Source organism: Emys orbicularis, chromosome 8 (genome assembly GCF_028017835.1).
Source record: "Emys orbicularis isolate rEmyOrb1 chromosome 8, rEmyOrb1.hap1, whole genome shotgun sequence".
Lineage (NCBI taxonomy): Eukaryota > Metazoa > Chordata > Testudines > Emydidae > Emys > Emys orbicularis.
Window position 1 is genome coordinate 75,469,495 of NC_088690.1, and position 71,846 is coordinate 75,541,340.

Here is a 71,846-nt window from a genome sequence, read left to right on the forward strand (position 1 = left end):
TTCGGAGAATAAAGGAGAAGATCATAGATCTACACAATTTACTGTGAGTGACATCTCAGTTTGGTGCCACAAGTGCCTTCCTCCTTGTCCCGCAGTCACTAGGAGCCAAGTGCAAGAACCATAGCATAGTGGCAGTCCATGGGCACATTCATGTCAACTGAGGAGGATCCAAATTCCGAAGGCCCAGTGGAGGTGAGAGGCCACGCACGACCATATTTTGAACAACTGCACAATCTACCGTGTCACATTTTGGTGACCCACATGCTTGCAGTTTTTTTTATAGGTGAAGCTCGGAAGAATACCATCACCTTTTCTGCCAACTGGACCCCTGCTGGCTATGAATCAAACCTGTACTAGCAGTTTCATGTGCTAACATGTATTTTGAAGGATATCTACTTGGCTTCCGAAACTTTTCTCTTTCTAAATACAATTCTATTATTCATAAAGTAGACATAGAACCTTTACCAACATCTGGACAGATATTATGTAACTGGATGATCACTTACAGATCAAGTTCATACCTTCTATGATTACATGGACATCAGGTCGGAATGAATTTGTTTCCACACATTTTGCTGTACCCATATTTACAGATTTCAGAACAGGAGTACTTGTGGCACCTTTGAAACTATTTCAATTTTTCGCAAACTGTCCATACATTACATATGTTCTATTCCTTTCTCCCTTTTTAGGGATCCTGCGTTGTGCTTTACTAGCTGATGACACAAACAGTCCATAATTAACAATATTAACATATTAAAATATAAAAGTTTATAAATTCTAAGACAATCATATACAGACATTATCATTTACCAATCACTGCTCTACAGCCAAAATGCTTCTGAAATAAATGTAGTCAAATTTTACTAATTCTGGGTCACTGAGAACGAAAATGATGCTTAAAATTGTTGATTGGCTCTAGTTTTCAAGATATGCTATTGGGTCAGTATATACGACCCTTGACTTGGGAATGGTGGAGGATAAGTGAGTTATAAAGGGAAGGGATCTCAATTTAAACCAGAAATGACTAAAATACATCTTTGACTGGATCTATGAATAAATCTATGACTAGGTTTGGACAGTACTTGCTTTTTAGGCAATCTGAAGCTGGTATTGCATCATACATGATATGAATTGCATCATGTTATTCCTAGAAGTCATGGATGATGCAATCATAACGAAGCTTACATCACTCTGCTGAACAAATTGCCCTATATCAGCTCTAGAAATCATACAGTGTCGTGCTCTCTTATTTGTCAGTGTTTGATTTTGCAAAGGGACACATTTCTGTTTAGCCAAAGTGAGCAGAGATGCCTCATACTTTTGTGAACAGTGCAGATAACTTCTGCTATGTTTGTGGTGAAGTGACTTTTGCATCACAAAAGCGCAGTATAACCACTATGGTTAAGAAAGCCTATCACATTTATTTTGGCTGCAAAATTGGAGATCAGGACAAGAGGTGGGCCCCACACATACGCTGCAACACTTGTGCAACAAATCTTCGCCAGTAGTTGAACAGGAAAAGGAAATCTGTGCCTTTTGCAGTGCCAATGATTTGGAGAGAGCCAACAGATCATACCAGCAATTGTTACTTCTGCATGGTGCCTCCAGTTGGGAAAGGTGTGTCAAAGAAGAAAAAGTGGACTGTGCATTATCCAAACATTCCATCAGCTATACGCCCAGTACCCCACGGAGAAGGACTGCCGGTTCCTGATGCACCAGAATCATTCTCACTTGAGTCAGACGAGGAAGAGGAAGAGGATGCAACTTCTGGTCCTGAACCATCAATGGCACAGGACCCACATTTTCTCCCATCCTCCTCCTCTGAACCACACCTCATAACACAAGGTGAACTGAATGACCTTGTTAGGGATTTGGAACTACCCAAGAGTAAGGCAGAGCTGTTGGGCTCCAGACTACAGCAGTGGAATCTCCTGGCAGGTGATGTTAGGGTTTCCATGTTCCGTGACCGTCAAAAGGATCTTGTCCCATTCTTCTTTGTGGAAGGTGATCTTGTAGCCTGCAACAACATCGATGGTGTGATGGCAGCCCTCAACATCGTTCACGATCCAGATGAGTGGAGACTGTTCATTGATTCATCGAAGACGAGTCTTAAAGCTGTTTTACTGCATAATGGCAATGTTTTGCCATCAATTCCAGTTGGTCATGCAGTCCATATGAAGGAAACCTATGACAACATGAAACAACTTTTGAGGTGCATAAACTATGACCAACATCAGTGGCAGCTTTGTGGCGATTTGAAGGTTGTTGCTCTCTTGCTTGGTCTGCAGACTGGATACACAAAGTCCTGCTGTTTTCTCTGCGAATGGGATAGTTGTGCAAGAGATTCCCACTACATCAAGAAAGATTGGCCATTCCGACAGTCATTGGAGTCTGGGAGGAAAAGTGTTCAGCATCCACCACTTGTTGAATCAAGGAAGATTTTGTTACCACCCTTACACATCAAGCTGGGTCTGATGAAGAACTTTGTCAAGGCCATTGACAAAACACAAGCAGCTTTCAAGTACCTCTGTGGAAAATTTCCAAGGTTAAGTGAAGCTAAGATAAAGGAAGGTGTCTTTGTTGGTCCTCAGATTCGTGAACTTCTTCGAGATGATGCATTTGACCATGCACTGCGTGGCAAGGAAAAGACGGCATGGAAAGCCTTCCAGTTAGTGGCAATACATTTTCTCAGAAACAAGAAGGCAGACAACTACAGGTTGTTGGTGGAAAACCTCCTCAAGGCATACAAAAGCCTTGGTTGCAACACGTCACTAAAGATACATTTTTTGCACTCTCATCTACATTTTTTTCCACCGAACTGCGGAGCAGTGAGCGACGAGCACGGTGAGCGATTTCACCAGGACATTGCAACAATGGAGAAACGCTATCAGGGCAAATGGACCCCATCAATGCTTGCAGACTATTGCTGGACAGTGACAAGAGATGTTCCATTTAATGAATACAAGAGACAAGCCAAGAAGCGCCGAGTAGACACTGAATAGGACTAAACTATGTACATAATAGTTTTTTGCCTTTTGTTTCATAATACATTTTATTTATATAACCCTTTTGCTGATTTTTAAAGTGTTACATAAACAGGACAGGTGAAATATTATCATGTAAAGCAACCATAAACACATGAATAGACCTAGGTTTACAATTTATGATTAAAACTCTACTATCTACACAATATACATAGACATAAAATGTAAAAACTTAAATATCTTAGAAACAGTAGCCAATCAGTTGTTTTAATTGTCATATTTGAATTCAGCACACCAAAATACATAATAAATAGCACATTTTATCTCTGAAGCAGACGACTTCTCAAAAATTGTAGACCAGTGTATTCTTCAAAATTACAAAAACTAAAACATCAAGGAATTTTCTTTATAGGTACCTATGTTAATTAACACAGGGAAAATAAGATTTTTTTTTATTGTAAATGATCAATAAATAACATAGCTATAGAAAATTAAGAATAGCTATGTAAAAGGTTTAAGCATTTTCAAATTCACTTAATAATTCCTGTATTAAAGAGGTAAGTTGCTGATGGGGAAAAATCAATATTTTTGCTTTCAAAATGAATATAATATTCTTACCTGACTAGATGACTTCATTCAGTTTCCCTTGGTAGAGTTCATAGGAAAATCCGAATTCGTTTCTCCATTAAATTGCTGTCCTGGAAGACTGGGGATAATGGATCTGAGGAATTTGAATTCACTGGTTCCCGATCCAGATGCTAAACAAACTTCATAGCCATAACCTCGGGACAAAGTTCCATTACCTGTTACATCTACCAAATTATTCTGGAAATTTCCATCTCCATAAAAATGACCAGAAGCAGAGAGATATTTGTCTCTACAATTTCTTCTCTTGTATATCTTAATAATTATAAAAATGATTACTAAAGCTAGAAAAAGAAATGAAACTAAAGACAATGAAATTACTAAATACATAGTCAACGTGCTTTCCTGCTCATCTTCCGCTTCCTTTGCGCATCAACAGATTGCATATAACCATCTGAAAATCCATCCACTAGAAGTATATTTTAGTGTTACTGATGAGGAAAGTGGCGATTCTCCGTTGTCTCTGACAAGCACAGTAAGTTTTTGCTTCATCGTATCTCGGGCTGTTATTATCCTTGTGGTTTTTACCTCTCCATTTTGAGATCCCACACTGAACAGGCCTGGGTCTGTGGCCTTTAGCAGCTGGTAGGAAAGCGAAGAATTCTGACCAGAATCCCCATCCACAGCCACCACCTTCGACACCAGGTAACACGCCTCTGCGGATCTGGGAACCAGGTCATTGGCGGGGGAGCTGCTCTTCTGCAGAAGGTATAAAATGAAGGGGGCACTGTCATTTTCATCAAATATCACAACTCGGACATTGACTTCAGAGCTTCGTGGAGGGGATCCGCCATCTCACTGCAACCCGGAAACCTTTTATCTGTTCATAATCCACCCAGAATGTAGACGTTGCCATTTTCAGAATTGACAGAAAAGTAAGAGGATAAAGGGAAGATTCCTTTCTGATCAGGTAATATTGAATAGATCACTTCGTATTTTGCTCTGAATCTAAATCAGTGGCCTGTTATCATTTCTAATCAGTATGGATGGATTGTTATTTTCCCTTATAGACATGAGATAGGATGTTTGATTGAACACCGGTGCGTTGTCATTGATATCTGAAATTTGCATCTTGATGGTCTCCTGAGTGAATAGGCTGGGAAACCCAGCGTCCATAGCAGTAATGGTTACCTTATACTCTGATAACTTCTCTCTGTGCGGAGCCTTATCGCTCACCAGAGCGTAATAATTTTGGATTATAGGTTTCACAGCAAACGGAAGATTATCTTGGATGGAGGAAGCAGTTCTCCATTATCTCCCGAGTCTCGGTCTCTCACACTGAAAAGCGCCACCACCGTCTCAGGCGGGGAGTCTTCGGGTATCGGGCTGTTCAGAGACATTACATTATTGTCATTTCTGGGTGATTGTCATTCACATCCACAACCTCCACGAGGACTCTGCAGTGTGCAGACAGACCCCCTCCAGCCTGAGTTCTGATTTTCATCTCATGGGTCTAGTCCTCTTCGACATCCACCTCTCCTATCACTTTTATTTCTCGTGTCACAGAATCTATTGCAAAAATGTGTTGACTTCTTTCTGTGATCTCTTTAAAAGAATATGTTATCTGGCTGTTTGTTTCTTCGTCCTTGTCTGTAGCAGATAGTTTGCAAATTACTTGATATTTAGGAACATTTTCAAATGCATGCACTTTGTACAGGAACTGACTAAAGCCGTGGGGTGTTATCATTGATATCCAGAACAATAACTCGTATGTGAGCTCTGCCGGTCCTCTGGGAAAGCCCTCTCTCCCCGCTACCCCCAGTCAGAAGCTGTGAGAATCAAATTAAATTCTGGCTGCTCCTCCCGATCTAATGTTTTTTTCTAATACCAGTTCAGCATATTTACTTCTATCTCCCTTAGCTTGCACATCCAGCCGGAAATGTTCATTGGGGCTGATCGTGTAGTTCTGGATGGCATTTGTTTTCCAGGGGAAAACGGGTGTTTTTCTGTGTCAGTTCTGGAATTTCGAACATAAATTCTTTCTTTCGGAAACTAGGGGAACTGTCAATCACATCCTCTATCTTCACCTCAAAGCGATGCAGCTGCAATGGATTTTCCAATACAATTTCGAACTGCAGCAAACACGGGTCAGTCTGTCCGCACAGATGCTCACGGTCTATTTTCTTCTTTATTATCACATCCCCCGAGCAGGTGATGAGCTGAAAATACTTTTTGCTATTTTGTGAAATCAGCCGGGCCCTGCGAGCAGTTTCCCTACATCCAATTCCAAATCCTTTGCAACGTTAGCAACTACAGACCTGATGTCCTGTTCTTCAGGCACGGAATAGCGGATCACCTCACACAGCGCTCGGGACAAGCAAAGATACAGAAAGAAAGACAGAACTTGCCTTTTTCTGATGTGGTTCCCCATTCCGCCAGCCATTCCCGGTCTGATCTAAACCACAACGATTTCCATACAGCAGCTCTGATGCCTAAAAATAGTTCCTGTGGTACCAGAGCAATAGTTTGATTAACAGTATATGTGCAGGGTAAAACAATTCGGTTTTAGATAGAAACCTAATTATCTTTCTTCAGAAAAGGACTGTTCGTCTTTTATCTCGGGGATGCTCCCTGTCATGGCGATTCTTCTAACACCGCCGTGATACTATTACTCCGTAGCTCTCTTTCAGCGCCACCTTTGGTAACAGCGCCACCTAGCGTCTCAAACAACAACTTTGCTTTCAGATCCAAGCTAATTTTAAAGATTATCACCATAGAATCATAGAACCGGAAGGGGCCTCCAGAGGTCATCTAGTCCAGTCCTCTGCACTCGAGGCAGGACTAAGTATTATCTAGACCATCCCTGACAGGTGTTTGTCCAACCTGCTCTTAAAAATCCTCAGTGATGGAGATTCCACAAACTCCCTAGGCAATTTATTCCAGTGCTTAATCACTCTGACAGTTAGGAAGTTTTTTCTAATGTCCAACCTAAACCTCCGTTGCTGCAATTTAAGCCCATTGCTTCTTGTCCTATCCTCAGAGGTTAAGAAAAAAAAATTTCTCCCTCCTCCTTGTAACAACCTTTTATGTACTTGAAAACAGTTATCATGTCCCCTCTCAGTCTTCTCTTCTCCAAATTAAACAAACCCAGTCTTTTCAATTTTCCCTCATAGGTCATGTTTTCTAGACCTTTAATCATTTTTGTTGCTCTTCTCTGGACTTCCTCCAATTTGTCCAAATCTTTCCTGAAATGTGGTGTCCAGAACTGGATACAATACTGCAGTTGAGGCCTAATCATTGCGGAGTAGAGCGAAAGAATTACTTCTTGTGTCTTGCCTACAATACTCCTGCTAATAGATCCCAGAATTATGTTTGCTTTTTTTACAACAGTGTTACACTGTTGACTCATATTTAGCTCCACTAGGACACCCAGATCCCTTTCTGCAGTACTCCTTCCTAAGCAGTCATTTCCGATTTTGTATGTGTGCAATTGATTGTTCCTTCCTAAGTGGAGTACTTTGCATTTGTCCTTATTTAATTTAATCATATTTACCATTTCTCTGGTTTCTCTAGACCATTTCTCCAGTTTGTCCAGATCATTTTGAATTTTAATCCTATCCTCCAAAGCACTTGCAACCCCTCCCAGCTTGGTATCGTCCACAAACTTTGTAAGTGTACTCTCTGTGCCATTGTCTAAATCATTGATGAAGATATTGAACAGAACCAGACCCAGAACTGATCCCTGAGGGGCCCCACTCGTTATGCCCTTCCAGCATGACTGTGAACCACTGATAAATATTCTCTGGGAATGATTTTCCAACCAGTAATGCACCCACCTTATAGTTGCTCCATCTAGGCTGTATTTCCCTAGTTTGTTTATGAAAAGGTCATGCAAGACAGTATCAAAAGCCTTACTAAAGTTAAGATATACCATGTCTACTGCTTCCCCCTATCCAGGGCTGGCTCTAGGTTTTTTGCCGCCTCAAGCAAAAAATGTGCTGCCCCAAGCTCCAAGAGTGCAACTGCCCAAGCAAAAAAAAGAATGGCTGCCCCTGGAATTGTGCCGCCCCAAGCATGTGTTTGCTTTGCTGGCTGGTGCCAGTCCTGCCCCTATCTACAAGGCTTGTTACCCTGTCAAAGAAAGCTATCAGGTTGGTTTGACATGATTTGTTCTTGACAAATCCATGCTGACTGTTATTTATCACCTTATTTTCTTCTAGGTGTTTGAAAACTGATTGCTTAATTATTTGCTCCATTATCTTTCCAGGTACAGAAGTTAAGCTGACTGGTTTGTAATTCCCCGGGTTGTCCTTATTTCCCTTTTTATAGATGGGCACTATATTTGCCCTTTTCCAGTCTTCTGGAATGCCTCCCATCTTCCACGACTTTTCAAAGATAATTGATAATGGCTCAGCTCTCTCCTCAGTCAGCTCCTTGAGTATTCTAGGATGCATTTAATCAGACCCTGGTGATTTGAAGATATCTATCTTGTCTAAGTAATTTTTGACTTGTTCTTTCTCTATTTTAGATTCTGATCCTATCTCATTTTCACTGGCATTGACTATGTTAGATGTCCAATCACCACAAACCTTCTTAGTGAAAACTGAAACAAAGAAGTCATTAAGCACCTCTGTCATTTCCACATTTTCTGTTATTGTCTTTCCCTCCTCATTGAGTAACGGGCCTACTCTGTCCTTGGTCTTCCTCTTGCTTCTAATTTATTTGTAGGATGTTGTATTGTTTCCTTTTATGTCCCTAGCTAGTTTGATCTCGTTTTGTGCCTCGGCTCTTCTAATTTTTGTCCCTACATACTTGTGTTATTTGTTTATATTCATCCTTTGTAATTTGACTGAGTTTCCACTTTTTGTAGGACTCTTTTTTTGTGTTTTAGATCATTAAAGATTTCCTGGTTAAGCCAGGGTGGTCTCTTGCCATACTTCCTATCTTTCCTATGCAGTAGGATAGTTTGCTCTTGTGCCCTTAATAATGTCTCTTTGAAAAACTGCCAACTGTCTTCAATTGTTTTTCCCCTTAGACTTGCTTCCCATAGTATTTTACCTACCAATTCCCTGAGTTTGCTAAAGTCTGCCTTCATAGATTCATAGATTCTAGGACTGGAAGGGACCTCGAGAGGTCATCGAGTCCAGTCCCCTGCCCGCATGGCAGGACCAAATACTGTCTAGACCATCCCTGATAGACATTTATCTAACCTACTCTTAAATATCTCCAGAGATGGAGATTCCACAACCTCCCTAGGCAATTTATTCCAGTGTTTAACCACCCTGACAGTTAGGAACTTTTTCCTAATGTCCAACCTAGACCTCCCTTGCTGCAGTTTAAACCCATTGCTTCTTGTTCTATCCTTAGAGGCTAAGGTGAACAAGTTTTCTCCCTCCTCCTTATGACACCCTTTTAGATACCTGAAAACTGCTATCATGTCCCCTCTCAGTCTTCTCTTTTCCAAACTAAACAAACCCAATGCTTTCAGCCTTCCTTCATAGGTCATGTTCTCAAGACCTTTAATCATTCTTGTTGCTCTTCTCTGGACCCTTTCCAATTTCTCTACATCTTTCTTGAAATGCGGTGCCCAGAACTGGACACAATACTCCAGCTGAGACCTAACCAGAGCGGAGTAGAGCGGAAGAATGACTTCTCGTGTCTTGCTCACAGCACACCTGTTAATACATCCCAGAATCATGTTCGCTTTTTTTGCAACAGCATCACACTGTTGACTCATATTTAGCTTGTGGTCCACTATAACCCCCAGATCCCTTTCTGCCGTACTCCTTCCTAGACAGTCTCTTCCCATTCTGTATGTGTGAAACTGATTTTTTCTTCCTAAGTGGAGCACTTTGCATTTGTCTTTGTTAAACTTCATCCTGTTTAACTCAGACCATTTCTCCAATTTGTCCAGATCATTTTGAATTATGACCCTGTCCTCCAAAGCAGTTGCAATCCCTCCCAGTTTGGTATCATCCGCAAATTTAATAAGCGTACTTTCTATGCCAATATCTAAGTCGTTAATGAAGATATTGAACAGAGCCGGTCCCAAAACAGACCCCTGCGGAACCCCACTCGTTATGCCTTTCCAGCAGGATTGGGAACCATTAATAACAACTCTCTGAGTACGGTTATCCAGCCAGTTATGCACCCACCTTATAGTAGCTCCATCTAAATTGTATTTGCCTAGTTTATCAATAAGAATATCATGTGAGACCGTATCAAATGCCTTACTAAAGTCTAGGTATACCACATCCACAACTTCTCCCTTATCCACAAGACTCGTTATCCTAGCAAAGAAAGCTATCAGATTGGTTTGACAGGATTTGTTCTTTACAAATCCATGCTGGCTGTTCCCTATCACCTTACCACCTTCCAAGTGTTTGCAGATGATTTCCTTAATTACTTGCTCCATTATCTTCCCTGGCACAGAAGTTAAACTAACTGGTCTGTAGTTTCCTGGGTTGTTTTTATTTCCCTTTTTATAGATGGGCACTATATTTGCCCTTTTCCAGTCTTCTGGAATCTCTCCTGCCTCCCATGATTTTCCAAAGATAATAGCTAGAGGCTCAGATACCTCCTCTATTAGCTCCTTGAGTATTCTAGGATGCATTTCATCAGGCCCTAACTGCAGGCATCTAACTTTTCTAAGTGATTTTTAACTTGTTCTTTTTTTATTTTATCTGCTAAACCTACCCCCTTCCCATTAGCATTCACTATGTTAGGCCTTCTTGAAATCCATTGTCTTTATTGTGCTGTTCTCCCTCCTACCATTCCTTAGAATCATGAATTATATCATTTCATGATCACTTTCACCCAAGTTGCCTTCCACTTGCAAATTCTCAACCAGTTCCTCCCTATTTGTCAAAATCAAATCTAGAACAGCCTCCCCCCAGTAGCTTTCTCCACCTTCTGAAATAAAAAAAAAATTGTCTCCAATACATTCCAAGAACTTGCTAGATTATCTGTGCCCTGCTGTGTTATTTTCACAGCAGATGTCTGGGTAGTTGGAGTCCCCCATCACCACCAAGTCCTGTGATTTGGATGATTTTGTTAGTTGTTTAAAAAAAGCCTCATCCACCTCTTCTTTCTGGTTTGGTGGTCTGTAGTAGACCCCTACCATGACAGTACCCTTGTTTTTTTACCCCTTTTATCCTTACCCAGAGACTTTCAACAAGTCTGTCTCTTACTTCTATCTCAACCTGGGCATCTGGGTGAGAAGGCTATGGAACATGGGGAGGAGGGGAGGCGGTTATACAGTGGAAGCAGTGGGGGTCTGTGCTCTTGTTGACTTTCCTGCAGCTCCAACAGACACTTCATCATGTCCATTTGCTCCCCCATTAGCCTCAGCATTGCATCCTGCCTCCGCTTTTCGCACTCACTTAATTCTTTCCTGGCTTCTGCCACTGAATGTCTCCATGCATTAAGTTGTGCCCTCTCAGTGCAGGAGGAAAACATGTCATCACGAGTGCAGGTTTTGTTTTTTTTGCCTTCTAATCTGCGATAACTTCAGGGACGGATATGATAGGGGGATCGTAGAAACATTCTATGCTCTATGATTCTGGGGGGACTGCATGGTCACCTGTGCTGCTGAGTTCACCATGCTGACCAAACAGGAAATGAAATTCAAAAGTTCCCGGGGCTTTTCCTGTATACCTGGCTAGTGCATCGGAGTTCAAAGTGCTGTCCAGAGTGGTCACAATGGAGCACTCTGGGATAGCTCCCAGAGGCCAATACCATCGATTTGTGTCCGCACTACCCCAAATTCGACCCAGCAAGGTCAATTTTAGCACTACTCCCCTCGTCGGGAAGGAGTACAGAAGTTGATTTTAAGAGCCCTTTAGGTCGATGGAACGGGCTTGGCTGTGTGTACGCAGTCATTTTTAAATCAACCTAACGTGGCTAAATTCGACCTAGCCCGTAGTGTAGACCAGGCCTCTCTCTCTCTCCACAAAGTTAGTAACAAAATACATTAACATTTTAAACCTAACCAGGTCCCTTAAGTGACTTGCCACAAGATGTAAGAACATGTTAGTATTAGAGCTGAGTGGGTCTAATATTTATTTAATTTTCTTTCTTTTATATAGGAATTAGATACAGTGCTCCTATCTGCCAAAATCGCGGTTAAAGTCCCCTCCCCCCCCCAACCAAAATCTGAAATGGCGCCCCTGAGTAAGGAGCTTCCATTACCTTTAGGAAAATTAACAGAATTTCGAAATATGTTGGAAACGTAATATTTTGATAGTTTTTTCTGTTCCATCAGATGTCAATCATTTAACAACTGTCTTAAAAGGAAAGTGCTAATGAATGGAGAAAATCCTCTCTCCCATCTTCCAATATGTGGTGTCTGACGGTGGGAAAAAGCAGCCATGAACTCAGGCAGAGAATGATTCAATACTGGGATAGTCACAATTGCAGTTGCTCAGCTTTTCAGAATATTTCTGTCATGACAGACTCTAACAATGACTTCACCGTGTTCGGATGGATAATTTCCTGTGTTTCTAGGCTCTATTTAATCAGTGATAGCATGTTGAAAATACACGGTTATTTACATGTGTGTATCTCATGTTAAACCCTAACCTGATCGCATTTTCCAGCGTTCTGAGTAAATACATTCCTGTTCCCACTGAAGTCAGAAATTCCTTTCACTTTGATGGAGGGACATCGGACCCTAATTCCGTAGTCATAGCAGGAAGTATGGGGAAATTGCTATGACTATTTCCCAAAGACTGAACGTTCCTGAATAAAGGACAGGAAAGTATAATAAGAATCCAGAAAAATATGGAAGAACGTCAGCTAGAAGTGGGATCCCTGAATGAGACAGGTAGAACCTATGCTCAGCGAAGATACAAGGTTGGGAAATTTACTACTAGGAGCACCAGGAATCTAAAACCATCTGAGCAGCACAGGTTCCAAGAAAGAAATGGGAAAGCAGAAAGAGCGCAAACACCGTAAACGATGTCAAGGGTGAAAATTACATCTAGGTTTGAATGGAGGAGCACAATAAGGAAGGAATCCTATGTCTAGAGCTTTGGCAAGTTATTGGGAGAAGTTGCTGACTGCTCTAACAGTTAGAAGCGGTTGTTATAATAATTAATAATTTTAAGATGACAAACTTCTGCTATAGGCCCAAAAAGGAACTCTGCACTAAAACACTGCCAGAGGCCCCCCACAATAGTAAAAATAGTGCCAAATAGGTTAAATGTCCTTGGACCCTGGGAATACCCAGCTAATAGTTTATAGGTACTGGATTCCCCCTAAAATATGACAGATCTATTGAGTGCAGACGCAAAAAAAAAAAAAATTTCTCCTCCCCTCACATTTGAAGTTCGGCATTGGAAAAGGGGAGGGGCTCTTGCAGTCCAGTTTTGTACAGGGGTTCAAGATTTTCAGATGTGATGGCCTGAAGTTAGGTTCTTAAACCATATTTAGGCACCTACAAAGGATTGGTCTAGTGTTTGAAAGTGCTGAACAGGCGCAATTACACTGGCTTCGATGGAAGGTGCTGGACGCTCAGCACTTTGGAAAATTAGATTGTTATTTAGGTGTCAGTATGGGGATTTAAGAACCTACCTTTAACTCTAGTTTTTAAAAACATTGTTCCAGGTATTCTTTTGTCTGATACATTTTTCATTCCTTTTATGTTTTAGTTAAATGTTAGAAGAAATTTCCCCGACTTCTCCCATCTAATGAAGATTTGTAGACGGAACCAATGTTTGCCTGACTTCAATGGGAGCTGCATTTCCTTTGCTGCCTGGGAGTGACTCATTAATGTAAAAGAGGACATGTTTACAGGTCTGTAGTTTCCCACACTCTCTTCCTCTCCACCTGCCAGCAATGGAATCAGATTTCATAGCCATCCTTCCTGCATACACGGGCCACAAGCCCTCACATTCTGGAGGGACAGCCCATCCACCAGACCCCAGAACAGGTCATTAGAAATCAGTGCTTTAAGAACATGTCCCCTGATGACTTTGCTTCACAGAACCTGATCTGGCAGCACAGCTACCAATCCTCAGAATCAACTGATAAAAAAGTCAATCTAACGCCCTTTTAAAAATTGTTTTTATTAGTGTTATGGTTACCAGAAACTCGATTTTTAAAACCTCGTAAACAACGTGGAAAATTACACCATGTTCCCTTTATCTTAAATATTATATTTGGTAATGAAATTAAATGAAGACAGAAGGAAAGAGATTTATCTTAACTCATTACTCACTACATAGTGTTTAAAGTTGATTGTATCACTTTTAACCTATTTTACTAACATACTAACATGCAATATTACTCTTCACTTCTACAGTATCTTTTAAGCAAGGATCTCAAAATGCTTTATAACTATTAGTTTCAGTTTCATATGGTTAGAAAAAAAAGACTACAATTTTGAAAATACACATTTTACAATATATACAAAGCTCAACCTCCCAACCAAATATGCAATGTACATTGCGGCCAAGCAGCTTTAATTTAACTAGCTTCTATTTGTTAATACATAATTACTTTGTAAGTGACATTTATTCTTAATTTTCATTGGACATTAAACTTGTACATTGAAAAGAGGTTTCAGAAAATCAACACACTATTACATAATCATCTCCGTAAGGGAGAATCATAGGGAAGGTGGTTTATGATAACTTACTGTTAAAGCTTAGGTTTGACTTATTATGTTTCCTTTATATCTAGATAAAGTAGAAGTTGTTAAGCTCTAACAACAATACACTAAGGGCTAGGTGGAATCTACAAAGAAAGCATGCTATAGGAGCTCCTACTCTTCTTCAATAGCCATACCACAAATGCAAAGGTCTAAGTGAAAAACCAGGAATAAAGAATTACATAATGTAGAAATACATATCCTTGCTCTCTTACGGAAAGGGCCTGTACCTTCTTGAAAGTTTCTTGGAGGGCGATAAGCCTCTTGATTCTCATTTCTCCTTTATGGTGTCTGACAGTTGAACAGAGCCGAGTTGGTTGTTCTCATCTATTGGTAGGAAAGCCATCCATTTTGACCACAGTTCTCATTTATCCCTATCACCTTGTTAACAATACAGCCTGCGCCTGAAGATCTGGGTATGGAGTCTTCAGAGACAGAAGCTCTGCCCTGCAAACAATATAGAATGATGTGGTGTCATTATCGGCTGTTATGAAGAATGCAGGCATTAGTATGCACTGGGGGACATGCAATCAGGGCTTCATCTTACAGAACTGTGGTTGGGATACCGTTCTATTTGAAGTCAACAGAAGTTTTGTCATTTATTTCAATGGGAGCAGGATCTGGCCTGTACCTACATCGTATAATATAAATGCTCATGTTTAATTATATCCTAAAAGATGGCACTGTGTATCTATATAATTTGGAGGGAAATTTTACAATGTGAAAATTCAGAAGTAAATGTAATTTGATAAGCCAAATACAGCCATATCCACTTTGTTGTATTTCTATTTGTATTTCTGTCTTTCAAAAACTGTCTGGAACATCTTACATCCCCTGTGAGGTGTTTACAATTACAAATCTGGAAAAGCTTTATGGTAATTTAGGTGGCTGATTCAAAAAGATCATTATCTTGCTGTTTGTTTAAGCCAAAATGTTCAAATGTGGTCATTGGTTGTGTGTGTCCAATTCCAGAAATCTTGGGCCTAGTTTTCAGAACTGTTCAGTACCCAGAACTCCCACAGAACTCAATGGGAGTGATGGGTACTCAATGACTCTGAAAAATCAGGGCTTGAGTGTCTAATACTGGGCATCAAAAAGGTAGGCTTCAAAAATCATGAGCCAATTTAAAAATGTGTGGCCAGGATCATTAGCAGTAACAATAACCAACTAGATCGGTCTTAATTTTTTAAAAATAGATTTGTAAGAGTTAAGAATAACTTCTTTTGATAGCAACTGATTAACTGTTGGTTAATACTTTCTGTAGGAATGCTGTGTAACCCCTATAAAGTGCCAGCATAAACTCTGATTTTTTTCATGATCAGGGCTGTCAAAGTGCCAAATGCTCAGATGCTCTTATGCTGTAAACTGGCTCCCGCCCCCAACCACCATTTACTTCAGTGGCACTATGTCGATTTACACCAGCTGGCATACTGATGTCTTTAATATCAGTTTTGTATTTGCTGTTTACATCTTCTGAAGGGGAAGTGCAGGTTTTCTTTTGGAGCATTTTGCCATTCTATCTTAGGTATCCAAATCCAGACTGTTCTCCCCAAAGAAATTACTATAATCAAAGAATTCATTAATTATGTTGAATTCCAGTTTATCTTTAGGTAATAATTAGAAATGACCATTTATATTAAAATGTCTTTGGGAGTACATTTTACTTTCACAAATAGAGATCTCTGTTTTAATTAATCCAGGATTCTTGGCAGTAGATTAAGATATCTAAAACCTTCATTTCATTTTTACAGAGAAAAAAAGACTGTAATCTATAGGTTTTAAAAAAAAGCTATACACATATTCATGTATAGTAATAATAATTCACCAATTAGCCATTACTAATAGTCACAACAACCTCAAGTTCCTAGATTCAAGGTATTTGTTAGGACTGGTGTCACAAAATTATTCTTGAATGACCAACTCTATCTGAAATACTGCTTGATTATTGTAACTCTCTCTCTCTCTCTCTCTCTCTCTTTGGAGGGGAAAAATTCTGTAAACTCTTTGCAAACACCGGGCCCATAAAACCTTGTTTTAGTTGTATCCATTATCTAGAAAACGAAGAGCCAGAATTAAGGCAGCACTTATTCTTGAGCTGCTTTCTCTGTATTTACTAAAGGCTAGATGCTCCTTCACCTTTGTTCTGGTGGAAGGGAGCAGAAAATGATGGAATTTGGCCACTGTGCATAGAATAGGGGGTATTAAGTTTCGCATCACGTTCCCCCATTTTTACAGTTAATTCTAATGCCTGCTCCCCTCCCGAACCAGCAGAAATTCTTCAAGCAAGACCAGCGGGAGGTGACGATTCCATCATATTTGGCTTCTGGATTTCCTCTGTCCATGGAGAAAACAGAGAAAGGGGAGGAGGGGGCTGCTACAGAGTGTGGGGAGCCAGAGAAGAACACGGGGAACATCCCCTCTGAGGAGTCAGATTTATTTCTCCCATCGATCCAAACTCCTTGTATTCTTTGTGCACCTTCCTTTTCTCCCTTAATACATCCCTCCACCTGAGGGTAAGATCAGTAGCAAACTCCATGAAATGGAATCTCCTGGGCCCTCTCTTCCTGCGGGGTTTGCTTCAGGGACAGTACAATATGAGTCAATGCCATAGTTTCCCGCAGAGAGGATATAAATATTATCCACCACCAAGTGTAACGTCAGGAGAATGTGTTTGGATACGGCCTCCTGTGTGTTATCCTACAATCATTAAACACATTCAATCTTATAATGCAAAACAGTCACTATTATTACTTCCCACGGGCTATAAACTTCCGTCCATTCAACACAAAAACAGAGAGCTGAGTGGTACCAAGCCCGACTGCTTTATATTGAATTACGCCTCCCCTACCATCAGTTGCGCCTATCGGAGTTTTTCCACAGCTGAGGACCTGACCCTCTATTTTCAGCACTGTTGGACAAGGTACTAGCCCCCGGTGTTTCTACACATACACATCCATAGCAATCGGAAATTACTTGTACACAGTGAGTTTCCTTAGTTGCTCTAGATTATTGCCTCTCCTTGGACTCTGGACTCTATTCCATTCTTCACCCATTTCCTACACTTGCTGCCTATAAAAATCCTGTTAATACCACTAACTGCTGCTATATCAGCAGTGTGCATATAATACTGGCCTATAACATCCACGTTGATTGTCATGGGTACAAAAGCTCGTGAAGCTCGAACTGATGGTGATTTTACAGGATTTAAGCAATCATTGCCCATTCTTTCAATAAATATCCCCCTCATTGAAACCTCTGCCATTGCTTGCTGCTCACATAGAAAAGGGTTTGGTGGACAACTAAGATGTAGCTTACATATGGGGGGGGGTATACATTTTCCTTGGATACTTCTGTTTTACTTTGTTTCCCCGATCTCCTTCATTACATATTGACGCATTAGTCCTAAAATCCACATCTCAGCAAAAACACTGCTGAAGAAGAAAGTTCAGCCTCAATTTCCTTCTAAAATTTTAGACTTCATCGAGACTCCTTAGGAATATTGTACAAAGGACAGATAACACTGCTCTACAGCCAAAATGCTTCTGAAATAAATGTAGTCAAACTTTACTAATTCTGGGTCACTGAGAACGAAAATGATGCTTAAAATTGTTGATTGGCTCTAGTTTTCAAGATATGCTATTGGGTCAATATATACGACCCTTGACTGGCGGAGGATAAGTGAGTTATAAAGGGAAGGGATCTCAATTTAAACCAGAAATGACTAAAATACATCTTTGACTGGATCTATGAATAAATCTATGACTGGGTTTGGACAGCACTTGCTTTTTAGGCAAAACAATGAATGAAGCAATCTGAAGCTGGTATTGCGTCATACATGATATGAATTGCATCATGTTATTCCTAGAAGTCATGGATGATGCAATCATAACGAAGCTTACATCACTCTCCTGAACAAATTGCCCTATATAAGCTCTAGAAATCATACAGTGTCGTGCTCTCTTATTTGTCAGTGTTTGATTTTGCAAAGGGACACATTTCTGTTTAGCCAAAGTGAGCAGAGATGCCTCGTACTTGTGTGAACAGTGCAGATAACTTCTGCTATGTTTGTGGTGAAGTGACTTTTGCATCACAAAAGCGCAGTATAACCACTATGGTTAAGAAAGCCGATCACCTTTATTTTGGCTACAAAATTGGAGATCAGGACAAGAGGTGGGCCCCACACATATGCTGCAACACTTGTGCAACAAATCTTCGCCAGTAGTTGAACAGGAAAAGGAAATCTATGCCTTTTGCAGTGCCAATGATTTGGAGAGAGCCAACAGATCATACCAGCAATTGTTACTTCTGCATGGTGCCTCCAGTTGGGAAAGGTGTGTCAAAGAAGAAAAAGTGGACTGTGCATTATCCAAACATTCCATCAGCTATACGCCCAGTACCCCACGGAGAAGGACTGCCGGTTCCTGATGCACCAGAATCATACTCACTTGAGTCAGACGAGGAAGAGGAAGAGGATGAAACTTCTGGTCCTGAACCATCAATGTCACAGGACCCACATTTTCTCCCATCCTCCTCCTCTGAACCACACCTCATAACACAAGGTGAACTGAATGACCTTGTTAGGGATTTGGAACTACCCAAGAGTAAGGCAGAGCTGTTGGGCTCCAGACTACAGCAGTGGAATCTCCTGGCAGGTGATGTTAGGGTTTCCATGTTCCGTGACCGTCAAAAGGATCTTGTCCCATTCTTCTTCGTGGAAGGTGATCTTGTAGCCTGCAACAACATCGATGGTGTGATGGCAGCCCTCAACATCATTCACGATCCAGATGAGTGGAGACTGTTCATTGATTCATCGAAGACGAGTCTTAAAGCTGTTTTACTGCATAATGGCAATGTTTTGCCATCAATTCCAGCTGGTCATGCAGTCCACATGAAGGAAACCTATGACAACATGAAACATGCATAAACTATGACCAACATCAGTGGCAGCTTTGTGGCGATTTGAAGGTTGTTGCTTTCTTGCTTGGTCTGCAGACTGGATACACAAAGTCCTGCTGTTTTCTCTGCGAATGGGATAGTTGTGCAAGAGATTCCCACTACATCAAGAAAGATTGGCCACTCCGACAGTCATTGGAGCCTGGGAGGAAAAGTGTTCAGCATCCACCACTTGTTGACTCAAGGAAGATTTTGTTACCACCCTTACACATCAAGCTGGGTCTGATGAAGAACTTTGTCAAGGCCATTGACAAAACACAAGCAGCTTTCAAGTACCTCCGTGGAAAATTTCCAAGGTTAAGTGAAGCTAAGATAAAGGAAGGTGTCTTTGTTGGTCCTCAGATTCGTGAACTTCTTTGAGATGATGCATTTAACCATGCACTGCGTGGCAAGGAAAAGACAGCATGGAAAGCCTTCCAGTTAGTGGCAATAAATTTTCTCAGAAACAAGAAGGCAGAAAACTACAGGTTGTTGGTGGAAAACCTCCTCAAGGCATACAAAAGCCTTGGTTACAACATGTCACTAAAGATACATTTTTTGCACTCTCATCTACATTACACTCCACTGGGAGCCGCGATCGGCCAAACCTGCAGATGCGGCAGGTAAACAATCTGGCTCGGCCCACCAGGGGCTTTCCCTGCACAAGCGGAGGAACAAGTTCGGGAACCACTGATGTAAAGCAACCATAAACACATGAAAAGACCTAGGTTTACAATTTATGATTAAAACTCTACTATCTACACAATATACATAGACATAAAATGTAAAAACGTAAATATCTTAGAAACAGTAGCCAATCAGTTGTTTTAATTGTCATATTTGAATTCAGCACATCAAAATACATAATAAATAGCACATTTTATCTCTGAAGCAGATGACTTCTCAAAAATTGTAGACCAGTGTAATTCTGATGTTAATGAACCCTTGATAAATAACATCCAGATGATTATTCTGACAAGTTTCAAGCTTTCTTGGTAGAGAACACACACAACGTAAGAAGATCAGAATCAGTTTGGCAAACTCTCTTTTAGAGCGTTACTGTGCAATTATATTAGCCCACACATAGTAAAATTTGAACAATACGTTGGACAATAAACAGAAAAGCTCCCTAGACAATGAAATATTTCTCAACATTTCTAAATGTTACATCCAACTAATTTTCATACCAGTAGAAACAAACATATACAAGCAAGGAATTGATGCAAATGGAGTGAAATAAGCACTCACCTCTCTCACCGATTCTTTCTCCTCCTTTAGCTGAGAGTTAATCTGAGAGTCAAAAACGGACCCTCCTGCAACGCTGGGGTCAGCGGGTAGAGACGGTACCAGCGGCCTGAGAAATTTAAATTCGCTGGTGCCAGACCCAGTTGTCAAGCAAACCTCATAACAATAAGATTGAGGCAGAGTCCCAGTGCCGCTCGTCTCCGCAGGATTTGTGGGGAAGTTGGGGTCACAATAAAAGTTCCTGGACGATGAAATATACTGCTCTCGGCACTGCCTTGTCTTGTACAGCCGGATGGCGACAATTGTTACCACAGAAACCAGAAAAAGGAATGAAATGAAAGACAAAGAAATGACTAGATACAGGGTTAATGTGTCCTGCTGCTCCTCCTCTTCTGGTACATCCAGTAACTGCATGTAGGCGTCTGAAAACCCATCCACCAGAAGCACATTAAGCGTCGAGGTGGTGGATCTGGGCGGCTCTCCGTTGTCTCTAACCAGGACGATAAGTTTCTGTTTAACAGAGTCTGGGCTCGTTATAGGCCTGCTGGTTTTTACTTCCCCGGTTTGGAGCCCCACAGCGAAGAGACTTGGGTCTGTGGCCTTGAGCAGCTGGTAGGAAAGCCAAGAATTCTGACCGGAATCTCCATCCACAGCCACCACCTTCGTCACCAGGTAACCCGCCTCCGCCGATCTAGGAACCAGGTCATTAGCTGGGGAGCTGCTGTTCTGCAGAGGGTATAAAATGAAGGGGGCGTTGTCATTTTCATCAATTATCACAACGCGGACAATGACTTCAGAGCTCAGTGGAGGGGACCCGCCATCTGCAGCTCTCACTGTAACCTGGAAATCCCTCGTTTGCTCATAATCCAGAGACTGCAGAGCATACACGTTCCCGTTCTCGGAGTTTATGGAGATGGAGGAGGAGAAGGGGAGGTCACCGATGTTGCCAGGCAATGCCGAATACGTCACTTTGGCATTCTGCTCTGTGTCTAGGTCAGCAGCATGGACAGTTCCAATCAGCAGGCCCGGGTGGTTGTTCTCCTTCAGGTACATGACGTACGAACTTTCATTAAATACAGGGGGGTTGTCATTAATATCCGATAGCTGAACTCGGATGATCCTCACTGAGGTGAGCCTCGGAGTCCCCCGGTCTGTGGCTGTGATGGTTATGTTATACTCAGGCACTTTCTCTCGGTCCAGGGGCTTTTGTGTAACAAGCTCGTAATAATCCTTCACAGTCGATTTCAAAGCAAAAGGGACATTGTCCTGAATGGAGCAGAGCGTTCTGCCATTGTCCCCGGAGTCTCGGTCTCTCACACTGAACAGGGCCACCACTGTCTCAGGGGAGGAATCCTCAGGTACGGTGCCGGTGAGGGATGTCAGCGTCACTTCCGGAGCGTTGTCATTCATGTCCTCGATATGCACCAGGACCTTGCAGTGCGAAGAAAACCCCCCGCCATCCGTGGCCTGAACTTCTATCTCATACATTGCTGCGTCTTCAAAATCAATTATCCCCAAAACAGTGATTTCGCCAGTGAACTGATTTAGCTGAAATAACTGGAGAACTCTGTCAGGGACCTGCCCGAATGAATAGGTGATTTCTGCATTTGAACCTTGATCCAAATCACTGGCTTCAACCTTAATGACCAAAGTGTCTCGCGGACTATTTTCCATTAACTGCACCTTGTACACCGAATGACTAAACTGCGGGAAGTTATCGTTGTTGTCCAGCACATTAACGCGTATTTGAGCTGTGCCGGTTCTTTGTGGCAGGCCCCCATCGGCAGCTGTGAGAATCAGCATCAACTCCGCCTGCTCCTCCCGATCCAATTGTTTCTCTAATACCAGCTCCGCGTATTTACTGCCGTCCCCCCGGGAATGCATATCCAGACTGAAGTGCTCATTAGAGCTGATTGCGTAAATCTGAATGCCGTTTGTCCCTATGTCTGAATCTTGGGCCCTTTCCAAGGGGAAGCGGGTGTTTATGGGGATCTGTTCAGGTATTTTTAAAACGAATTCATTTTTAGAGAATTTAGGGTTATTGTCATTCACATCATCTATCTGCACCTCCATTCTGTACAGCTGCAGTGGATTTTCCAACACAATTTCGAATTGCAGCAAACACGGATCTCTCTGCCCGCACAGATCTTCACGGTCTATTTTCTCCTTTATTATCACATCCCCGGAGCCTGTGTTCAGCTCAAAATATTGCTTGGTGCTTTTAGAACTCAGCCGGGCACTGCGACCAGACAATTTCCCTATATCCAGTTTCAAATCCTTTGCAATATTAGCAACTAGTGACCCGCTTTTCTTCTCTTCAGGCACAGAATAGCGGATCGTCTCACACGCCCCCAGGGACACACATAAACAGAGAAAGAAAGACAGAACTTGCCTTTTCCTGGAGCGATTCTCCATTCCGCCAGCCATTCCCGGGTCAGATCTGAAACACGGGCCTCTCTGCAAAGCTGCTGCAGCCATTCATATGTTGTGCTAGAGGGGAAACGAATTGTCCTCCAATATTGATTTTATGTGTAATTATTCAGCCGCCCTTTCCCTGTAATCCTTTGTCACCCGTTCCCGGCGCAGACCCGTTGCCGTCTGGATTCAGATGTCTGAGTGCAGCTTCCACTGTGTGTCGACGGAGTCCAAAAAGCTGCATTTTCAGCACCGTCTTTGCTAATATCGCCACCTTGTGGCTCAGCTAAAATAAGACATCCCATGATGTTTACATTTTAAACTTCCTCTGTGCAGTTATTAACTGCATAGCAAAGATTTCTCTATTAAGTACAAATTGTGGTTATAACATTTTACAGTGAAAACTGTGAAATATTAAGGCAGATTATTACCGATTAGAGGAGATAGAGACTTGCAAAATAATATAATAGTCAATTGAATTGTGATCCTTCCACACCACAGTTTCTTCTCTCACATGACAATACTTTTATTCTTCACAGCTAACTAAGTGAACAAGTTTACTGCAAGTCTATCACACGTCCCATCGCTTCTCTTTCGTCTACAAAGTTACAATATTTTGGGAATCCCTAAATCTATTATTCCCTTTTCTATTACGGTGTCCTAGACTCTAGGACACCGTAATAGAAAATACTCTAGGACCTAGAGTAAATCTAGGATCGACCCAGTGATTAAGAACGCATCATATAGGTAATTGTGGGAAAGGGATCTCGTCTTGGCAGCTACACAGTTATTCGACAAAATGGGTCTCCCATTGCAATTGGAAGAAGCAAACCTACCTTTCTCCTGATTTTTTTATCTTATATATTTTATGGCAATACAGGCCATAACAAAAACAAGAAAAATAAAATTGAAGCCATAGAGAAGTAATGTATATATTTAATATCCCATCACATTCCTCTTGCGTAGTTATGTCACCGGATTGCATTATGTGCATCTGAAAATCCTCCACTAGCAGTATATTTAGCATCGCAGTAGCGGATTGGGGAGGTGTCCATTGTCTTTAATAATATTTAGCTTTTGCGTAAAGGAGTCATGCTCCGTAAATGGGATCGTGGTTTCTCTTCCCCATTTTGGAGTCCGACAGTGAATAAATCTGCATCAGCGTCCTTCAGCAGTTGGTAGGAAAGACAAGAATTCTGAGCAGAATCTCAATCTAGAGCCACCAATTTGCCTTCCTTGCTCTGCGAACCGTGTCATTAAATGGGGAAGGTGCTGTTCTGAAGAAGGCATAAAATGAAAGGGGCACTGTCATTTTAATCAAATAACTTGGACAATAACTTGCTGCCTGTAAAAATCCTATTGATGCCATCAGCTGGCACTATAGGACTAGATCAGAGGAGAGATAGTAAGACTGGGACTTTTCAGCTTGGAAAAGAGACTAATAAAGGGGGGGCGATATGACTGAGGTCTTTAATATCATGAATGGTGTGAAAAAAAACAAATAAGGAGGTGTTATTTACTACTTCTCGTAACACAAGAAATGCGGGCACCAAATGAAATGAACAGGCAGCTGGTTTAAAACAAGCAAAAGGAAGTATTTCTTCAAATTCTTCACACAACGCACAGTCAACCTGTGGAACTCTTTGCCAGAGGATGTTGTGAAGGCCAATACCAGAACAGCATAAAAAAAAAAGAACTAGATACGTTCATGGAGGATAGGTCCATCAATAGCTATTAGCTAGGATGAGCATAGATGGTGTCCCCAACCTCTGTTTGCCAGAAGCTGGGAAAGAGTGACAGGGGATGGATCACTGGATGATTACCTGTTCTGTTCATTCCCTCTGGAGCACTGGCATTGTCCACTGTTGAAAGACAGGATACTGGGCTAGATGGACCTTTGGTCTGATGCAGTATGGCCGTTCTTATGTATGCATATAATAGGGGTCTTTCATATCTGTATTGATTGCTATGGATTCATAGACTCCAGAAGCTGTAAATGATGTTCACTTTATAGAATATCAGTAAACACTGCCTCTTCCTTCTATAAGTATCCCCCTCATCAAAACTGCGGCCACTGCTGGCTGCTCATATTGCAAAGGGTTTGATGGACAAATAAGGTGAAGTTTACATTTTCCTTAGATCAGTGTTTTCCCCAGGAACTGAAGGGTGGGTGGGGGAAATCAAATTTACAGGGAGGTTGAGGCCTACCAGGAGGGCAAAGGTGTGCTGTATGGACCCACAGTAAAAACTGAAAAATGTTTCATGACCATTTTATTAGATTTTACTCATGTTTTAAAATCATACAAATTAAAGTTCGCTCCTCAAGCCTACTGTGAAGCCCTAGATATCTACATCCTTCCTGGTTTCTTTTAATTTTGCACAGCTCTGTTAATTTTCTGTTTTTGAATGTGGTGAGAGTTCTTCACTTTTTCAATGACTGAGTCTTTCGCTGTTGCACCACATGCTTCTAGTCAGTCAGTTGAGTTCCTTGCAAAAGATAGTGAGCATTTGCCGGTCTTGTTTGGATCCAGTGTCCACTTCAGGATTAACAAGTGACAATGCACTTAACATTGGCCTTCAGTTTGTAGTGTGTGGTATCTCTTGTTTAAATAGAAAGCATGATGCGACAGCTCTGTTTGTTCATATAAACTGTGTTGTGTCTCCAGCATACTTAACAGCCTCATTAAGTACTTCTAAAATTGGCTTTGACAGTGACTGGCTTATAAGACTTTCTGCACGTCGATGCAGTCCAGAGGCTTGGTGTTTTGCAGCCTTTTCACATAGTTTTGTCAGCATTGGCTTTGCTGATTGGTCTCACAAACCAAGCTGATACACTTTCACTACATAAATCCATGGTACATCCACATCTTGAATACTGCATGCAGTTTTGGCTGCCACCATCTCAAAAAAGATATATTGGAATTGGAAAAGGTACAGAGAAGGGCAACCAAAATGATTAGGGATAAGGAACAGATTCTATATGAGGAGAGCTTAAAAAGACTGGGATTTTTAAGGTTGGAAAAGAGATGACTAAGAGGGGATATAATAGAGGTCTATAAAATCATGACTGGTGTGGAGAAAGCGGATAAGGAAATGTTATTTACTCTTTCACATAATATAAGAACTAGTGGTCATGCAATGAAATTAATAGGCAGCAGGTTTAAAACAAAAGGAAGTACTTCACACAATGCAGTGTCAACCTGCGGAACTTTTTGCCAGGGGATGTTGTGAAGGCCAAATTTAGAACAGGGTTAAAAAAAAAAACTAGATAAGTTAATGGAGGATAGGTCCACCAATAGCTATTAGTCAGGATGGGTAGGGATGCAATACTATGTTCTGAGTGTCCCTAGCCTCTGTTTGCCAGAAGCTGGGAGTGGACGACAGGGGATGAATCACTCGATGATTTCCTGTTCTGTTCATTCCCTCTGAAGAACCTGGCATTGACCACAGTTGGAAGACAGGATACTGGGCTAGATGGACCACTGGTCCAACACAGTATGGCTGTTTTTATGTTCTTATGAAAAAAATAATGTATAATAATAAAAATGTTTAGTACAGAAACACCCCAAGATAAGGACCTCTCGAGATAGCAACGATGTGAGATAACAACCTTGGAAAATAATACATTTTAAAAACCTTGGCCTAGTATGAAATGTGTAAGTTTCCCAGTCACAAACCTAGCATTCTGGAGCAAAGTTACTAAAACAAACAAATGTTCTTTTAATGTGCCCCTCCTTTCTCCCTCCACTGAACCCCACTCATAGTTGTTGTCCTTGGTCAGTGGAGACCCAGAGTTCAGAGGTGCTTTTGCATGAGTTCACCACCCACTCTGGGTGGTAGGGGAGAGAAGGCACCTTGCTCAATTCCTTCAGCCACTCATCACTCACTCAGGTCACTCAGCATGGCAACTGTTGTGCATCGTGCCACCATTCAGTCCACTGCTCTGTCTCTGATGGCCCTGTGCTGTCACCTTCTGCTGCCACCTGGCACTGTGACCTCTGCGAATCAGTCTTCTGAGATTCCACCCAGCTCTCAGTGATTTCATCTCTCAGTAAGGGAACCTCACTGCTAGTACAGGCTGAGCTATCTCTTCCATGGAAACACTCTCCCACAGCAGGTTTGAGCACTTAGACCTGATTATCAGTGATTTCAGCTCTAGTGGTCACTTAAAAAAAACACACCAAAGACTCTCCATGTAGCCTAAAAAGCTCTATCTTTAAACAGGGGAAGGGGCAGGTCAAATAGTGCTGTGAGTATTAGGCGGAGCCCACACCACCAAGCAAAATGCTTGTCCCCATCCCTTTCTCTCTCCACCGAGATCTTGCATCACACTCTCTCTTAGCAAGTGCAGTTCAGTTGAGGGTGTGACCAGTGCTTAATTTGTAATGAAAGATGTGTCAGGGCTCAAGCAAGTTTTTTACTTTCATAACTGATGTGGCAAGTCCATAGGGCCCAGAGCTATGACCTGCCAAGACTACATGTGCCGGGGCTCAGCCCTGGCACAAATTAAGCACTTAGGTCACCCTCCTCAGGACAGGTCAAATACACTTGTGCTGCCCTTTACTCATTCAATAAAGATAACATTTCATTAGTCCCACATTCATTAAAAGTGATTTGTAACCCAACACCAGCCAAATCTGATCACTTTGGCAACACAGCTTGTCTGCTGGATACCGGCAGAATAGGTGTGTTCATGTAAATACAGACTGGCCCTGATGCCTTCCCCCCTCCATAGCCCGGCTCATCACTAGCTGTAAGAGGAGAACTCATTCAGACCTTACTTACAAATTATAATTTCAAATTATTAGGTTGGTCAACATCACTGAAACGAAGGCACCAAAACTGTCATAAAAAAACAATAGCTGTATGAGGAAGTTGGTCTTTATTCATACTTTTCAAACCTTTTATGCTTTTTCAGGTACAAGTATTTTATCATCTGCTTTATATGATTTTAAAGTGTGTATTAATGTTTCAATTCAAATTTCCAACCAAGGACTAAATTGTCAACACCACATGTAAATAATGACCACTGTGGAGGGGGATGATGGGGAAATTCAGGGGAGGGGTTGGGAAATCCCTCCCTTAGATACTTCTATTTTACTTTAACGTTTCCCTGATCTCTGTCATTTTACCTTCATGCAGTAACCCTACAACTCGCACCTCATATAGATTACCTCCGAAAATACTACTGAAGAAGCAAGGTCAAGCTCAGATTCTCTGTAAAATTTCAGATTCCAGAGAGCCCCCTGCAGAACATAATTCTAGGTTACATAATTCTGCTATTATTGAGTTCTTGATAAATACATAAACAATTACTTTTTAATTTTCCTTTGACAACCTTCAATCTTTCTTTGCAGAGCTCAGAGAGTCTGCACAGAGACCAATACAAAATTTTGATGAATGGCATTTTAGAGAGGAAAATAACATAACATATAAAAAAGAATTAAGAACAAATATATTAACCTGAACATCATACAAGTGGGGGAAAATGAATCAACTACAGAAAAGGCTACCTAGGAAAAAACATCTCTAGACATTTATGGAAATAATATAAGTAATTTTCATAGCAGTAGAAACAAATATATTCAAGCAAGGTATTAATGCAAATGGAGTGAAATAAGCACTCACCTCTCTCACCGATTCTTTCTCCTCCTTTAGCTGAGAGTTAATCTGAGAGTCAAAAACGGACCCTCCTGCAACGCTGGGGTCAGCGGGTAGAGACGGTACCAGCGGCCTGAGAAATTTAAATTCGCTGGTGCCAGACCCAGTTGTCAAGCAAACCTCATAACAATAAGATTGAGGCAGAGTCCCAGTGCCGCTCGTATCCGCGGGATTTGTGGGGAAGTTGGGGTCACAGTAAAAGTTCTTGGACGATGAAACATACTGCTCTCTGCACTGACTTGTCTTGTACAGCCGGATGGCGACAATCGTTACCACAGAAACCAGAAAAAGGAATGAAATGAAAGACAAAGAAATGACTAGATACAGGGTTAATGTGTCCTGCTGCTCCTCCGCTTCTGGTACATCCAGTAACTGCATGTAGGCGTCTGAAAACCCATCCACCAGAAGCACATTAAGCGTCGAGGTGGTGGATCTGGGCGGCTCTCCGTTGTCTCTAACCAGGACAATAAGTTTCTGTTTAACAGAGTCTGGGCTCGTTACAGGCCTGCTGGTTTTTACTTCCCCGGTTTGGAGCCCCACAGTGAAGAGACTTGGGTCTGTGGCCTTGAGCAGCTGGTAGGAAAGCCAAGAATTCTGACCGGAATCTCCATCCACAGCCACCACCTTCGTCACCAGGTAACCCGCCTCCGCCGATCTAGGAACCAGGTCATTAGCTGGGGAGCTGCTGTTCTGCAGAGGGTATAAAATGAAGGGGGCGTTGTCATTTTCATCAATTATCACAACGCGGACAATGACTTCAGAGCTCAGTGGAGGGGACCCGCCATCTGCAGCTCTCACTGTAACCTGGAAATTCATCGTTTGCTCATAATCCAGAGACTGCAGAGCGTACACGTTCCCGTTTTCGGAGTTTATGGAGATGGAGGAGGAGAAGGGGAGGTCACCGATGTTGCCAGGCAATGCCGAATACGTCACTTTGGCATTCTGCTCTGTGTCTAGGTCAGCAGCATGGACAGTTCCAATCAGGAGGCCGGGGTGGTTGTTCTCCTTCAGGTACATGACGTAAGAACTTTCATTAAATACAGGGGGGTTGTCATTAATATCCGATAGCTGAACTCGGACGATCCTCACTGAGGTGAGCCTCGGAGTCCCACGGTCTGTGGCTGTGATGGTTATGTTATACTCAGGCACTTTCTCTCGGTCCAGGGGCTTTTGTGTAACAAGCTCGTAATAATCCTTCACAGTCGATTTCAAAGCAAAAGGGACATTGTCCTGAATGGAGCAGAGCGTTCTGCCATTGTCCCCGGAGTCTCGGTCTCTCACACTGAACAGGGCCACCACTGTCTCAGGGGAGGAGTCCTCGGGTATGGTGCCGGTGAGGGATGTCAGCGTTACTTCCGGAGCGTTGTCATTCATGTCCTCGATATGCACCAGGACTTTGCAGTGCCCAGATAAACCGCCGCCATCGGTGGCCTGAACTTCTATTTCATACATTGCTGCGTCTTCAAAATCAATTATCCCCAAAACAGTGATTTCGCCAGTGGACGGATTTAGCTGAAATAACTTGAGGACTTTGTCAGGCACCTGCCTGAATGAATAGGTGATTTCTGCATTTGAACCTTGATCCAAATCACTGGCTTCAACCTCAGTGACCAAAGAGTCTCGCGGACTATTTTCCATTAACTGCACGTTGTACACCGACTGACTAAACTGCGGGAAGTTATCGTTGCTGTCCAGCACATTAACGCGTATTTGGGCTGTGCCGGTTCTCTGTGGCAGGCCCCCATCGGCAGCTGTGAGAATCAGCATCAACTCCGCCTGCTCCTCCCGATCTAATTGTTTCTCTAATACCAGCTCCGCGTATTTACTGCTGTCCCCCGGCGAATGTATATCCAGACTGAAGTGCTCATTAGAGCTGATTGCGTAACGCTGGACGCCGTTTGTTCCTATGTCTGAATCTTGGGCCCTTTCCAAGGGGAAGCGGGTGTTTATGGGGATCTGTTCCGGCATTTTTAAAATAAATTCATTTTTAGAGAATTTAGGGTTATTGTCATTCACATCATCTATCTGCACCTCCATTCTGTACAGCTGCAGTGGATTTTCCAAAACAATTTCGAATTGCAGCAAACACGGATCTCTCTGTTCGCACAGATCCTCGCGGTCTATTTTCTCCTTTATTATCACATCCCCGGAGCCTGTGTTCAACTCAAAATATTGCTTTGTGCTTTTAGAAGTCAGCCGGGCACTGCGACCAGACAATTTCCCTACATCCAGTTTCAAATCCTTTGCAATATTAGCAACTAGTGACCCGCTTTTCTTCTCTTCAGGCACAGAATAGCGGATCGTCTCACACGCCCCCAGGGACACACACAGACATAGACAGAAAGACAGAACTTGCCTTTTCCTGGAGCGATTCTCCATTCCGCCAGCCATTCCCGGGTCAGATCTGAAACACAGGCCTCTCTGCAAAGCTGCTGCAGCCATTCATATGTTGTCCTAGAGGGAAAACGATTTGTCCTCCGATATTGATTTTATTTGTAATTATTCAGCCGCCCTTTCCCTGTAATCCTTTGTCACCTGTTCCCGGCGGAGACCCGTTGCCGTTTGGATTCAGATGTCCGAGTGCAGCTTTCACTGAATGTTGCTGGTTTTCAGCACCATCTTTGCCAATATCGCCACCTCGTGGCTCAGCTAAAATAAGACACGCTATGATGTTTACATTTTAAACTTACTATGTGCAGTTATTAACTGCACAGCAAGGTTTTCTCTATTAAGTACAAATTGTGGTATTAAAATTTCATAGTAAACACTGTTGAATATTAAGGTATATTATTACCGATTAGAGGAGATAGAGAGTTGCAAAATTATATAATAATCAATTGAATAGTGATCCTTCCATACCACAGTTTCTTCTCTCACACCCCAATACTTTTATTTTTCACAGCTAACTAAGTAAAGAAGTTACTACAAGTGGATCCCCTGTCCCATCGCTTCTCTTTCGTCCACGAGGTTAGCGATATCCTGGAAATCTCTATAAGTCCTATGGTGCCCTTGCTTATTAGGGTGCCCAAGAGGAAAACTAGGAAACTGCGGCCTAATAAAACTAGAACTAACTAGTGATGGACCTACTTGTTAAGCAAACATAAAGGTAAGTGTGGGGAAGGGATCCAGTCCTGGCTTCTACACAATCATTCGAAAAAAATGTGTCTCCCATGGCAATTGGAAGAAGCAGATCAGTGTATTTCTCCTGAGTCTCTTATCTTATATATTTTATGGCAATACAGGCCACAACAGAAACAAGTAGAACAACGAAATTGAAGCCAAAGAGATAACTAAGTATATAATCAATATCCCATCACATTCCTCTTCCTAGTTATGTCACTAAATTGCATATGCGCATCTGAAACCCCATCCAACAGCAGTAAATTTAGCATCGCAGAAATGGATTGGGGCAAGTGTCCATTGTCTTTAAGAATGACATCTAGTTTTTGCTTTAAAAGAGTCTCACTCCATAATTGGTACTGTGATTTTTCTTCACCATTTTCAGTCCGACAGTGAAGAGACCTATATCAGTGATCTTTAGCAATTGGTAGGAAAGACAAGAATTCTGACCAGAGTCTTCGTTTACAGTCACCACCTTGGGCACAAGGTAACCAGCTTTCCTTGCACTGCGAACCAGGTGATTAAATGGAGAAGTGCTGTTCTGAAGACGGTATAAAATAAAGGGGCCCTTGACATTTTAATCAAATACTAACAACCTGGACAATGACTTGCTGCCAGCAAAAATCCTATTGATGTCATCAGCTGCCACTATATCACTGGTATGCATGTGTCGGGGAGTGCGGGGGAGTCAGGGCCCTGCACCCCCACTTCCTGCGATTCACTGTGACTCTCAGCCATCCAGTAGACCAGAAGGTTTATTAAAGATGACAGGAACACAGTCCAAACTAGAGCTTGTAGGCACAAACAGGACCCCACAGCCAGGTCCTTGGGGGGGCAGGGAGATTAAACCCCAAAATTGGGGGCTCCCTCCTCTTCCCCAGCCCACTCCAAACTGAAACCCCCTCCAGTAGTCTCACCCAGCCTCCCCCGGCTCCTCCTCCACCCTTTGTCTGTTTCCTGGGCAAAGGTGTCACCTGGCCCAACCCCCCTCGTGGCTCAGGTATCCTTCCTCAAATAAAGTCATCCCCTGCTCTCCCATCCCCCATGCAGACAGTCCCAGCAAAACTAGAGGACATTCCCAGGTCAGTCCACCCCGCTCCCTACTGTGTTACAGCATTTAATAGGGGTCTTTCACATCAGCGTTGATTGCTATGGGTTCATAAACTCCAGAAGCTGTAAATGATGGTGATTTCATAGGATATAAGTAAACATTGCTTGTTCCTTCTACAAGTACCTCCCATTGTGAAACCGCAGCCACTCCTGGCTACTCTCGTTGCAAAGGGTTTGATGGAAAAATAAAGCGCAGTTTACATTTCCTTAAGTAGTTCTATTTTACTTTAACGTTTCCCTGATCTCCGTCATTTCACATTCGCGCAGGAGCCCGGCAACTCGCACCTCAGAGATTCACCGTCTGAAAACACTACTGAAGAAGCAAGGGCAGACACACATTCTTTGTAACATTTCAGATTCCATAGAGTGTTCTGCAGGGGGCTCTATCTAGGTCACATAGTTCCGCTGCTATTGAGTTCTTGAGAAATACATAAACAATTACTTTTTTAATTTCCTTTGAGAAGCTTCAGCCTTGCTTTGCAAACATCACAGACTCTGCACAGAGACCAGTATCACAGTTCGATACATGTTTTTAGAGAGGAAAATAGCATAGGAGTACATAAAGGAAAGTACTTAAATACAAATATATTAGCTTGAACATCATACAAGTGGAAAAGATGAATAAACTACAGAAAAAGATCCCTACAAAACTATCTCTAGACATTTATGGAAGTAATTTTAGGTCTTGTCTACGGGACAGCGTTTTGTGCAAAAAGTTATGCCACTTTAATTAAACGGTTGTTGCATGTCCACACTATGCTCCTTGTGTCAGCAGAGCACATCCACAGTAGCAGCTCTTGCATGGACACAGGGAGCTGTGCACTGTGGGTAGCAACTATCCCGCTGTGCAATTGGCCTCAGGGTGCTTTGGGAAGGGTTTGCATTGCCCCATGGAGCAGGTACAGCGTTACAGGATGCAGGTTTTAACCCCATCCTTCCATAGGCATCCTTTATTAGATTGTCAGCTCTTTTCAACTGAAGTGTGCATGGGAGGCGGGAGCAGGAGGAGAGTGTGGGACAGGGAGTGTGTGTGGGCATACTGTCTCTTAAAGTTCAGACAGCAGCCTGAGCAAACCCCCTGAAGAAGGAGGAGAGAGAGAGAACCCCCCCACCCACATCAGCCACCTGCCCTGCACAGCACAGCAGTTTCTCACCCTCTTTCCCCCGCAGCAACAGCCGGCTCTCCCCCGAGTGCCGCTCTGTTCCTACAACTAGAGAGAGAGCAGGATGCCACATTAATGGTTCTGTGATTGCCTTCTAAGTAATTTTCAGAGATGTAGAGACACACATATTCAAAAAGGTATCAATGCAAATGGAGTAAAATAAGCACTCACCTCTCTCATCGATTCTTTCTCCCCTTTTAGCTGAGAGTTAATCTGAGAGTCAAGTATGGACCCTCCTGCAGCGATGGGGTCAGCGGGTAGAGACGGTACCAGCGGCCTGAGAAATTTAAATTCGCTGGTGCCAGACCCAGTTGTCAAGCAAACTTCATAACAATAAGATTGAGGCAGAATCCCAGTGCCGCTCGTCTCCGCAGGATTTGTGGGGAAGTTGGAGTCACAATAAAAGTTCCTGGACGATGAAATATACTGCTCTCGGCACTGCCTTGTCTTGTATAGCCGGATGGCGATAATCGTTACCACAGAAACCAGAAAAAGGAATGAAATGAAAGACAAGGAAATGACTAGATACAGGGTTAACGTGTCCTGCTGTTCCTCCTCTCCTGGTACATCCAGAAACTGCATGTAGGCGTCTGAAAACCCATCCACCAGAAGCACATTAAGCGTCGAGGTGGTGGATCTGGGCGGCTCTCCGTTGTCTCTAACCAGGACAATAAGTTTCTGTTTAACAGAGTCTGGGCTCATTATAAGCCTGCTGGTTTTTATTTCCCCGGTTTGGAGCCCCACAGCGAAAAGACTTGGGTCTGTGGCCTTGAGCAGCTGGTAGGAAAGCCAAGAATTCTGACCGGAATCTCCATCCACAGCCACCACCTTCGTCACCAGGTAACCCGCCTCCGCCGATCTAGGAACCAGGTCATTAGCTGGGGAGCTGCTGTTCTGCAGAGGGTATAAAATGAAGGGGGCGTTGTCATTTTCATCAATTATCACAACCCGGACAATGACTTCAGAGCTCAGTGGAGGGGACCCGCCATCTGCAGCTCTCACTGTAACCTGGAAATCCCTCGTTTGCTCATAATCCAGAGACTGCAGACCATACACGTTCCCGTTCTCGGAGTTTATGGAGATGGAGGAGGAGAAGGGGAGGTCACCGATGTTGCCAGGCAATGCCGAATACGTCACTTTGGCATTCTGCTCTGTGTCTAGGTCAGCAGCATGGACAGTTCCAATCAACAGGCCCGGGTGGTTGTTCTCCTTAAGGTACATGACGTATGAACTTTCATTAAATACAGGGGGGTTGTCATTAATATCCGATAGCTGTACTCGGATGATCCTCACTGAGGTGAGCCTCGGAGTCCCCCGGTCTGTGGCTGTGATGGTTATGTTATACTCAGGCACTTTCTCTCGGTCGAGGGGCTTTTGTGTAACAAGCTCGTAATAATCCTTCAGAGTCGATTTCAAAGCAAAAGGGACATTGTCCTGAATGGAGCAGAGCGTTCTGCCATTGTCCCCGGAGTCTCGGTCTCTCACACTGAACAGGGCCACCACTGTCTCAGGGGAGGAGTCCTCGGGTATGGTGCCGGTGAGGGATGTCAGCGTCACTTCCGGGGTGTTGTCATTCATGTCCTCGATCTGCACCAGGACTTTGCAGTGCGCAGATAAACCGCCACCATCGGTGGCCTGAATTTCTATTTCATACATTGCTGCGTCTTCAAAATCAATTATCCCCAAAACAGTGATTTCGCCAGTGAACTGATTTAGCTGAAATAACTCGAGGACTTTGTCAGGTACCTGCCCGAATGAATAGGTGATTTCTGCATTTGAACCTTGATCCAAATCACTGGCTTCAACCTTAGTGACCAAAGTGTCCCTCGGACTATTTTCCATTAACTGCACCTTGTACACCGACTGACTAAACTGTGGGAAGTTATCGTTGTTGTCCAGCACATTAACGCGTATTTGCGCTGTGCCGGTTCTCTGTGGCAGGCCCCCATCGGCAGCTGTGAGAATCAGCATCAACTGCGCCTGCTCCTCCCGATCTAATTGTTTTTCTAATACCAGCTCCGCGTATTTATTGCCGTCCCCCCGGGAATGCACATCCAGACTGAAGTGCTCATTGGAGCTGATTGCATAACTCTGAACCCCGTTTGTTCCTATGTCTGAATCTTGGGCCCTTTCCAAGGGGAAGCGGGTGTTTATGGGGATCTGTTCCGGCATTTTAAAAATAAATTCATTTTTAGAGAATTTAGGGTTATTGTCATTCACATCATCTATCTGCACCTCCATTCTGTACAGCTGCAGTGGATTTTCCAACACAAATTCGAATTGCAGCAAACACGGATCTCTCTGTCCGCACAGATCTTCACGGTCTATTTTCTCCTTTATTATCACATCCCCAGAGCTTGTGTTCAGCTCAAAATATTGCTTGGTGCTTTTAGAACTCAGCCGGGCACTGCGACCAGACAATTTCTCTATATCCAGTTTCAAATCCTTTGCAATATTAGCAACTAGTGACCCGCTTTTCTTCTCTTCAGGCACAGAATAGCGGATCGTCTCACACGCCCCCAGGGACACACACAAACATAGAAAGAAAGACAGAACTTGCCTTTTCCTGGAGCGATTCTCCATTCCGCCAGCCATTCCCGGGTCAGATCTGAAACACAGGCCTCTCTGCAAAGCTGCTGCAGCCATTCATATGTTGTGCTAGAGGGGAAACGATTTATCCTCCAATATTGACTTTATTTGTAATTATTCAGCCGCCCTTTCCCTGTAATCCTTTGTCAACGGCACAGAGCCGTTGCCGTCTGGATCCAGATGTCTGAGTACAGCTTCCACTGAGTGCTGACGGAGTCCGAAAGGCAGCATTTTCAGCACCGTCTTTGCTAATATCGCCACCTCGTGGCTCAGCTAAAATAAGACATGCTATGATGTTTACATTTTAAACTTACTATGTGCAGCTATTAACTGCACAGCAAAGTTTTCTCTATTAAGTACAAATTGTGGTTATAATATTTCACACTAAACACTGTGCAATATTAAGGTAGATTATTGCCGATTGGAGGAGATAGAGAGTTGCAAAATTATACAATAGCCAATTGAATTGTGATCCTTCCACACCACAGTTTCTTCTCTCACACCCCAATACTTTTATTTTTCACAGCTAGCTAAGTAAAGAAGTTACTACAAGTGGATCCCCTTTCCCCTCGCTTCTCTTTCGTCACGAGGTTAGCGATATCCTGGAAATCTCTAAATCCTTGGCTTATTAGGGTGGCCAAGAGGAAATCTAGGAAACTGCAGCCTAATAAACTAGAACTAACTAGTGATGGACCTACTTGTTAAGCAAACATCATATAGGTAAGTGTGGGGAAGGGATCCAGTCCTGGCTTCATTCGAAAAAAATGTGTCTCCCATGGCAATTGGAAGAAGCAGATCAGTGTATTTCTCCTGATTCTCTTGTCTTATATATTTTATGGCATTACAGGCCACAACAGAAACAAGTAGAACAACGAAATTGAAGCCAAAGAGATAACTAAGTATATACTCAATATCCCATCACATTCCTCTTCCGTAGTTATGTCACTGAATTGCATACGCGCATCTGAAAACCCATCCAACAGCAATAAATTTAGCATCGCCGAAGTGGATTAGGGCAAGTGTCCATTGTCTTTAAGAATGACATCTAGTTTTTGCTTAAAGGAGTCTCGCTCCATAATTGGTATTGTGATTTTTCTTCAGCATTTTCAGTCCGACAGTGAAGAGACCTATATCAGTGGCCTTTAGCAATTAGTAGAAAAGACAAGAATTCTGACCAGAGTCTCCATTTACAGTCACCACCTTGGGCACAAGGTAACCAGCTTTCCTTGCACTGCGAACCAGGTGATTAAATGGAGAAGTGCTGTTCTGAAGACGGTATAAAATAAAGGGGCCGTTCACATTTTAATTAAATACTAACAACCTGGACAATGACTTGCTGCCAGCAAAAATCCTATTGATGCCATCAGCTGCCACTATATCAACGTTATGCATGTAATAGGGGTCTTTCACATCACGGTTGATTACTATGGGTTCATAAACTCCAGAAGCTGTAAATGATGGTGATTTCATAGGATTTAAGTAAACATTGCTTCTTCCTTCTACAAGTACGTCCCACCGTGAAACCGCAGCCACTCCTGGCTACTCTCGTTGCAAAGGGTTTGATGGAAAAATAAAGCGCAGTTTACATTTCCTTAAGTAGTTCTATTTTACTTTAACGTTTCCCTGATCTCCGTCATTTCACATTCGCGCAGGAGCCCGGCAACTCGCACCTCAGAGATTCACCGTCTGAAAACACTACTGAAGAAGCAAGGGCAGACACACATTCTTTGTAACATTTCAGATTCCATAGAGTGTTCTGCAGGGGGCTCTATCTAGGTCACATAATTCCGCTGCTATTGAGTTCTTGAGAAATACATAAACAATTACTTTTTTAATTTCCTTTGAGAAGCTTCAGCCTTGCTTTGCAAACATCACAGACTCTGCACAGAGACCAGTATCACAGTTCGATACATGTTTTTAGAGAGGAAAATAGCATAGGAGTACATAAAGGAAAGTACTTAAACACAAATATATTAGCTTGAACATCATACAAGTGGAAAAGATGAATAAACTACAGAAAAAGATCCCTACAAAACTATCTCTAGACATTTATGGAAGTAATCTTAGGCCTTGTCTACAGGACAGAGTTTTGTGCAAAAAGTTATGCCACTTTAATTAAACGGTTGTTGCATGTCCACACTATGCTCCTTGTGTCAGCAGAGCACATCCACAGTAGCAGCTCTTGCATGGACACAGGGAGCTGTGCACTGTGGGTAGCAACTATCCCGCTGTGCAATTGGCCTCAGGGTGCTTTGGGAAGGGTTTGCATTGCCCCATGGAGCAGGTACAGCGTTACAGGATGCAGGTTTTAACCCCATCCTTCCATAGGCATCCTTTATTAGATTGTCAGCTCTTTTCAACTGAAGTGTGCATGGGAGGCGGGAGCAGGAGGAGAGTGTGGGACAGGGAGTGTGTGTGGGCATACTGTCTCTTAAAGTTCAGACAGCAGCCTGAGCAAACCCCCTGAAGAAGGAGGAGAGAGAGAGAACCCCCCCACCCACATCAGCCACCTGCCCTGCACAGCACAGCAGTTTCTCACCCTCTTTCCCCCGCAGCAACAGCCGGCTCTCCCCCGAGTGCCGCTCTGTTCCTACAACTAGAGAGAGAGCAGGATGCCACATTAATGGTTCTGTGATTGCCTTCTAAGTAATTTTCAGAGATGTAGAGACACACATATTCAAAAAGGTATCAATGCAAATGGAGTAAAATAAGCACTCACCTCTCTCATCGATTCTTTCTCCCCTTTTAGCTGAGAGTTAATCTGAGAGTCAAGTATGGACCCTCCTGCAGCGATGGGGTCAGCGGGTAGAGACGGTACCAGCGGCCTGAGAAATTTAAATTCGCTGGTGCCAGACCCAGTTGTCAAGCAAACCTCATAACAATAAGATTGAGGCAGAATCCCAGTGCCGCTCGTCTCCGCAGGATTTGTGGGGAAGTTGGAGTCACAATAAAAGTTCCTGGACGATGAAATATACTGCTCTCGGCACTGCCTTGTCTTGTATAGCCGGATGGCGATAATCGTTACCACAGAAACCAGAAAAAGGAATGAAATGAAAGACAAGGAAATGACTAGATACAGGGTTAACGTGTCCTGCTGCTCCTCCTCTCCTGGTACATCCAGAAACTGCATGTAGGCGTCTGAAAACCCATCCACCAGAAGCACATTAAGCGTCGAGGTGGTGGATCTGGGCGGCTCTCCGTTGTCTCTAACCAGGACAATAAGTTTCTGTTTAACAGAGTCTGGGCTCATTATAAGCCTGCTGGTTTTTATTTCCCCGGTTTGGAGCCCCACAGCGAAAAGACTTGGGTCTGTGGCCTTGAGCAGCTGGTAGGAAAGCCAAGAATTCTGACCGGAATCTCCATCCACAGCCACCACCTTCGTCACCAGGTAACCCGCCTCTGCCGATCTAGGAACCAGGTCATTAGCTGGGGAGCTGCTGTTCTGCAGAGGGTACAAAATGAAGGGGGCGTTGTCATTTTCATCAATTATCACAACCCGGACGATGACTTCAGAGGTCAGTGGAGGGGACCCACCATCTGCAGCTCTCACTGTAACCTGGAAATCCCTCGTTTGCTCATAATCCAGAGACTGCAGAGCGTACACGTTCCCGTTCTCGGAGTTTATGGAGATGGAGGAGGAGAAGGGGAGGTCACCGATGTTGCCAGGCAATGCCGAATACGTCACTTTGGCATTCTGCTCTGTGTCTAGGTCAGCAGCATGGACAGTTCCAATCAACAGGCCCGGGTGGTTGTTCTCCTTCAGGTACATGACGTATGAACTTTCATTAAATACAGGGGCGTTGTCATTAATATCCGATAGCTGAACTCGGACGATCCTCACTGAGGTGAGCCTCGGAGTCCCCCGGTCTGTGGCTGTGATGGTTATGTTATACTCAGGCACTTTCTCTCGGTCCAGGGGCTTTTGTGTAACAAGCTCGTAATAATCCTTCAGAGTCGATTTTAAAGCAAAAGGGACATTGTCCTGAATGGAGCAGAGCGTTCTGCCATTGTCCCCGGAGTCTCGGTCTCTCACACTGAACAGGGCCACCACTGTCTCAGGGGAGGAATCCTCAGGTATGGTGCTGGTGAGGGATGTCAGCGTCACTTCCGGGGTGTTGTCATTCATGTCCTCAATTTGCACCAGGACTTTGCAGTGCGCAGATAAACCCCCGCCATCGGTGGCCTGAACTTCTATTTCATACATTGCTGCGTCTTCAAAATCAATTATTCCCAAAACAGTGATTTCGCCAGTGAACGGATTTAGCTGAAATAACTCGAGGACTTTGTCAGGCACCTGCCCGAATGAATAGGTGATTTCTGCATTTGAACCTTGATCCAAATCACTGGCTTCAACCTTAGTGACCAAAGTGTCTCGCGGACTATTTTCCATTAACTGCACCTTGTACACCGACTGACTAAACTGCGGGAAGTTATCGTTGTTGTCCAGCACGTTAACGCGTATTTGGGCTGTGCCGGTTCTCTGTGGCAGGCCCCCATCGGCAGCTGTGAGAATCAGCATCAACTGCGCCTGCTCCTCCCGATCTAATTGTTTCTCTAATACCAGCTCCGCGTATTTACTGCCGTCCCCCCGGGAATGCATATCCAGACTGAAGTGCTCATTGGAGTTCATTGCATAACTCTGGACGCCGTTTGTTCCTATGTCTGAATCTTGGGCCCTTTCCAAGGGGAAGCGGCTATTTACAGGGAGTAGTTCAGGTATTTTTAAAATAAATTCATTTTTAGAGAATTTAGGGTTATTGTCATTCACATCATCTATCTGCACCTCCATTCTGTACAGCTGCAGTGGATTTTCCAACACAATTTCGAATTGCAGCAAACACGGATCTCTCTGTCCGCACAGATCTTCACGGTCTATTTTCTCCTTTATTACCACATCCCCAGAGCTTGTGTTCAGCTCAAAATATTGCTTGGTGCTTTTAGAACTCAGCCGGGCACTGCGACCAGACAATTTCCCTATATCCAATTTCAAATCCTTTGCAATATTAGCAAGTAGGGACCCGCTTTTCTTCTCTTCAGGCACAGAATAGCGGATCGTCTCACACGGCCCCAGGGACACACACAAACATAGAAAGAAAGACAGAACTTGCCTTTTCCTGGAGCGATTCTCCATTCCGCCAGCCATTCCCGGGTCAGATCTGAAACACGGGCCTCTCTGCAAAGCTGCTGCAGCCATTCATATGTTGTGCTAGAGGGGAAACGATTTGTCCTCCAATATTGACTTTATTTATAATTATTCAGTCGCCCTTTCCCTGTAATCCTTTGCCACCCGTTCCCGGCGCAGAGCCGTTGCCGTCTGGATCCAGATGTCTGAGTACAGCTTCCACTGAGTGCTGACGGAGTCCGAAAGACTGCATTTTCAGCACCGTCTTTGCTAATATCGCCACCTTGTGGCTCAGCTAAAATAAGACATCCCATGATGTTTACATTTTAAACTTACTATGTGCAGTTATTAACTGCACAGCAAAGTTTTCTCTATTAAGTATAAATTGTGGTTATAACATTTCACAGTGAAAACTGTGAAATATTAAGGCAGATTATTACCGATTAGAGGAGATAGAGAGTTGCAAAATAATATAATAGTATATTGAATTGTGATCCTTCCACACCACAGTTTCTTCTCTCACATGACAATTCTTTTATTCTTCACAGCTAAGTAAACAAGTTACTGCAAGTCTATCACACGTCCCATCGCTTCTCTTTCGTCTACAAAGTTACAACACTTTGGGAATCCCTAAATCTATGATTCTCTTTTCTAGGATCGACCCAGTGATTAAGCACGCATCATATAGGTAATTGTGGGGACGGGATCTCGTCTTGGCAGCTACACAATTATTTGACAAAATGGGTCTCCCATAACAATTGGAAGAAGCAAACGTATCTTTCTCCTGATTTTTTTATCTTATATATTTTATGGCAATACAGGCCATAAGAGAAACAAGAAAAATGAACTTGAAACCATAGAGAAGTACCGTATATATTTAGTATCAGAGGGGTAGCCGTGTTAGTCTGGATCTGTAAAAAGCAACAGAGAGTCCTGTGGCACCTTTAAGACTAACAGATGTATTGGAGCATAAGCTTTCGTGGGTGAATGCCCACTTCATCAGGCGCAACTAGGTATATATTTAATGTCCCATCACATTTCTCTTGCGTAGTTATGTCACTGGATTGCATATGTGCATCTGAAAATCCTCCACTAGCAGTATATTTAGTATCGCAGCAGCGGATTGGGGAGATGTCCATTGTCTTTAATAATATTTAGCTTTTGCGTAAAGGAGTCACGCTCCGTAAATGGGATCGTGGTTTCTCTTCTGCATTTTGGAGTCCAACAGTGAATAAATCTGCATCAGCGGCCTTCAGCACTTGGTAAGAGAGAAAAGAATTCTGACCAGAATCTCAATCTACAGCCACGGATTTGCCTTCCTTGCTCTGCGAACCATGTCATTAAATGGGGAAGGTGCTGTTCTGAAGAAGGCATAAAATGAAAGGGGCATTGTCATTTTAATCAAATAACTTGGACAATTACTTGCTGCCTATAAAAATCTCATTGATGCCATCAGCTGCCACTATATCACTATATCAGAGGAAAGATAGTAAGACTGGGACTTTTCATCTAGGAAAAGAGACTGATAAAGGGGGGAGATATGACTGAGGTCTATAATATATCATGACTGGTGTGGAGAAACCAAATAAGGAGGTGTTATTTACTACTTCTCATAATAATACAATAAATGGAGATATACCTATCTCATAGAACTGGAAGGGACCCCAAAAGGTCATTGAGTCCAGTCCCCTGCCTTCACTAGCAGGACCAAGTACTGATTTTTGCCCCATCTTTAAGTGGCCCCCTCAAGGGTTGAACTCACAATCCTGGGTTTAAGCAGGCCAATGCTCAAAGCACTGAGCTATCCCTCCCCCTTCATAACACAAGAAATGCGGGCACCAAATGAAATTAATAGGCAGCCGGTTTAAAACAAGCAAAAGTATTTCAAATTCTTCACACAACCCACAATCAACCCGTGGAACTCTTTGCCAGAGGATGTTGTGAAGGCCAAGACCAGAACAGCGTAAAAAAAAAAGAACTAGATAAGTTCATGGAGGATAGGTCCATCAATGGCTATTAGTTAGGACGAGCATGGATGTGGTGTCCCCAGCCTCTGTTTGCCAGAAGCTGGGAATGAGTGACAGGGGATGGATCACTGGATGATTACCTGTTTTGTTCATTCCCTCTGGAGCACCGGCATTGGCCACTGTCGGAAGACAGGATACTGAGCTAGATGGACCTTTGGTCTGATGCAGTATGGCCGTTCTTATGTATGCATATAATAGGGGTCTTTCATATCTGTATTAATTGCTATGGATTCATAAACTCCAGAAGCTGTAAATGATGTTCATTTTATAGAATATCAGTAAACACTGCCTCTTCCATCAAAACCGCTGCCACTGCTGGCTGCTCATATTGCAAAGGGTTTGATGGACAAATAAGATGAAGTTTACATTTTCCTTAGATCATTTTCCTTTAAAACTCCTTTTTTCCCCAGGAACTGAAGGGCAGGAGGGGGAAATCAAATTTACAGGGGGGTTAAGGCCTACCAGGAAGGCAAAGGTGTGCTGTATGGACCCACAGTAAAAACTGAAAAATGTTTCATGACCATTTTATTAGATTTTACTCATGTTTTAAAATCATACAAATTAAAGTTGGCTCCTCAAGCCTACTGTGAAGCCCTAGATATCTACATCCTTCCTGGTTTCTTGTAATCTTGCACAGCTCTGTTAATTTTCTGGTTTTGAATGTGGTGAAAGTTCTTCACTTTTTCAGTGACTGAGTCTTTCACTGTTCCAGCACATGCTTCTAGTCAGTCAGTTGAGTTCCTTGCGAAAGATAGTGAGCATTTGCTGGTCTTGTTTGGATCCAGTGTCCACTTCAGGATTAACAAGTGACAATGCACTTAACATTGGCCTCCAGTTTGTAGCGTGTGGTATCTCTTGCTTAAATAGAAAGCATGATGCGACAGCTCTGTTTGTTCATATAAACTGTGTTGTGTCTCCAGCATACTTAACAGCCTCATTAAGTACTTCTAAAATTGGCTTTGACAGTGACTGGCTTATAAGACTTTCTGCATGTCAATGCAGTCCAGAGGTGTCATAACTATAAAGGGAAGGGTAACAGCCCTCCTGTGTACAATACTATAAAATCCCTCCTGGCCAGAGACTCCAAAATCCTTTTACCTGTAAAGGGTTAAGAAGCTCAGGTAACCTGGCTGAAACCTGACCCAAAGGACCAATAAGGGGACAAGGTACTTTCAAATCTTGGTGGGGGGAAGGCTTTTGTTTGTGCTCTTTGTTTTAGGGGTTGTTCGCTCTTGGGACTAGGAGGGACCAGACATCAATCCATGCTCTCCAAATCTCCTGAACAAGTCTCTCATATTTCAAACTTGTAAGTAGCAGCCAGGCAAAGCGTGTTAGGTTTATCTTTGTTTTCTCAACTTGCAAGGCCGGCTCCAGCATTTCTGCCGCCCCAAGCAAAAAAAAAAAAAAAAAAAAAAGCCACGATCGCGATCCGCGGCGGGGGAATTGGGGAAAAAAAAAAAAAGCCGCGATCGGCGGCGGCAGTTCAGCGGCAGGTCTTTCACTCCCAGAGGGAGCGAGGGACCTGCCGCCCCCAAATTGCCGCAGGTGCCGCCCCTCTCCCTTGGCCGCCCCAAGCACCTGCTTGTTAAGCTGGTGCCTGGAGCCGGCCCTGTCAACTTGTAAATGTACCTTTTGCTAGAGGGTTTACCTCTGTTTGCTGTAACTTTGAACCTAAGGCTAGAAGGGGTTCCTCTGGGCTCTTTGAATCTGATTACCCTGTAAAGTTATTTTCCATCCTGATTTTACAGAGATGATTTTTACCTTTCTTTCTTTAATTAAAACCCTTCTTTTAAAGAACCTGATTGATTTTTCCTTGTTTTAAGATCCAAGGGGGTTGGATCTGGACTCACCAGGAATTGGTGGAGGAAAGGAGGGGTAAAGGTTAATTTCTCCTTGTTTTAAGATCCAAGGGTTTGGATCGGTGTTCACCAGGCAATTGGTGAAGAAGTTTCTCAAGGCTACCCAGAGAAGGGAGTTAGCACTTGGGAGTGGTGGCAGCAAAACCAGATCTAAGCTGGTTAGTTAAGCTTAGAAGTTTTCATGCAGGTCCCCACATCTGTACCCTAAAGTTCAGAGTGGGGAAGGAACCTTGACAAGAGGCTGGGTGTTTTGCAGCCTTTTCACGTAGTTTTATCAGCATTGGCTTTGCTGATTGGTCTCGCAAACCAAGCTGCTACAATTTCACTACATAAATCCATGGTACATCCACATCTTGAAAACTGCCCCCATCTCAAAAAAGAGATATTGGAATTGGAAAAGGTACAGAGAAGGGCAACCAAAATGATTAGGGGTAAGGAACAGATTCTATATGAGGAGAGATTTAAAAGACTGGGATTTTTAAGGTTGGAAAAGAGATGACTAAGAGGGGATATGATAGAGGTCTACAAAATCTTGACTGGTGTGGAGAAAGCGAATAAGGAAATGTTATTTACTCTTTCGCATAATACAAGAACTAGGGGTCATGCAATGAAATTAATAGGCAGCAGGTTTAAAACAAAAGGAAGTGCTTCACACAATGCAGTGTCAACCTGTGGAACTTTTTACCAGGGGATGTTGTGAAGGCCAAAATTAGAACAGGGTTTAAAAAAAAAAAAAACTAGACAAGTTCATGGAGGATAGGTCCACCAATAGCTATTAGCCAGGATGGGCAGGGATGCAATACCATGTTCTGAGTGTCCCTAGCCTCTGTTTGCCAGAAGCTGGGAGTGGACGACAGGGGATGAATCACTCGATGATTTCCTGTTCTGTTCATTCCCTCTGAAGCACCTGGCATTGACCACAGTTGGAAGACAGGATACTGGGCTAGATGGACCATTGGTCCAACACAGTATGGCTGTTTTTATGCTCTTATGTAAAAAATAATGTATAATAATAAAAATGTTTAGTACAGAAACTCCCCAAGATAAGGCCCTCTCGAGATAGCAACGATGTGAGATAACAACCTTGGAAAATAATACATTTTAAAAATCTTGGCCTAGTATGAAATGTGTAAGTTTCCCAGTCACAAACCTAGCATTCTGGAGCAAAGTTACTAAAACAAACAAATGTTCTTTTAATGTGCCCCTCCTTTCTCCCTCCACTGAACCCCACTCATAGTTGTTGTCCTTGGTCAGTAGAGACCCAGAGTTCAGAGGTGCTTTTGCATGAGTTCACCTCCCACTCTGGGTGGTAGGGGAGAGAAGGCACCTTGCTCAATTCCTTCAGCCACTCATCACTCACTCAGGTCACGCAGTATGGCAACTGTTGTGCATCGTGCCACCATTCAGTCCACTGCTCTGTCACTGATGGCCCTGTGCTATCACCTTCTGCTGCCACCTGGCACTGTGACCTCTGCGAATCAGTCTCCTGAGATTCCACCCAGCTCTCAGTGATTTCATCTCTCAGTAAGGGAACCTCACTGCTAGTACAGGCTGAGCTGTCTCTTCCATGGAAACACTCTCCCACAGGAGGTTTGAGCACTTAGACCTGATTATCAGTGATTTCAGCTCTAGTGGTCACTTAAAAAAACACACACACACACACACACAAGACTCTCCATGTAGCCTAAAAAGCTCTATCTTTAAACAGGGGAAGGGGCAGGTCAAATAGTGCTGTGACTCTTAGGCAGAGCCCACACCACCAAGCAAAACGCCTGTCCCCATCCCTTTCTCTCTCCACTGAGATCTTGCATCCACACTCTCTGCTTAGCGAGTGCAGTTCAGTTGAGGGTGTGACCAGTGCTTAATTTGTAATGAAAGATGCGTCAGAGCTCAAGCCAGGCTCAGCCCTGGCACAAATTAAGCACTTAGGTCACCCTCCTCAGGACAGGTCAAATACACTTGTGCTGCCCTTTACTCATTCAATAAAGGTAACATTTCATTACCCCCACATTCATTAAAAGTGATTTCTAACCCAACACCAGCCAAATCTGATCACTTTGGCAACACATCTTGTCTCCTGGATACCGAGGCAGATTAGGTGTGTTCATGTAAATATGGTCTGGCCCTGATGCCTTCCCCACTCCACAGCCTGGCTCATCACTAGCTGTCAGAGGAGAACTCATTCAGACCTTGCTTACAAATCATAATTTCAAATTATTAGGTTGGTCAACATCACTGAAACGAAGGTACCAAAACTGCCATGAAAAACAATATCTGTGTGAAGAAGTTGGTCTTTAGTCATACTTTTCAAACCTTTTATGCTTTTTCAGGTACAAGTATTTTATCATCTGCTTTATCTGCTTTTAAAGTGTGTATTAATGTTTCAATTCAAATTTCCAACCAAGGACTAAACTGGCAACACCACATGTAAATAATGACCACTGTGGAGGGGGATGATGGGGAAATTCAGGGGAGGTGTTGGGAAATCCCTCCCTTAGATACTTCTATTTTACTTTAACGTTTCCCTGATCTCTGTCATTTCACCTTCATGCAGTAACCCTAGAACTCGCACCTCATATAGATTACCTCCGAAAATACTACTGAAGAAGCAAGGTCAAGCTCAGATTTTTTGTAAAATTTCAGATTCCATAGAGCCCCCTGCATAACCCACTACCTAGGTCACATAATTCTGCTATTATTGAGTTCTTGATAAATACATAGACAATTACTTTTTTGTAATTTTCCTTTATCAACCTTCAATCTTTCTTTGCAGAGCTCAGAGAGTCTGCACAGAGACAAATATCACATTTTGTTGAATGGCCTTTTATAGAGGAAAAGAACATAACATATAAAAAGGAATTAAGTACAAATATATTAACCTGAACATCATACAAGTGTAAGGTTTCAGAGTAGCAGCCGTGTTAGTCTGTATCCGCAAAAATAACAGGAGTACTTGTGGCACCTTAGAGACTAAGGTCTCTAAGGTGCCACAAGTACTCCTGTTATTTATACAAGTGTAAATAAATGAATCAACTACAGAAAAAGCTCCCTAAGAAAAAACGTCTCTAGACATTTATGGAAATAATATAAGTAATTTTCAGAGCAGTAGAAACAAATATATTCATGCAAATGGAGAGAAATAAGCACTCACCTCTCTCACCGATTCTTTCTCCTCCTTTGCTGAGAGTTAATCTGAGAGTCAAAAATGGACCCTCCTGCAACGCTGGGGTCAGCGGGTAGAGACGGTACCAGCGGCCTGAGAAATTTAAATTCGCTGGTGCCAGACCCAGTTGTCAAGCAAACCTCATAACAATAAGATTGAGGCAGAGTCCCAGTGCCGCTCGTATCCGCAGGATTTGTGGGGAAGTTGGGGTCACAATAAAAGTTCCTGGAGGATGCAACATACTGCTCGCGGCCTTGTCTTGTACAGCCGGATGGAGATAATGGTTACCACAGAAACCAGAAAAAGGAATGAAATGAAAGACAAAGAAATGACTAGATACAGGGTTAACGTGTCCTGCTGCTCCTCCTCTTCTGGTACATCCAGTAACTGCATGTAGGCATCTGAAAACCCATCCACCAGAAGCACATTAAGCGTCGAGGTGGTGGATCTGGGCGGCTCTCCGTTGTCTCTAACCAGGACGATAAGTTTCTGTTTAACAGAGTCTGGGCTCGTTACAGGCCTGCTGGTTTTTACTTCCCCGGTTTGGAGCCCCACAGCGAAGAGACTTGGGTCTGTGGCCTTGAGCAGCTGGTAGGAAAGCCAAGAATTCTGACCGGAATCTCCATCCACAGCCACCACCTTCATCACCAGGTAACCCGCCTCCGCCGACCTGGGAACCAGGTCATTAGCGGGGACGCTGCTGTTCTGCAGAGGGTATAAAATGAAGGGGGCGTTGTCATTTTCATCAATTATCACAACCCGGACAATGACTTCAGCGCTCAGTGGAGGGGACCCGCCATCTGCAGCTCTCACTGTAACCTGGAAATCCCTCGTTTGCTCATAATCGAGAGACTGCAGACCGTACACGTTCCCGTTCTCGGAGTTTATGGAGATGGAGGAGGAGGAGAAGGGGAGGTCACCGATGTTGCCAGGCAATGCCGAATACGTCACTTTGGCATTCTGCTCTGTGTCTAGGTCAGCAGCATGGACAGTTCCAATCAACAGGCCCGGGTGGTTGTTCTCCTTCAGGTAAATGACGTATGAACTTTCATTAAATACAGGGGGGTTGTCATTAATATCCGATAGCTGAACTTGGATGATCTTCACTGAGGTGAGCCTCGGAGTCCCCCGGTCCGTGGCTGTGATGGTTATGTTATACTCAGGCACTTTCTCTCGGTCCAAGGGCTTTTGTGTAACAAGCTCGTAATAATCCTTCAGAGTCGATTTTAAAGCAAAAGGGACATTGTCCTGAATGGAGCAGAGCGTTCTGCCATTGTCCCCGGAGTCTCGGTCTCTCACACTGAACAGGGCCACCACTGTCTCAGGGGAAGAGTCCTCGGGTATGGTGCCGGTGAGGGATGTTAGCTTCACTTCCGGGGCGTTGTCATTCATGTCCTCGATCTGCACTAGGACTTTGCAGTGCGCATATAGACCCCCGCCATCTGTGGCCTGCATGTTCATCTCATAACTGCTTCTTTCTTCATAGTCAATTAACCCCATAACAGCGATTTCTCCACACAATTGATTTAATTTGAATAACTTGAGGTATCTGTCAGGCACCTGCCTGAATGAATAGGTGATTTCTGCATTTGAACCTTGATCCAAATCACTGGCTTCAACCTTAGTGACCAAAGTGTCTCGCGGACTATTTTCCATTAACTGCACCTTGTACACTGACTGACTAAACTGCGGAAAGTTATCGTTGCTGTCCAGCACATTAACGCGTATTTGGGCTGTGCCGGTTCTCTGTGGCAGGCCCCCATCGGCAGCTGTGAGAATCAGCATCAACTGCGCCTGCTCCTCCCGATCTAATTGTTTCTCTAATACCAGCTCCGCGTATTTACTGCCGTCCCCCCGGGAATGCATATCCAGACTGAAGTGCTCATTGGAGTTCATTGCATAACTCTGGACGCCGTTTGTTCCTATGTCTGAATCTTGGGCCCTTTCCAAGGGGAAGCGGCTATTTACAGGGAGTAGTTCAGGTATTTTTAAAATAAATTCATTTTTAGAGAATTTAGGGTTATTGTCATTCACATCATCTATCTGCACCTCCATTCTGTACAGCTGCAGTGGATTTTCCAACACAATTTCGAATTGCAGCAAACACGGATCTCTCTGTCCGCACAGATCTTCACGGTCTATTTTCTCCTTTATTACCACATCCCCGGAGCTTGTGTTCAGCTCAAAATATTGCTTGGTGCTTTTTTAAACTAGCCGAGCACTGCGACCAGACAATTTCCCTACATCCAGTTTCAAATCCTTTGCAATATTAGCAACTAGTGACCCGCTTTTCTTCTCTTCGGGCACAGAATAGCGGATCGTCTCACACGCCCCCAGGGACACACACAGACATAGACAGAAAGACAGAACTTGCCTTTTCCTGGAGCGATTCTCCATTCCGCCAGCCATTCCCGGGTCAGATCTGAAACACGGGCCTCTCTGCAAAGCTGCTGCAGCCATTCATATGTTGTCCTAGAGGGAAAACGATTTGTCCTCCGATATTGACTTCATTTGTAATTATTCAGCCGCCCTTTCCCTGTAATCCTTTGTCACCCGTTCCCGGCGCAGACCCGTTGCCGTTTGGATTCAGATGTCTGAGTGCAGCTTTCACTGAGCGTTGCTGGTTTTCAGCACCATCTTTGCCAATATCGCCACCTCGTGGCTCAGCTAAAATAAGACATTCCATGATATTTAGATTGTAAACTTATGTGCAGTTATTATCTGCATAGCAAAGATTTCTCTTTAATGTACAAATTGTGCTGATAATATTTCACTGTAAGAACTGTGAGATGTTAAGGTAGATTATTACCGATTGAAGGAGGTAGAGAGTTGCAAAATTATATAATAGTTATTGAATTATCTTTCCACAACACATTTTCTTCTCTCACATCCCAATACTTTTATTCTTCACAGCTAGCTAAGTAAAGAAGTTACTACAATTCGCTCACCTGTGCCATCGCTTCTCTTTCGGTCCACTAGTTTAGCGATATCTTGGGAATCCCTAAATCCTATGATTCCCGTGCTTAGTATGGCGCTCAACAGGAAATCTATGAAACTGAGGCCTAATAAACTAGAACTAACTAGTGGTTAAGCAAGCATGATATATATAATTCTGGGTCAGCGATCGAGTCTGTCATCTACAAGCAGACATGTATCTTTCTCCGGACTTTCTTGTCTTATGTATTTTTATGGCAATACAGGCCATAGCAGAAACAAGAAAAAAATGAAACTGACGCCAAAGAGATTATTAAGTATATATTTAATATCTCATCATGTTCCTCTTTCATAGTTATGTCACTGAATTGCAGATACACATCTGAAACCCCATCCACTAGCAGTATATTTAGCGTCGTAGTAGCAAATTGGGGCAGGTGTATATTGTCTTTAACAATGATATCTAGTTTTTGCTTAAAGGAGTCTCGCTCCGTAATTGGCATCGTGGTTTTTCCTTCTCCATTTTGGAGTCCGACAGTGAAGAGACCTGGGTCCGTGGCCTTCAGCAGCTGGTGGGAAGGACAAGAATTCTGACCAGAATCTTCATCTACAGCCACCACCTTGGTCACAAGGTAACCCGCCTTCGCCGATCTGGGAATCGGTCATTAAATGGGAGAGGCTAGAACAATACATCTCAAATTGTTAATTTACTGTGCCCAATTATTATCTGCATAGTAAAGATTTCTCTTTGTTACGTACACGTTGTGTTTCAAATATTTCAAAGTAAGGACGTAGTTAACCGAGGTTATTTCCCATTAAACGAGAAATAGTTATAAAGTATTAGAAAAATAATCCGTCTTGTGATACTTCCACAATTCGTTTTCCTCTCTCACATCCCAGCACTTTTATTTTCCATAGCTAAATATGTAAAACAAGTCAATGCAATTCGCTCACCTGTGTCATCGCTTCTCTTTTGTCCACGAGGTTACCTGGAAACCCACCGAAGTCTCATGATTCTCTCCCCTAGTATGGTGCTAATCAGGAAAACAAGGAACCTGCGACTTAAGAAACGAACTAATGGGTAATCGACCGGTGGTTAAGCAAATATCATATATGTAGCTCTGGTGAAGGGATCCAGTTCTGGCTTCTACACAATTATACAACAAAATGGGTCTCCCGTGGCAACTGGAAGAAGCAGACATGTATCTTTCTACTGATTTTCTTGTCTTATGTATTTTATGGCAATACAAACCACAGCGGAAATGGAAATGAAATTGAAGCGAAACACATCACTAAATATATATTTAACATGCCATCCTGCTCCTCTTCCGTAGTTACGTCACTGATTCACATAGGCACATATGAAGACACATCCACTAGGAGTATATGTGGCGTCGCAGCAGTGGAGCGGGGTATGTGTCTCTTGTCTTTAACAATGGTAACTAATTTTGGCTTAATGTGGTCTCGCTCCCTAATTGATCTCTCGGTCTTTCCTTCTCTATTTTGGAGTCCGACAGTCAAGAGACCTAGGTATGTGGCTTTAAGCAGTTCCTAGGAAAGCCAAGAATTCTTACCAGAATCTCCATGTACCTTTAGTGACAAAGTAAGTTGCCCCCGTTGCTGTGCGAACCAGATCTTTAAGGGGAGCGGCTGTTCTGAAGACGGTGTAAAATGAAGGGGCCGTCGTCATTGTAATCAAATAATAACTTGGACAATGACTTGCTATCTGCAAATATATTGATGCCATCAGCTGCCACTATATCACTGGTATGCATGTAATAGGGGTCTTTCATATCAGTATTGATTGCTCTGGGTTCATAAACCCCAGAAGCTGTAAATGACGGTGATTTCATAGGATTTAAGTAAACATTGCCTCTTCCTCCCACTTTGAAACCGCAGACACTGCTGGCTACTCCCATTGCAAAGGGTTTGATGGACAAATAAAGCGCAATATACATTTCTTTGGATAGAGCTATTTTACTTTAACGTTTCCCTGATCTCCGCCATTTCATATTCACGCAGTAGGCCGGCAACTCGCACCTCATATAGATTCACCGTCCGAAAACACAAGTGAAGAAGCAAGGGCAGACTCAGATTCTTTGTAACATTTCAGATTCCCGAGAGCCCCGTGCAGAACATTATCTAGATCACATAATTCCGGTGCTACCATAAATAATTACTTTAAAAATTGCCTTAGACAAGCTTCAACCTTCCTTTGCAGAGATCAGAGACTCTGCACAGAGACCAATATAAGACTTTGATAAATGATCTTTTTTATGGGGGGAGGGAGAATAGCATAGAAAACTACTTCAGTGGAATTACATTAACTTGAACATGATGCAAATGTAGAAGATGAACAATAAACTAAAGAAAAAGCTCCATACGAAAAAAAAATCTCTAGACATTTATGGAAGTAATCTAAGTAATTTTCAGAGCAGTAGAAACAAACATATTCAAGCAAGGTATTGATGCAAATGGAGTGAAATAAGCACTCACCTTTCTCACCGATTCTTTCTCCTCCTTTAGTTGAGAATTAATCTGACAGTCAAGAATGGACCCTCCTGCAACGCTGGGGTCAGCGGGTAGAGACGGTACCAGCGGCCTGAGAAATTTAAATTCGCTGGTACCAGACCCAGTTGTCAAGAAAACCTCATAACAATAAGATTGAGGCAGAGTCCCAGTGCCGCTCGTCTCCGCAGGTTTTGTGGGGAAGTTGCGGTCACTATAAAAGTTCCTGGAAGATGGAACATACAGCTCTGGGCACTGCCTTGTCTTGTACAGCCGGATGGCGACAATTGTTACCATAGAAACCAGAAAAAGGAATGAAATGAAAGACAAAGAAATGACTAGATACAGGGTTAATGTGTCCTGCTGCTCCTCCTCTTCTGGTACATCCAGTAACTGCATGTAGGCGTCTGAAAACCCATCCACCAGAAGCACATTAAGTGTCGAGGTGGTGGATCTGGGCGGCTCTCCGTTGTCTCTAACCAAGACGATAAGTTTCTGTTTAACAGAGTCTGGGCTCGTTATAGGCCTGCCCTGCTGGTTTTTACTTCCCCGGTTTGGAGCCCCACAGCGAAAAGACTTGGGTCTGTGGCCTTGAGCAGCTGGTAGGAAAGCCAAGAATTCTGACCGGAATCTCCATCCACAGCCACCACCTTCGTCACCAGATAACCCGCCTACGCCGATCTGGGAACCAGGTCATTAGCAGGGGCGCTGCTGTTCTGCAGAGGGTATAAAATGAAGGGGGTGTTGTCATTTTCATCAATTATCACAACTCGGACAATGACTTCAGAGCTCAGTGGAGGGGACCCGCCATCTGCAGCTCTCACTGTAACCTGGAAATCCCTCGTTTGCTCATAATCGAGAGACTGCAGAGCATACACGTTCCCGTTCTCGGAGTTTATGGAGATGGAGAAGGAGGAGAAGGGGAGGTCACCGATGTTGCCAGGCAATGCCGAATACGTCACTTTGGCATTCTGCTCTGTGTCTAGGTCAGCAGCACGGACAGTTCCAATCAACAGGCCCGGGTGGTTGTTCTCCTTCAGGTACATGACGTATGAACTTTAATTAAATACAGGGGGGTTGTCATTAATATCCGATAGCTGAACTCGGATGATCTTCACTGAGGTGAGCCTCGGAGTCCCCCGGTCTGTGGCTGTGATGGTTATGTTATACATAGGCACTTTCTCTCGGTCCAGGGGCTTTTGTGTAACAAGCTCGTAATAATTCTTCAGAGTCGATTTCAAAGCAAAAGGGACATTGTCCTGAATGGAGCAGAGCGTTCTGCCATTGTCCCCGGAGTCTCGGTCTCTCACACTGAACAGGGCCACCACTGTCTCAGGGAAGGAGTCCTCGGGTATGGTACTGGTGAGGGATGTTAGCGTCACTTCCGGGGCGTTGTCATTCATGTCCTTGATCTGCACTAGGACTTTGCAGTGTGAAGAAAAACCGCCGCCATCCGTGGCTTGGATGTTCATCTCATAACTGCTTCTTTCTTCATAGTCAATTAACCCCATAACAGCGATTTCTCCAGATGATTGATTTAATTTGAATAACTTGAGGAATCTGTCAGGCACCTCCCTGAATGAATAGGTGATTTCTGCATTTGAACCAGGGTTTGTACATCCAGACGGAAATGCTTATTGGGGTTTATTGCGTAGCTCTGGATGCCATTTGTTCCTATGTCTAAATCTTGGGATCCTTCCAAGGGGAAGCGGGTGTTTATGGGGATCTGTTCCGGCATTTTAAAAACGAATTCATTTTTAGAGAATTTAGGGGAATTGTCATTCTCATCTTCGATCTGCACCTCTATTCGGTACAGCTGCAGTGGATTTTCCAACATAATTTCGAATTGCAGCAAACACGGGTCGCTCTGTCCGCACAGATCCTCACGGTCTATTTTCTCCTTTATTATCACATCCCCGGATCCTGTGTTCAGCTCAAAATACTCTTTGGTGTTTTTAGAAACTAGGCGAGCACTGCGACCAGACAATTTCCCTACATCCAATTTCAAATCCTTTGCAATATTAGCAACTAGTGACCCGCTTTTCTTCTCTTCAGGCACAGAATAGCGGATCGTCTCACACGCCGCCAGGGACACACACAGACATAGAAAGAAAGACAGAACTTGCCTTTTCCTGGAGCGATTCTCCATTCCGCCAGCCATTCCCGGGTCAGATCTGAAACACGGGCCTCTCTGCAAAGCTGCTGCAGCCATTCATATGTTGTCCTAGAGGGGAAACGATTTGTCCTCCGATATTGACTTCATTTGTAATTATTCCAGCCGCCCTTTCCCTGTAATCCTTTGTCACTCGTTCCCGGCGCCGTTGTCGTCTGGATTCAGATGTCTTAATGCAGCTTCCACTGAAGGCTGATGGAGTCTGAAAAGCTGCATTTTCAGCACCGTCTTTGGCAATATCGCCACCTCGTGGCTCAGCTAAAATAAGACATGCATGGTTTTACAGTGTAAACTTATTGCGTGTAAGTTACTCTCTGCATGGCAAAGATTTCTCTTTTAAGTATAATTTGTGATTATAATATTTCATAGTAAGAAAAGTCTTAACCCAGGTTATTTCCCATTATACGAGAGAGAAATATAAATTAATAGAGAAATAAAATGGATTCTGATATTTCCACATCCTTTCTTCTCTAACATCCCAGAACGTTTATTTTCCACAGGTAAATACCATAAAACCACCTCGATGCAATTCTCTCATGTGTCCCGTGGCTTCTGTTTCTTCCGCGAGGTTAGAGATATCTTGGGTACCCACCGAAGTCCTATAATGCTCTTCTTTATTTGGGTCCTTAATAGGAAAACTAGGAAACTGAGGCCTGATAAACCAGAACTCACTGTTGATCAACCATCAGATATGTTGTTCTGGCGAAGCCAATTTCAATCTAAGTATATATTTATATTTAATATGCCATGCTGCTCCTCTTACGTACTTACACATGTATATGCACATCTGAAAACCCATCCACTAGCAGTATATTTAGCGTAGCAGCACTGGATTAGGGCAGGTGTCCATTGTTTAGACAACAAATAATTTTGGCTTAACGTGATCTCTCTCCGTAATTGGTCTTTACTTCTCCATTTTGGAGTCCGACAATGATCCGGGTCTGTGACCTTCAGCAGTCCGTAGGAAAACCAAAAATTCTGACCAGAATCAATTCCGCCACCTTAGCCACAACGTAACTCGCCTCCGTTGCTCTCAGAACCAGGGTGGAGGTGCTGTTCTGCAGACGGTATAACATGAACAGGGCTTTGTCATTTTTATCAATTTTAACAACTCAGATGACGACTACAGCGCCTCATGGACTTCAGAGCTGCCACCCGCCACTCTCCCTGCAACCTGGCAACCTCTTACCTTTTTACCTCTTATCCAGGGTTCTGAGAACAGACATATTACTATTTTCAAAATTTATGGAGATATAAGGCAGCTCACTTATCTGACTCTGCACTAAGGAATATTTCATTTTGGCCTTCTGCTTTGAATCTAAATCAACAGCATTTACATTGCCAATCAGTACAGCTGGGCCGATGCTTTCCTTCAAGTTGTCCATGGAATCTGCGTCTCTGATACTGACAGGGCCACCACTGTCCTTGGGGGGACTCCTCGGGGATAGGGCTGGTGAAGGATATGAATGCTATCTCCGGCGGGTTCTCATTCACATTCAGAACCTCCACGAGGACTTTGCAGTAAGCAGACAGACCCCCGTCGTCTGTGGCGCTACGCTCCATCAGATATCTTTTAGCTTTCTCAAAATCCACCCTTCCGCAGATTCGTTTTGCTCCGGTGACAGTGTAGCTGAAATAGCTGACGACATCTTTCTGATTTACTGGTCAATGGGGCTGTTTTCCGGAAGACAGGTTTAGTAAATCCCGCGAGTAAAGACAAGGATGTTATCATTGCCATCCCGGACTATAACGCAGACCTGGCCTGTGCCAGACCTGGGTGGAGAATCCCCATTGGTTGCAGTAAAACTAATCTCCTGCTTCTCGTCCCGGTCTAAGTGCTTCAGCAGTACCAGCTCTGAGCATTTAAAGCCACCCTCGTTAACCCTGAGAGCTAAGGAGAAAAGTTCATCGGAACTCGGCGTGTAGATCTGAAGGCTATTGCCTCTCACAGCTAAATCCTGGGCACTGTCCAGAGGAAAGCCAGACCCAACGGATGTGGTTTCCGGCATCTCTACAACCATTTCATTTTCGGGGAACGGAACAGAGGGGAATGATCGTTATGTAAGAAACCTCCACCACTTATGCTTGGACTGGAGACAATAGGGTTTCCAAGAATATTTTACAGATCTCACTTTCCGGGCAGATTTTCTCTCGGTCCAGTTTCTCTTTTATTGGCATATCCCGGGTGTTTAGATTCAGAAACAATGCGGACCTTAGGAGCGGACAGACCTAGGAGCGGACAGCTGGCTAACAGCAGCCCCTAAGTCCTTTGCAATATTGGTGACAAAGGCGTCACTTTCCATGTCCACAGCTAAAGAACACGGAATTGTTTCGGATCACACCCGGCACACACACAGCTAGAGAATAAACTAGGCTACTTGCCTTTTCATGGATCCGCTTGATCCACGCCATTTTACTTCAACAAAAGACAGAGTCTTTTTAAAGCAATCACGGTGCTTTCGGGCCATTTTCTTGGCGTCCAATATTGTACCTTAATTGCGAGTAATTCGGCTATTAATTGCTGTCCCTGAATGCATTTAAAACATCCTTACACCATTTTTCAGCTATTCCTCCCGAACAGTTAAGATGGTGTTTCCTTCGGCTTAGCGTGAACATTGCTTCCTAACTCATATGGCTAAAGGATGTGCTGGTCTATGATCAACAGCGCCGCCACTAAAATAATTGATTCTATTAAGTTGTTTTCATTGGATAACGTTATCATTTTGATTTTTCCACTTAACTATATCTACATTTATTTCAGCTCTTCTTGCAATAATGTGATTGAGGGAGCCACAGAGATGCTATGAAAATATCTTCCTTTCTGAGTATGTGGCACAGATACTTGAAAATATGATTCTACTCTAGCTACAGCTTCTAGTAACTTTCTCAATTATGAGCATGAAGTGTCAGCTTCGGTATTGAATACGGGGGAATGGTGTCGGGGGAAAGGAGGGAGCAATATTCCCCTAGTTTTGTAGCAATTCTTTGATTAGCCTTTGAAAGGTAGCCCCCACATCCACATAGACCAGATTCCACTATGAAAGCTGACTTTTCCTGGACATCAGCATCTAAGGGAATTTGCCTATACCAGAGGTGGGCAAACTTTTTGGCCCGAGGGCCATATCTGGGCATGGAAATTGTATGGTGGTCCATGAATGCTCACGAAATTGGTGGTTGGGGCGAGGGCTCCGGCTGGGGGTGCAGGCTCTGGGGTGGGGCCAGAAATGAAAAGTTCAGGATGCGGGAAGGGGCTCCAGACTGAGGTAGGGAGTTGGGATGCAGTGGAGGGTGTGGGCTCTGGGGTGGGGCTGGGGATAAGGGGTTGGGAGTGCAGGAGGGTGCTCCGGGCAGGGTCTGAGGGGTTTGGCTGGTGGGAGGGAGATCAGGGCTGGGGCAGGGGGTCGGGGCACAGGAGAGGGTCAGGGGTGCAGCAGTGCTTACCTCAAGCAGCGCCCAGAAGCAGTGGCATGTCCCTCCTCCGGCTCCTACACGGAGGCGCGTCTAGGCAGCTCTGTGCGCTGTCCTGTCTGCAGGCGCCACCCCATTGGGCACAGTTCCTGGCCAATGGGTGCTGTGGGGGCAGCACTAGGGGCAGTGTGCAGAGCCTCCTAGCTGCCCTTACGTGTAGGAGCTGGAGGGGGGCATGCTGCTGCTTCTGGGAGCTGCGCAGAGTGGGGCAAGGCCATGACCCTGATCCCCATTGGGAGCTCGAGGGCTGGATTAAAATGTCTGGAGGGCCAGATGAGGCCCCCGGGCTGTACTTTGCCCACCTCTGGCCTATACCCTTAAATTAAATTCAGATTACTGATGTACTTTTTACTCCCCAATAGATCCAGTAGGTCTTCTGTCCTGGGTGTGGGGTAAAGAGCAGGGTTAGGGGATGGCATTTACCTTTCTAAAATCAATGAAGTGCTGAAAAACTAGGGGAATTTGGCCAAAGCTAATACATTTAAGTGTTTACCAGGAATTCTGTCTCCCCCACCTCACCAAACTTTCCCTGATCAAAGTGACTTGGGCTGCTGTGTCCCTCCAGCCCTAACAATCTATGCCATTTACCTTTGCATTTTTAATAAATTCTTCACTACCCTCCCAAGATCCAGTCCTAATATAGTTCACTAGGATTTCCTCCTGCTCCACCACTACCTCTGAAGCAATGGTGGTGGTATTCACCGGGGCGCTGGGCACAGATCATGGGGTTCCCTTGAGCCTCAGGCATTTTGGTTATGCATTTGGCCGGAGTCCCTTAGTGATGACAGAATACTTGTCTTCCCTTTTGGTAGGGGATTTTAAACCCTTGACTCTAGAGGGCTTTTTTAATCAAAGTTGGGGTTAGGTTTATTTCCAATCCCCTCTTCACCAGAATGTCATGGGGATTTTAATTCCCCTGGGATTTGTGCCTCTGATGGGCCTTCGATTCAACATATTCAATCAGCAATTTCTGCAGCCTCAAAAATGGTGGAGGATTTTGTTTTTTGTCACAGATGGCTGCCTTTACCTCATCTGTAACTATCCACAACAAAAAGAACAGGTCCTGTTCTTTTTGCGGATACAGACTAACACGGCTGCTACTCTGAAACCTATCCACAACAATTGCTCCTGGGCCATCAGATCAGTTTTCCATAATCACCATCAGCCTGCACTCCCATTCTCCATTTTCTCATAAAAGAAAGGCCATACTGGGTCAGACCAAAGGTCCATCCAGACCAGTATCCTGTCTACCGACAGTGGCCAATGCCAGGTGCCCCAGAGGGAGTGAACCTAACAGGTAATGAGCAAGTGATCTCTCTCCTGCCATCCATCTCCACCCTCTGACAAACAGAGGCTAGGGACACCATTCCTTACCTATCCTGGCTAATAGCCATTAATGGACTTAACCTCCATGAATTTATCTAGTTCTCTTTTAAATCTTGTTATAGTCCTAGCCTTCACAACCTCCTCAGGCAAGGAGTTCCACAGGTTGACTGTGCGCTGTGTGAAGAACTTCCTTTTATTTGTTTTAAACCTGCTGCCCATTAATTTCATTTGTTGGCCCCTAGTTCTTATATTATGGGAACAAGTAAATAACTTTTCCTTATTCACTCTCTCCACACCACTAATGATTTTATATACCTCTATCATATCCCTCTTTAATCTCACCTCATATAGGACCCATTCCAAACCCCTAATGATTTTAATTGCCCTTCTCTGAACCTTTTCTAATGCCAGTATATCTTTTTTGAGATGAGGAGACCATATCTGTATGCAGTATTCAAGATATGGATGTACCATGGATTTATATAAAGGCAATAAGATATTCTCCATCTTATTCTCTATCACTTTTTTAATGATTCCTAACATCCTGTTTGCTTTTTTGATTGCCACTGCACACTGCGTGGACATCTTCAGAGAACTATCCATGATGACTCCAAGATCTCTTTCCTGATTAGTTGTTGCTAAATAAGCCCCCATCATATTGTATGTATAGTTGGGGTTATTTTTTCCAATGTGCATTACTTTACATTTATCCACATTAAATTTCATTTGCCATTTTGTTGCCCAATCACTTAGTTTTGAGAGATCTTTTTGAAGTTCTTCACAGTCTGCTTTGGTCTTAACTATCTTGAGCAGTTTAGTATCATCTGCAAACTTTGCCACCTCACTGTTTACCCCTCTCTCCAGATCATTTATGAATAAGTTGAATAGGATTGGTCCTAGGACTGACCCTTGGGTAACACCACTAGTTACCCCTCTCCATTCTGAAAATTTACCATTTATTCCTACCCTTTGTTCCCTGTCTTTTAACCAGTTCTCATTCCCTGAAAGGATCTTCCTTCTTATCCCATGACAACTTAATTTATGTAAGAGCCTTTGGTGAGGGAACTTTTCAAAGGCTTTTTGGAAATCAAAGTAAACTATGTCCACTGGATCCCCCTTGTCCACATGTTTGTTGACCCCTTCAAAGAACTCTAATAGATTAGTAAGACATGATTTTCCTTTACAGAAACCATGTTGACTTTTGCCCAACAAGTTATGTTCTTCTATGTGTCTGACAATTTTATTCTTTACTATTGTTTCACCTAATTTGCCTGGTACTGACGTTAGACTTACTGGTCTGTAATTGCCAGGATCACCTCTAAAGCCCTTTTTAAATATTGGCATTACATTAGCTATCTTCCAGTCATCGGGTACAGAAGCTGATTTAAAGGACAGGTTACAAACCATAGTTAATATTTCCGCAATATCACATTTGAGTTCTTTCAGAACTCTTGGGTGAATGCCATCTCATCCCGGTGACTTGTTACTGTTAAGTTATCAATTAATTCCAAAACCTCCTCTAGTGACACTTCAATCTGTGACAATTCCTCAGATTTGTCACCTACAAAGGATGGTTCAGGTTTGGGAATCTCCCTAACATCCTCAGCTGTGAAGACTGAAGCAAAGAATTCATTTAGTTTCTTTGTAATGACTTTATCATCTTTAAGTGCTCCTTTTGTATCTCGATCATCCAGCCTGTTTGTTTAACAGGCTTCCTGCTTCTGATGTACTTAAAAAACATTTTGTTATTACCTTTGAGTTTTTGGCTAGCTGTTCTTCAAACTCCTTTTTGGCTTTTCTTATTACATTTTTACACTTAATTTGGCAGTGTTTATGCTCCTTTCCATTTACCTCACTAGGATTTGACTTCCACTTTTTAAAAGATGCCTTTTTATCTCTCACTGCCTCCTTTACATGGTTAAGCTACGGTGGATCTTTTTTAGTTCTTTTACTGTGTTTTTTAATTTGGGGGTATACATTTAAGTTGGGCCTCTATTTGGTGTCTTTGAAAAGTGTCCATGCAGCTTGCAGGGATTTCACTCTAGTCACTGTATCTTTTAATTTCTGTTTAACTAACCTCGTCATTTTTGCATAGTTCTCCTTTCTGAAATTAAATGTCACAGTGTTGGGCTGTTGAGGTGTTCTTCCCACCACAGGAAGGTTAAAGGTTATATTATGGTCACTATTTCCAAGCGGTCCTGTTATAGTTACCTCTTGGACCAGATCCTGTGCTCCACTCAGGACTAAATCAAGAATTGCCTCTCCCCTTGTGGGTTCCTGTACCAGCTGCTCCAAGAAGCAGTCATTTAAAGTAATCGAGAAATTTTGTCTCTGCATTTCATCCTGAGGTGACATGTACCCAGTCAATATGGGGATAACTGAAATCCCCCACTATTATTGAGTTCTTTATTTTGATAGCCTCTCTAATCTCCCTTAGCATTTCATTGTCACTATCACTGTCCTGGTCAGGTGGTCGATAATAGAACCCTACTGTTATATTCTTATTAGAGCATGGAGTTACTATCCATAGAGATTCTATGGACCATGTGGATTCATTTAAGATTTTTACTTCATTTGATTCTACATTTTCTTTCACATATAGTACCACTCCCCACTCCCGCATGACCTGTTCTGTTCTTCTGATATATTTTGTACCCTGGAATGATTGTGTCCCATTGATTGTCCCCACTCCATCAGGTTTCTGTGATGCCTATTATATCAATATCCTCCTTTAACATGAGGCACTCTAGTTCACCCATCTTATTATTTAGATTTCTAGCATTTGTGTACAAGCACTTTAAAAACTTGTCACTGTTTATTTGTCTGCCCTTTTCTGATGTGTCCGATTCTTTTTTATGTGAATGTTTCTTGTCTGATCTGGCCCCTACTTTATCCTCTTCCATCCTCTGCTCCTGACTAAAACCTAGAGAATCTCTATCATTGGACTCTCCCCTAAGAGAAGTCTCTGTCCGATCCACGTGCTCCTCTGCAGCAATCGGCTTTCCCCCATCTCCTAGTTTAAAAACTGCTCTGCAACCTTTTTAACGTTAAGTGCCAGCAGTCTGGATCCACTTTGGTTTAGGTGGAGCCCATCCTTCCTGTATAGGCTCCCCCTTTCCCAAAAGTTTCCCCAGTTCCTAATAAATCTAAACCCTTCCTCTCTACACCATCTTCTTCTTTGGCCTTGACTGCTGCTATTTGTTCTATGTGCCTCTCGTGGGCTTTCTCCTCAGCATTCTGAGACCTTGAGTCTCCCTGATCCCTAATTCTGCCATCCATCTCTAGTGATCACGTTCTTCCTTGACTCTCAGGGGCTGCAATCAGGCCAGTTCCACTGCCATGGTCATCTCTGTGTGGTGTGGGACAGGAAGATTCTCACCCTCTGTGTCATACTCCATCTCATTTTCTTCCCTTTGCACCCGATCAAACCTTGTGAGCATAGCTTTCAGCTCCTGATCTGGGATTTTCCTTTGAAAATATATTCTCTTCCACAGACATAAGTTTTCAAGGTATTTTCTCACAAGACCATTGTGATTCACTCATTATGTCTATTCTTTAGACTTTAAAAACTCTTAATATCAAGTTTGAATTTTAACAGCTCTGACTAAAGAACTTTTGAGGTAAGCGCATCCCTTTTTGGCCAGACCATTCCCCTTTTTGAAAAGCTATCGGGTCATTGTTGGTGAGGTGGGTAGAAAGAGCAGATCTCTACTCAAAGCATAGAAGGATCAGGGGAAAAAATAACGTTCTCTCGTGGAAGTCAAAATAAATCTATTTTTTTACACTAATCTTGGATGCACAAAGAAGACTAACAGAGATCACTCTAAAGCAGAAAGATGGTTCACCTTTTATTTAATCATTAATGGTAAGAATGGATCCCTATAGTAATTTACAAATATTTAAAGAAATACTTTATAGATACAGATACAAATTCAGGGGAGTGGCTTCCTTTCAATTTTCTGGGCCACAGGAGCAACCTCCAGTCAGCCTCAATCTTCTGAGAATTATTTGCCTTTACTGTCCTAAATTTTGGTACCATCCATGACTTAGAACTTTCCTTCTCCTTCTTCATCTCATAGAGCTGGGCGCTGGCAACTTACTATCATCATTCTCCCCTCACCCATCCTCCTCAAACATCACGCTGCTTCACTCAGTTTTCTTGAAAAAAATCTCTATTAATGCCTTCATCTCTCCTACCCTGACTACTATGACTCTTCTCTAGAGCCTTACCAAGACCCAACTTTCTGAACTATGGAATGCACAGAATTTTAATGCCCACTTTCTGAAATACAGAAAGAAGCATGATGATCACATTCCAATCTTTAGAGGACTCCACTGGTCCCACGTTCATTTCAGGACTAATTTTTTTTAAATCCCTGACTTCAGAGCTCAGTGGCGGGGACCCGCCATCTGCAGCTCTCACTGCAACCTGGAAATCCCTCGTTTGCTCATAATCCAGAGACCGCAGAACGTACACGTTCCCGTTTTCGGAGTTTGTGGGGATGTAAGAAGACAACTGGAAGTTACCGACCTTCCCAGGCAATAGCAAGTACCTCACTCCGGCGTTCTGCTCTGTATCCATGTTATCAGCGCGCACGGCTCCAACCAGCTGGTTGGGATTGTTGTTTTCCTTCAGGTACTACATGAGGTCTGACGACTGATTAAACACCGGCAGGTTATCGTTAATGTCCCATATTTGCACACTGATGACCCGCTCAGCGGTTAGCCTGGGGTGACCTAGGTCTGTGGCTGTGATGGTTATGTTATATTCCGGCACTTCCTCCCTGTCCAGGGGACTGTGTGTCACTAGCTCGTAATAATTCTGGAAAGTTGGTTTAAGAGCAAACGGAAGATTATCCTGAATGGAGCAAATTCTTTTCCCATTGTCCCCGGAATCCCGGTCTCTCACATTGAACAGGGCCACCACTGTCTCGTTGGGGGAGTCCTCAGATACTGGGCTGGTTACGGAGGTGATTGTCACCTCTGGGGGATTCTCATTTACATCGATAACCTGCACAAGGAACTTAGAGTGTGCAGAGAGGCCCCCAGAATCGGTGACCTCAATGTTCAGTTCATACATCGCTGCTTCTTCAAAATCAATCAATCTCCAAACGGCGATTTCGCCTGTTAATTGGTTTAACTTGAATAACCGGAGGACTGTTAGGTATCTGCTTGAATGAATAGGTGATGTCTGCATTTGAACCATGATCCAAATCGCTGGCTTCAACCTTAGAGACCAGAATACCCCGAAGACTGTTTTCCACCAACTTCACCGTATACACTGACTGACTGAACTGAGGAGAGTTGTCATTTATATCTAGAACAACGACGCCTATCTGAGCTGTGCCCGTCCTCTGCGGAGTGCTCCCATCGGCAGCTGTGAGGATCAAATTAAATTCTGTCTTCTCCTCACGATCTAGCGGTTTCTCTAGCACCAGCTCCGCATATTTACTGCCGTCCCGGTGGGTTTGCACATCCAGACGGAAGTGTTCATTGGAACTGATCGTGTAGCTTTGGATACCGTTTGTTCCCATGTCTGAATCTTGGGCTCTTCCTAGGGGGAAACGGGTGTGGGTTTGAGACACTTCCGTTAACGTTCAAGATCAGCTCTTTTGGGGGGAATGTAGGTGAATTGTCATAGAGGCTATCAATCTGCACGTCGCCCAGATATAACTGCAATGGATCTTCCAGCACTAGTTCGAAATATAAAGTGCAAGGGTCGAGGGGCCCGCACAGCCACCTTCGGTCTATTTGCTCTCCTATTAATAAATCCCCGCTGTTTACATTGAGCTGCAGCTGCTCTTGGCTGCCCTGAGAAGAAACGACCCTGGCCTTACGAACAGAGAGCTTTCTGACATCCAGCCCCAGATCCTTTGCGATTAGGGTGACCAGACAGCAAATGTGAAAAATCGGGAGGTGGGGTGGGGGGTGGGGGGGGGTAATAGGCGCCTATATAAGAAAAATACACCAAAATCGGGACTGTCCCTATAAAATCGGGACATCTGGTCACCCTATTTGCGATATTGCCTACAAAAGATCCGCTTTCCCTCTCCTCTGGCATCGAGTATCGCAGGGTGTCCGATACCGCCCCGCAAACAGAAACAAGCAGAAAGACACACAGGACTTGCCTTCTCCTGCCGAGCTTCCCTTCTCTGCGAACCATTCCAAAGCACAGCTGATCCCAGGGACCCGGAGTGGTTCCCATTGCTGGAGGCGGTCTTACCGGTGCATTGAGGCCCGGCTACTTATTCGTCCTTGAATGTCTTCCTAAGCAGTTATCCCTTTTTCCTCTTCGCAGAATGACGCCTTTATAACAATGGAGCGGACAGTATTTGCGTCGCCATTTCTGCAGCAGCTTGGCCAACAGCGCCACCAAGTGTTCAACCGACAATTACAGAAACCAGTATGACTGGAATCTAGGTACAGTTAAAATCAAGTGCCGTAAGTATCCCCAGGGCAAATATACACATACGCTATACATACATTTGCTCTGAAGGCTGTTTGTTATATGTTAATAGACGGTAATATGAAATGAATATAGAGAGGAAACGAAACTATAACAAATGATCTTAACTTCCCTAGTTCAATCATGTTAATATCTATTGTATGTAAAACGGGACAACACTGTTTTATTTATATAGAATGATATATATAGATATAATCCATTGTTCTTGGAACACAGTTGTCACCATTTTCAGAGTTTATATAAATATAAATTTTTTCACTTACCCTACTAGTGAACATCTCACATTGGCATTCTGATCCGAATCTAAAGCAGTAGAATTTACATGGTCAGTACAGCTGAGTTGTTGTTTTTTCCAGTGCAAGGTGCATGAGAGTTGAGTAAATATACAAGAATCGGGATAAAATGGGTAATTTTCTATTTTAATGTTTCCAGAGCTCCTCGCTCTGTAGATGATTTACTCAAGCTTCTCACAGTCGAAGGCCTTCCCGATTATTAGGGGTATTTTTTATTTTGTTATGAATTTTATCACAGAGTGGTAGTCTTCAATTATTCCACAGAAAACCTCCTATTTTTCCCTAAATCCTTTGACACTAAAAAGACCTACACCAGTACCTCGTGTTCAGTTTTCTTTTATCACACCATATCCTTTAATTCCAGAACCTAAATGAGAACTTTGTAAAATGCAATGATTCGGCACAATTTTTGCATCCTAAAAGTAGTTAATTGTTTCCAGCTTTCTAAAATCTACTTCTTTCATGTAGAAGTCTCCTGTTCAGGAATTTAGATAAGAAGCTTATTTTACTTGGGTAAATTCTTAGGGCTGAAAGCATGTGTTCTCTTCCTGTACCTCCCCTTCGCCACCTATTCCTTTCCCACCTCACTCGTTCATATCAGTCGTATTTATTATGAAAACAAGACTTTTGATACATTCTTCTCCAGCCGTACTCTGCAGGCAGCCTGATTCATGGTTCGTGCATTTTCCTTTACATATAGAGCAAAACTAGAAACGTCTGTCTGCCTGCCATCTCCAGGTCTTCGTGGATTTCCATCATCAAATGCAGGAAGTCTGTATAATTGTGTTGATTTCCTTTTTATTATCAGTTCCTGGAATGGGCTCTCATCCTTGCCTGTCTACAGCGATACCTCAAAATCTTAATAATTGGTAATGACATGACTGTCAGGAAAATGCGGATCATTGTTCCTTATCTCCAGAATCTCCATCTTCACTGTAAATACACAGAGTGGATTTTCCGTTTCTGCCTCCATACTCAGACGAAAAAGGTATTGAGTACCTACGTTTACTCTATTCGATCTTCACTTATGTTTACCAATGTGAAAAGGGGGAAAGTGTAACAGTTTATTTCTCCCGAAATTAACTCGGCTCTTACCATTCAACCGTCTGTGTATGAATCGGTCCAGATCTTTGGCAGAAATCCCTCCCCCTCATTCTACAGGAATCAGCGAATAAGCGACATCATACAGAAAAAGGAAGAGAAAGAAAACCACTGTCTGTGATCACATTTATAATCTCCTTCCACGGAAGAGAGGGGTTTCATTTCATTTCTTGACGCGGCGACGCTTTTAAATCCCTTTGAACGGTTTTGAGCGAGGGTAATAGTCAAATATAAGCACAATATTGCAGCCGGGAATTCAACAGCCAGATAACGTCAGGGAAGCTGGTTCTCAGCAGGCTGCTTCCTGCCTGAAAATTTCTTGAGTCTCAGCAGCAATAAAATACAGCAAGAGCGACACGGAGTGTTCAAGCCAAGAACTGCAAATATGCGTTTAAATAGCTCAGACCACATTTCTATACTATGTTTTGTCTCTTTTCAAATTAAGATATTGAATACGTTACTCATTTTCAATAATTTGCAAGCATACATGGATTCAGTTATGTCCAACACACTTAAAACTGCACAAAGAATCTAGCTGTTTCACGATAGCCTAAGACATTTTATACTAACATTTTCCCACATATGGCTAATAAATGTCATATAGGAAATGTAAGTATACCAGACATCGCTACGACACTCTATGTAGAACATAGGTCAAGAAACCAGTCATGTCGGCTGACAGGTTGGTCACAGCAGGCTGAAAACGTGGTTATTTGTTGCTTTTCCAAGGAGGCACTCCCACCACATTTTCACATCTTGTGCTTGCTTAAGTAATCCGAGTCTAAGAGCCAATTTCATAATGTAAACCAGGTATCTTCTGTTGTTACTGAAGCCATCACACAATTTATGGGCAATCCATACCCCCAAAACCCCCAAGCAGCGTCTCAGGGTTTGGAGAACAAAGGAAACCTCTATGCTTTACATCATATCAAAGGTTACCCTCAAGTGAGATAATTATTACCTCTATTTTTTTTTTTTTTACTCGGCGGCATTTTCAGCTACTGGTACTTGCATTTCCACTTTACCTTGTCTGTGACATTCTGCTGAAAGTTTGCGAATGGCTGGATGATTTGGCCTTCCATGCGATCTCTAACCAGTTCCTTTCCTGTCTCCACGTTTTCAAGGAAATAACACTAATTTTCTTTTGTATCCGTGACATGCTCCATATCTCCAGAGAAATGTTCACGTCTTAGTTTCAGCCTTTAGGGTCTATTTTTCAAAGCCATTAATATGAAGCAGCCAAATTAATGTTCTGATTTTCCTAATATTTGTGTTCAGCTGGACATACGTTCATTTTAAGGTATTTCAGTTTAATCCACATGCCAAACAGGTCACAGGAGTCTGGAACAGCTACAACTCTCCAATATGATTCCTGAGGTATTAAAGAGTCCAGAGAGACCATAAAAGAAGATTTGTTTTTCCAACAATTCATCTGCGTCGAAAACTCCATCTACCCAATATCTATTTTATGTTGAGGTAGAATCCGAATTTTATTCTTTGAATTCATTACATTTATTAGCAATTCAAGCAATTAATACGAGTTGTTGCTGTGATTGACCAAAATGGCATAACACGAACTACAGACGGGAATGCCATCAGCATTACCCTCAGAACCAATATGCATGAGTTATCTAATTGGGATAGTGAAACAATTCTACCCTGGTTTTGTATCACCGCCTTTTTGGCTTTTAATTTCTCCGTTTTTTCATGGATGATATCGAGTAGATTGATCAAATAATATTGTTACCAAGGGTCTAGTACTTTTATCCAAGTTTTAAGTTCTCGGAAAAAGTCAAAATATTTCATGTTGTTGATAATGCATAGAGAGGTCTTTCTGCCCCTGCTTTCTTATGATACAGGTCTGTATTCTTGTTCTCGAGTCCCACGAGTATCTTAATTAGCCTGATGTTATTTTAGTTGACATCTTATTTTTCACCTATTAACGGGTGCTCAGCAATAGCACATGAGTCACAGGATAAATTAGTGTCCTCAAAGAATTTATTTGGTGGAGCAATGATTGTCACCTGGATAGCCGCTGTAAAGCAGTAATTACCTTTTACAATTTTAGCATCGACATTTTGGACAGACTTGAGTGGTGAGAGTTGAGAGACAGTGAGAGCACACAGAACATTACAGTAAACAATGCAGGAGATTACCAACATAGGAACAAAAGTATCAAGAGTGGGATAAAGGTGGAAAGGGTGGGTTTGGCGTTATTAAAAAGAAAGCTCAGTGGTTTGAGCATTGGCCTCCTAAACCCAGGCTTGTGAGTTCAATGCTTGAGGGGGCCACTTAGGGATCTGGGGCAAACTCAGTACTTGGTCCTGCTAGTGAAGGCAGGGGGCTGGACTTGATGACCTTTCAAGGTCCCTTCCAGTTCTAGGAGACAGGATATCTCCATTAATTTATTTTAGGGGGGGAGGGATAGCTCAGTAGTTTGAGCATTGGCCTGCTAAACCCAGGGTTGTGAGTTCAATCCTTGAGGGGGCCATTTAGGGATTTGGGGCAAAAATCTATCTGGGGATTAGTCCTACTTTGAGCAGGGGGTTGGACTAGATGACCTCCTGAGGTCCCTTCCAACCCTGATAGTCTATGATGCTAAAGCAACAAGAGGATTTTGTGAGAAACTGTAGAAGGACTCAGAGATTCCAGGGAGATATGAAGGAAAATTGAGTTTTCAATTAAGGGAGAAGTAACACAGGGAAGGAATTAGGAGGAATAATACAATGTTTCGCTTGGGAAAGACTTTGAAATGTCAGACTGCCAGTTACAGACGAGAGACTGGAGGGAGGAGAGAAGTCTGGGTTGATAAGTAGATTTCAGAATCTGAGCTGAAAACATGAAAGGAGATAAAGTATTTGAGTGCAAAAATGAGGGGATCACGACCAGAAGCCTGTGTAACTAAATAAGAAATGAGCTAATAAAGGAGATGCCAAAGGAGCAGTCAG

At 43.2% G+C, this 71,846-nt stretch overlaps 3 protein-coding genes and 4 pseudogenes across 3 annotated transcripts; all 7 read right to left on the bottom strand.

The window, feature by feature from the left end:
- Positions 1 to 3,623: 3,623 nt before the first annotated feature.
- Positions 3,624 to 6,003, bottom strand: LOC135882940 (protocadherin beta-1-like; annotated as a pseudogene).
- Positions 6,004 to 14,550: 8,547 nt separating this feature from the next.
- Positions 14,551 to 22,878, bottom strand: LOC135883065 (protocadherin beta-16-like). Its single transcript, XM_065410102.1, has 2 exons — positions 20,404 to 22,878; positions 14,551 to 14,670 (listed from the first exon to the last, which is right to left on the bottom strand). The coding sequence occupies exons 1-2, from the start codon at positions 22,876 to 22,878 to the stop codon at positions 14,551 to 14,553; spliced, it is 2,595 nt and encodes an 864-aa protein (XP_065266174.1).
- Positions 22,879 to 22,939: 61 nt separating this feature from the next.
- Positions 22,940 to 36,515, bottom strand: LOC135882941 (uncharacterized). The gene is made up of 5 exons (XM_065409967.1): positions 34,041 to 36,515; positions 31,957 to 32,137; positions 31,012 to 31,125; positions 28,444 to 30,920; positions 22,940 to 23,101 (listed from the first exon to the last, which is right to left on the bottom strand). The coding sequence occupies exons 1-5, from the start codon at positions 36,513 to 36,515 to the stop codon at positions 22,940 to 22,942; spliced, it is 5,409 nt and encodes a 1,802-aa protein (XP_065266039.1).
- A 57-nt stretch (positions 36,516 to 36,572) lies between these two features.
- Positions 36,573 to 41,652, bottom strand: LOC135882942 (protocadherin beta-16-like). Its single transcript, XM_065409969.1, has 2 exons — positions 39,178 to 41,652; positions 36,573 to 36,731 (listed from the first exon to the last, which is right to left on the bottom strand). Exons 1-2 carry the CDS (start codon positions 41,650 to 41,652, stop codon positions 36,573 to 36,575), a joined length of 2,634 nt encoding a protein of 877 aa, XP_065266041.1.
- Positions 41,653 to 41,713: 61 nt separating this feature from the next.
- LOC135882943 (protocadherin beta-16-like) lies at positions 41,714 to 51,089 on the bottom strand (annotated as a pseudogene).
- A 147-nt stretch (positions 51,090 to 51,236) lies between these two features.
- On the bottom strand, positions 51,237 to 56,283 carry LOC135882944 (putative protocadherin beta-18; annotated as a pseudogene).
- A 9,004-nt stretch (positions 56,284 to 65,287) lies between these two features.
- On the bottom strand, positions 65,288 to 67,201 carry LOC135882945 (protocadherin beta-1-like; annotated as a pseudogene).
- Between the last annotated feature and the right edge of the window lie 4,645 nt (positions 67,202 to 71,846).

What these genes read in the sequence shown, in the direction of transcription:
- LOC135883065 (XM_065410102.1), bottom strand. Translation starts at nt 22,878, where the DNA reads ATGGCTGCAGCAGCTTTGCAGAGAGGCCCGTGTTTCAGATCTGACCCG. An exon ending in AGAAAGAATCGGTGAGAGAG is followed by an intron (nt 14,671 to 20,403) that starts GTGAGTGCTTAT and finishes TATTGTTTGCAG; the next exon opens with GGCAGAGCTTCTGTCTCTGA.
- LOC135882941 (XM_065409967.1), bottom strand. Translation starts at nt 36,515, where the DNA reads ATGGCTGCAGCAGCTTTGCAGAGAGGCCTGTGTTTCAGATCTGACCCG. An exon ending in AGAAAGAATCGATGAGAGAG is followed by an intron (nt 32,138 to 34,040) that starts GTGAGTGCTTAT and finishes TACCGTCTTCAG; the next exon opens with AACAGCACTTCTCCATTTAA. An exon ending in AGAAAGAATCGGTGAGAGAG is followed by an intron (nt 23,102 to 28,443) that starts GTGAGTGCTTAT and finishes GTCTTATTTTAG; the next exon opens with CTGAGCCACAAGGTGGCGAT.
- LOC135882942 (XM_065409969.1), bottom strand. Translation starts at nt 41,652, where the DNA reads ATGGCTGCAGCAGCTTTGCAGAGAGGCCCGTGTTTCAGATCTGACCCG. An exon ending in AGAAAGAATCGATGAGAGAG is followed by an intron (nt 36,732 to 39,177) that starts GTGAGTGCTTAT and finishes GTCTTATTTTAG; the next exon opens with CTGAGCCACGAGGTGGCGAT.